This window comes from Lathamus discolor, chromosome 16 (assembly GCF_037157495.1).
Source record: "Lathamus discolor isolate bLatDis1 chromosome 16, bLatDis1.hap1, whole genome shotgun sequence".
NCBI lineage: Eukaryota > Metazoa > Chordata > Aves > Psittaciformes > Psittacidae > Lathamus > Lathamus discolor.
In genome coordinates this window covers 4,839,517-4,908,960 of record NC_088899.1, presented here as the reverse complement: position 1 = coordinate 4,908,960, position 69,444 = coordinate 4,839,517, and the positions used below count along the sequence as shown (strand labels likewise).

At 47.6% G+C, this 69,444-nt stretch overlaps 4 protein-coding genes and 1 long non-coding RNA gene across 7 annotated transcripts; 1 reads left to right on the top strand and 4 right to left on the bottom strand.

Annotated features, from left to right (window-relative positions):
• Positions 1–2,958: 2,958 nt before the first annotated feature.
• ENO1 (enolase 1) lies at positions 2,959–17,317 on the bottom strand. 2 transcript variants are annotated; one of them, XM_065696215.1, is made up of 12 exons: positions 17,213–17,317; positions 13,015–13,108; positions 11,603–11,698; positions 8,980–9,038; positions 8,036–8,105; positions 7,721–7,854; positions 7,343–7,565; positions 5,633–5,830; positions 5,196–5,397; positions 4,716–4,824; positions 3,948–4,006; positions 2,959–3,427 (listed from the first exon to the last, which is right to left on the bottom strand). In XM_065696215.1, the coding sequence occupies exons 2-12, from the start codon at positions 13,097–13,099 to the stop codon at positions 3,358–3,360; spliced, it is 1,305 nt and encodes a 434-aa protein (XP_065552287.1). In that variant the 5' UTR covers positions 13,100–13,108; positions 17,213–17,317; the 3' UTR covers positions 2,959–3,357. The 2 variants fall into 2 exon arrangements, with proteins under 2 accessions (XP_065552287.1, XP_065552288.1); XM_065696216.1 differs by lacking the exon at positions 17,213–17,317 and adding an exon at positions 14,368–14,464.
• Positions 17,318–33,466: 16,149 nt separating this feature from the next.
• On the bottom strand, positions 33,467–38,231 carry LOC136022912 (uncharacterized). Its single transcript, XR_010616393.1, has 3 exons — positions 38,126–38,231; positions 37,194–37,405; positions 33,467–33,562 (listed from the first exon to the last, which is right to left on the bottom strand). It is a non-coding gene; the product is annotated as an uncharacterized LOC136022912 (long non-coding RNA).
• On the top strand, positions 34,810–40,190 carry CA6 (carbonic anhydrase 6). Its single transcript, XM_065696831.1, has 7 exons — positions 34,810–34,935; positions 35,345–35,440; positions 35,945–36,011; positions 36,571–36,728; positions 37,893–38,016; positions 38,499–38,597; positions 39,097–40,190. Exons 1-7 carry the CDS (start codon positions 34,810–34,812, stop codon positions 39,708–39,710), a joined length of 1,284 nt encoding a protein of 427 aa, XP_065552903.1. The 3' UTR covers positions 39,711–40,190.
• Positions 40,191–40,507: 317 nt separating this feature from the next.
• Positions 40,508–51,756, bottom strand: LOC136022909 (solute carrier family 2, facilitated glucose transporter member 5-like). The gene is made up of 12 exons (XM_065696828.1): positions 51,383–51,756; positions 49,775–49,873; positions 49,183–49,343; positions 48,573–48,697; positions 46,163–46,315; positions 45,953–46,078; positions 45,491–45,678; positions 45,064–45,174; positions 44,676–44,777; positions 44,220–44,295; positions 43,083–43,210; positions 40,508–42,437 (listed from the first exon to the last, which is right to left on the bottom strand). Exons 1-12 carry the CDS (start codon positions 51,434–51,436, stop codon positions 42,204–42,206), a joined length of 1,557 nt encoding a protein of 518 aa, XP_065552900.1. The 5' UTR covers positions 51,437–51,756; the 3' UTR covers positions 40,508–42,203.
• A 3,573-nt stretch (positions 51,757–55,329) lies between these two features.
• GPR157 (G protein-coupled receptor 157) lies at positions 55,330–67,971 on the bottom strand. Of its 2 annotated transcripts, none has more exons than XR_010616392.1 (5): positions 67,435–67,971; positions 61,427–61,640; positions 58,532–58,726; positions 57,811–58,086; positions 55,330–56,139 (listed from the first exon to the last, which is right to left on the bottom strand). XR_010616392.1 is itself a non-coding variant. In XM_065696830.1 (5 exons), exons 1-4 carry the CDS (start codon positions 67,809–67,811, stop codon positions 57,865–57,867), a joined length of 1,008 nt encoding a protein of 335 aa, XP_065552902.1. In that variant the 5' UTR covers positions 67,812–67,971; the 3' UTR covers positions 55,330–56,139; positions 57,824–57,864. The 2 variants fall into 2 exon arrangements, 1 of the variants encoding a protein (XP_065552902.1); XM_065696830.1 differs by having other exon boundaries at positions 57,824–58,086.
• Positions 67,972–69,444: the final 1,473 nt, after the last annotated feature.

Below are 69,444 nucleotides of genomic sequence, written 5' to 3'. Positions count from 1 at the left end.
AGTTCAACAGCATTTGGCTTTAGCTTTTGACTTCACAGCCCAAGCATCATTCTTCTAACCCTGCCATTTTGCATCCTAATTATTTCAAGACACACCACATGTGGTAATTGTACCTGGTCACTTCTTCACCCTGCACTGACAACGAGGTTTGAATGAGAATGAATTAATAGCTGGGCTTCATTTGCAGTGGTGTTAAGCAGCAGAAGGCTCTTTTGCCAGAGCTGAGACTAAGCCATCCATCAGAGCGGAGGATCCCAGCTCAGTGCAGTGCCTTACTTCTCCCCTGGGTTTACGGAGCTGCACAGCCACGACTCATATCAGTCACTTCATCACAGCTGCACCACCATTCAGGGGCTCGTCAGTTGATGGCAGCCACCCATCTGAGGTCCCAGCCCTTTTTCCTTTCTGATGCTCATGAAAGGAAAATCACCAGGTGAAAACACAGGTAAGGTGGCTTGTGAATGTGTACTTTGCTTTCTGGAGCACCAGGTGAGAAAATGTTATCGCTTCTTAACACAGTTCTGCTAAACAACCTTCTAAACCATTCTGTATATGGTACATGCTTACCTCTGACAGAAGAGGAAAGATCCCTTGATGGGATTTCTGTGTAATTAGCCAGTTAACTCATTTAACAGGTCTCATTCAGAGATCAGCTGTGTGTGAAAAGTGCACCAGGTTTCAAACCTGCATGGAGTGCAAACAGCTGAGATTGATGCCTTAGGAAAGGACCGGTATGTGTAAGAGGGAGCATTCACCATGCTGAGCTTGGGCTGGTAAACTCAGTATTTATAGCAAAGCTCTTCTGAGGAGCTTGACAGAGGAGATAAATCTCCTGAGGAGAAGCAGTTGCCAACTGCCCACAAAGGGATGCTTTCATTGCAGTGCGTATTGTCCTCACAGGGAGGTTCGCTCCATCCCCAGCTGTGCCTGCATTTGCTTTCAGGCTCCATCTGCTGAGTGGGACAGGCTACAGCCGAGGTCTGATCCCTGTGCTCCCACTGGGTCAGTCCCTGCTCATTTTGACACTGCGAAACAACCCTGGATCCAACCACCCACAGCTGCTGTGACAGGAGGGCAGTGCTCTTCCTGCCTTCATTGTGAGCAGGTCAATAGGACTGTGGGCCATGCTACAAGCCACAGCTTTTTGCTGGGGGCTACTTGCATCAGGAAACAGGGCAGTCCAGGGCTTCAGTTACAGTCACAACTCCTCCTCTCCCCTGTTGTTTAGCATTCTCAGTGCTGCAGCTCCTCCAGTCTTCATGTAAAATGAGGTACTTTGGAAACACAGATTACAGATGAGTCTTTCTAGTTGGAGAATATTGATCAATACACACTACAGAAGCCAGGTTGTCCCCATCAGCAGTCCTCTGTACTAAACCCTTTCACAGCTATTACTTATGCTAGTACAAGGCAGTGCTAACATCCCCCAGCAGCTCACAAGCATCTTCACTCCTCACAGAGCAGTCTCACAGCCTTGTCTTTCAATGGCACAGCACTGTTACACCAGTTGGTTGTAACACACCATCCTTAGCCCTTGGCATTTCATAGCTCTGTACTTCCTAACAGCAGCTTTTGAAATCAAATCTATGGGGGTTTTATTCCCAACCTCGAACTGAAGATATTGGTCAAGACCCAGGTTTTGAGGTAAATGATAACACACACGGTGCAGCATCAGTAGCTTTAAGCGTGCTGTTTCCATCTTGGCGATTTAAAACCATGAGAGACAAAAGCGACTTCCAGCGCCACGCTGCAGCACACACAAGGCCCACAGCGAGGCACTGTTGTGCTCCTCACGGATCAGTCATTTCCAAACACAGGTAATCCCTTTTCCTGGAATTGAGACTGGTAGAATAGTTACTGAAGCCAATCAGAAATTAATCTTTTCCTTGCCAATCTGCCCTTATGAAACACACACCCACAAACCAAACCCTATAAACAAGAACAGGCTTAAACAACCCCTCCCTCAAGGATGCAATGATTGGCTTTTTCCTGCTTGGTAAGGGACCAACATCACAACTGCTCCAACAGCAACTACACAGAGCAACAGAGCCACAATAGTGCCAGCATCACCAAACTATCTTGCCAAGCCCCAGGAGAAGGAATTCTTGCTCCTCATCTCAAAGAGCAAACATGTGCTTTGCCATCTCTCCCACCACGGTCCTGCCCCTGCCTGGCTGATCCAGCACAGCTCCAACTGAGCAACAGCGGGTTTGGGAAACACAAGTATTTGCTCCCAGGCCCTGTGTTGGTGGCCATCTGCTCTCACACAGCTGGGAATCCCCTCAAGTCTTTTCTTCCCCCATGTGAAATATAGTACCTGTACGCTAAATGGGTAGAAATTAAAGTGCAGGCATCAGATCAACTTCCAGTTACACCTTCTAGTAGAGTGCATTGAACAAAGCAGGAGGGTTCAGGAGCAGCACTGTGCCACAGCTCACAGCCTGGTGGGCTGCATCTTCTCACAGCAAGAGATCAAGATGGGAGGTTGCAAACCCACTTTCCCCACAGCTAACGTTGTGCCAACCTCTCCCTAAAAGCCAAGGCCATCACTGCATTTTTCAGCTATGCTGTGACAAGACCAACAAGCACGTATCTGCAGCAGGCCATGATAAAGGTTAATCACAACGCTTGTTGTCAGGGCACCCCCCGTCTTTGATAAATGAAGGCAGACCACTGAGCTTTCTCCCTTTCCCTGCAGGATCCCAATTGAACTCTGAGTAGAAACCTATTCTCAGTCTCCCTTCCAAAGGGCTAAACATACCCCTGAGGGCCCCCTCCTGAGAGCAGGGACACAGATTTGGCTAATTCCCTATTTGTCCCAAAGCAACTCAAGTCCAGCCCACAGCCACAGTGACAGAATTCCTGTTCCCTGCAGAACAGGCTTCGGACCAGGATACAACCACACAGAGACAGGTAGCCCTGTACCTCAGCCTCCTCCAAAGGAACTCAAAGCCACACTTTGTTGGGTTGTTTGATGCTTTTATTTATCACATGTAAAAACACTACTGTTTGTGTTTGCAGGTACCTCTTGCTGCACTGCAAGTCACACAGCTCCAAACACTGAAGATCAGACAGGCAGAGAAAGGAATTCAAGTGTTCATGCCCAGTCACAGGGTCATGATCCTAGCAGGTATTTGATACACAGAACCCCCAGGGACTGCTCTACAAAAGCCTTACAATTAACAGATCAGAGTTGGTGGAAACACTAGGTGAAGGAAATGTCTATGGGGTAAGAGGACCTGCAAACTGGTCTTTCTCCTTCCAGCTGCCCTTCCTTATCTTTCTCTAGCACAGGTAATTGTGATCTAAGTACATAACTAGTGCTCTAAACCGGAACGGGGGTCCACTGATCCACACTTAGTTGACACGAGGGTTCCTGAAGTTCCTTCCAGCAAAGCGGGCCTTGCTGCCAAGCTCCTCTTCAATTCTAATGAAAGGGAAGAGAGTGCTGGGTGTCAGCAGACAGTGCAGAACTCCCACATTAGCACAGCTGCTGGCCTTACACCAAATCACCTTGACTGCCTAACACAGGAGATATTCCCAGAGCCACAAGCCAGCTCTCACTAAGCCAGTTAAGTTACACAAACATTTAATTGCAGGGCTCAGGATCACCCAACTTACATAGCGTCACCCAAACATTTTACATGCTCACTCAAGGGATCTGCATCATGCAGAAAGGATGTCTCCTATCTATTACCACAGGATGCTTTGTACGATGTTATCTGTAGCATGTCTGTTATGGACGTTACCCACCCAACATAATATAGTCTACACTCAGTTCTGCAAGCATAGCACCTGCCCAAAAAAAGCACCTCCACCAGCTTATGTCCTTAAGCTGCAGTGTTTCCAAGATGCAGAAGACTAAGCTGTGCCCTGAATGCATTAGTGGAGCATCAATTCTCTGTCAGGCTTCACTCCCAACTCTTTCCTCCCTCCCCAAGTCTCACCTCAGCAGCTGGTTGTACTTGGCTAGACGTTCAGATCGGCAAGGGGCACCAGTTTTGATCTGAAAGGGAAATCAGGGAGTTAGAATAAGGCCACAACTACTGTTGAGAGCATAATCATAGGCTTGATTTCAAGCATCAAGCTTTAAATATCCATATACTCAGACAGGATAGGGCTTGGGAGCAATAAAGATTGTTCATTTGCTAACAGCTTGTTTCAGGAAATCCCAGTAAGTCCACGGGAGTTGACTAAGATTTTTCAGATGGGTGGTTAAAGGTGAGTTTACACAAGATAACATGTTCCCTTGTCACACTGCCACCAGACAAAAATCAACTTCATGTATACAGGAACAGCAAATCTACAACACGAGCAAGCAGAGACCTCAAAGAGCCCTCAGTACTGGGGGAGAAAAGCAGGCTAGAGCTACAAGTCTACAGAATACACAAACTTCAGGAGTCACTTTGTATTCTCAGTTTATTGGAACAGACTCAGTGCCCTGCTCCATTTGCAGCAGGCAAGCCATCATGAAGGCATTCTGCTTTTCTTGCTTTACTAGACCATCCCCAGTTCTCTGCATGTTAGCAGAGCATTAGCATACGGTTCTTTGCTTTCTAGAACACATCCACTTCTTAATCTTAAATTTTGCCTGCCTTTGATTTCTCCCCACTGCCAATTTCAGCTTTGAATGGAAGCATGCTCTGAGAGCATGGCTCCATCACCATATTATCTTATCAAGCAGAAAGGAAAAATACACAGGCACAAATACCAACCTGACCAGTGCACAGACCAACTACCAGGTCAGCAATGAAGGTATCTTCTGTTTCTCCAGAACGGTGACTCACCATCACACCCCAGCCATTGGTTTGGGCAAGCTTACAGCTAGAAGAGATAAAACACAAAGCCTCACACCATGCGTATTTGCTTGCAGCCTTTGTGGTAGCTGTATTCCCTGCTTGGCCGTGATAGAACTGCCCTTTGGTACTTGTCAGGGTTAGGATCATGCGACACCACAGTGACAAAGACCTGCTATTACACACGCTTAGACCCAGTAAAGTTTTTTATGTGCCTACATGAGTTCAGGACTGTGAAGGTACAAGTTTACGTGCCAGTATCTTCTAATAGTTAATAACTGTTCTCCCTTTACAAATGCCCACTCAGCACATTTCTAGCCCGCTAGATCTGGTCTAGATGTTCATCTCTCTCAATTAGAGAGCACCCCTCCCTGGCATGGCACAGATGGGTGAACTTACGCTTGCAGCGACTCTGTCACAGAGCCGATCTGGTTGACCTTAAGGAGGAGGCAGTTGCAGGCTTTCTCATCCACAGCCTTGGCAATACGCTTTGGATTGGTCACAGTCAGATCATCACCAACCACCTGGATGCCAACGCTGCCAGTGAATTTCTTCCAGGCTCCCCAGTCATCCTGGTCAAACGGGTCTTCGATGGACACCACTGTAAAGAGATACAAGGAGCTTTAAGACAACACTCCCCTGAGAGGTGTTGTTTGAAAGCAGTGCTTCCAGAGTGCTGCAGCCAAGTACTACCCTCCTCAATGATTAGTCCTCAGACCCCTAAAACATTCTGCTCTTGAACCCTCTTACAAGAGAGGCTGGATCCTAACTCTTACCTTCAGCAATCAATCCCTATTTGCCACTACTTCCATGCTTCTTATTGACGAACAACTTACCAGGGTAGTTCTTGACAAAGCCCTTGTACAGGTCAGCCAGCTGGTCAGGAGTAATGTATCTGCTGGGGTCATCAGGGGATTTGAAGTCCAGGTCATACTTTCCATCACGGTAGAACTCTGAAGCAGCCACATCCATGCCAATGACAACCTTATCAGTGTAGCCAGCCTTGCCAATAGCAGTCTTCAGCAGCTCCAGAGCTGAAACACAACAAATAAAACATCTTGCCTCAAAAGCTATGCATTGATCAGCAAATGTACTTCCACTTGGCAAAGAATAGCCATTACCCCTACAGAAAGCCCAAAGGCCACGCAGAAAAGGCTCTTAAAAACTCTCCCACTTCTGAACTGACTGGAACAAGATATCACTTTAATACTGGTTTTAGCTTGTAATACCCTTGAGAGACCATTACAGGATTCAGAATCTCTTCAGGCAGGACTGTACTTTAGCCCAGAAAGCTTAATACTAGATGATACTACATCCTCCAAGTTTTGTGCATGTGGGCAGTAAGCAGTGATTGCACTTTATTACCTTTTTAGCTCCAGAACAGGTGTAGACCATGAAAGTGGTAAGCACTCAAGCCCTGCCTAATACTGGGATACATAGCCTGCCTCCACACAGGGCACCCTCTCTTCTCCTCTATTGTGACTCACTTGTACAATTATATGTACAAGAGGGTCTCTGGATACAACCCTGGATGCTACCCTGTTTGGCAGAGTCAAATCAAGGAAATTCAGCCTGGTCACAACAAGGAAGACTCTCCCAGTCACCCCTGACTCTATGCCAAGCAGCTGGATCAGGATCATACAATAGAAAGCTCAGATCAAGTGTGCTTGATTTTCCTGTGTTGTGGGGTGTTTTTTAAAAAAGATGTTAATGTACAAACTGCAAAAGCAGCTGCTGTCAGCAACACAATGTCTTTGGAGTGTAATGGCCATTTCAAGGTCATCTTCATTGATGTCTGCCAGGGTACAGATCTAGCAAGAGCTGCATGTGACTGGGATTCAGAAATGCCCTGATTTTTGGTGCTGGCTCACTATCTGCCATGTTAGAAAAGGCAATGCAGCTCAGAGGCTACATTCCATAATACAACTAGCAGCTTTAAAATAACAGAGTTCTAGTATTCTACTAGCTTATTAGCAGCTCCATTTCTGCAAAAGAGGCAGAAAAACAGCTCTTCTGGTATATTTTTTTGCAGGAACAGGTATCTCCCTTTCCACAAGACAAACTGCCTCCCTCCATCCCCAGGTTTCTGAACAGAACTGTTAGGCTGTGGAAGCAGCAAATGCCTCTGCTTCCCAGGCAAGTCTTCATACACTCCCACCTGTTACCAGGCACAGTTCATACTTTTTTCCTCATTTGTCAGGAGGAAGAAATTTCACTAAACATAAACACTGCCTTCTGAGAAGTCTGCAGTGCATCAGATATTCCCACACCACTTTTCAACTGGAAAGAGGCAAGATTCCCTTAAGCTGCTACAGGAATGAAACAGTAATGAGACATTCAAGTCAAAGCCATCCCATCAAGCTGCATTAACTTAAGTCCAAGGGAATAGCTTTGTGGAACTACACTGGATCACACCAGTACAAAACCAAGTTAACAGCAGTAAGTCCTACAACCTACTGATCCTGCTCTCCATTCACAGTGGATAGGCATGGTCCTCATTCTCTGGCTATCAGTTACACCTCCTCCCACACTTAGCTCATTTTTACCTTCTTTATTTTCCAGGATGTTGGGGGCAAAACCACCCTCATCACCCACGTTGGTTGCATCCTTGCCATACTTCTCCTTGATTACATTCTTCAGGTTGTGATAGACCTCTGCACCGATGCGCATTGCCTCCTTGAAAGTGTCAGCACCCACAGGAAGGATCATGAACTCCTGCATAGCCAGCTTGTTACCAGCATGGGAGCCACCATTGATCACATTGAAAGCCTTGGAGTAATCAAAAAGAAAAGGCAAGTTAGAATATTTCAGGGTAAATTGACAACAGCATTTAAGATAACAGCATTCCCTAGAGAACCTGATCTAAGACCCCACACAGCACCTGCTCAGATCAAGCCTCTAGGTAGCCCTAGCAAGAGACTTACAGGAACTGGAAGAATGACTTCTGCATTTCCAGCCAGGTCAGCAATGTGACGGTACAAGGGGACACCCTTCTCAGCAGCACCAGCTTTGCATACAGCCAGAGATACACCCAAGATGGCATTGGCACCAAATTTGGCTGAAACAGGAAGAAATTGTTTACAAAAACATTGTCTTCATAAAGAGACTCAAATACAAGCACCACAGTCCTGGTTATGCAAGTGCACAGGATATGCCCTACCACTTGCTTCTAACAAGCCAGAAATCTATATATCAGTCTTATTTTTTCCACACCTCACTGCAGCACAAAGCCTACTTACATTTGTTCTCTGATCCATCCATTTCCAGCATCAGTTTGTCAATCTTTTCTTGCTCCACAACATTGACATTCTGCAGAGAAAAGCAAACAAAGCACTGCTTGACACCAAACATAGCTCCACAAACTCTCACCTACCCACTGCTTTTTGATTTCCCTGGCAGGCACCAAAACTTGCTTAAGGGCAACTACCAACAGTTGAAAAGACTAATTTTCATCATTAACCAGCAGCATCTTCTGGTCACTTCCAGCAGACTAAGGCTGACACATGAGAAGCTTGTTTCGTTCTCCACATTCAGAGCTATAAGGCTATCATGTCCCTTTGACTTCCTGACATTTACACTGCTATCTGCCTGGCACAGGATAGGAGAAAGCTCCAGTTTATGCCTCCTGCCCCTTTCATGCAAGCTCAAAGATGATCGGCTTGCTCAAAACATACACCCATTTGTAGCTTACTACTTAATGTTCGGAACTGTCACTAAGAACATACAATCACTTCATGCATTATCACTTCATTTTGCACTCCCTTTTCTAGTTAGGGCTCAGTGCCCATGAAGTGCACAGCAATGTCACTAAAGCAGGCTTTATTAAGATCCCCTCAAATTCCCTTCCACATTAGCCAGCTTGGATAAAATTCAGTCCCTCCCCACCATTCAGCCACCCTTTTAAGCATAAAGTATCTTAACTGCACACCAGTGAAGTTCACAGATGCTTACGTATTTCTGCACACTACAACACTAGGCTGCTAGAGACTGTTCTCATTGTTAGATATGAGGTCATCAAGTAAAGCAACTGCTGCCAAAAGGTCACTTTGTTCACATGCACTCCAATACACAGCTAACAACTCCCCTAAGCAAGACAGCTCCTGCAACTGTCTCAAGAGACAACCCGTCAGTTAGGACACACTGGACTGGCATTAGCAGATGTTAGACAACACATTGCTCCTACCTTGCTAACCAGTGCAGGTGCAATTGTTTTATTGACGTGCTCAACAGCTTTTGAGACACCTGTAAGGAACAAGTAAATTGGGACACTGGTCAACCACACTGGTTATGTAGGCATTAGTAAGGGATCTCAGTTACAAAAAACATCAAGGATATCATCTCATGCTCTTCAAACCCCAATCCAACCTCAGCTTACAGCCAAATGTGAACACTTCCAGAGGTCATCTTGATTGAATCAGAAGTTGCATGAAGTAAGCATCACCTAGGAATGCCTGCTGCAAAGTTAGTTTGCAAGACCATGCCCTGGAGAAATTCATCCAAGTGACAAGGTTGCACTGAGAGCACATCCATTACCTGTGTACATAATGCTGTCCCCAGGAACTCGTTAACATATTTAACAGCTCTGGATACACCTGACAGAAGCGAAATGGACAAAGACAATCAAGGAAGAGATGAAGACCCACAGCCAAGAACAAAGGCAGTCATGGAAGAAAGAAAAGGACACAAACAGGTAACAGACCTTTAAGTCATCAAGTGTCTGATATTGAGCAAAAGACTAGAAACAAGAGGATTCAAAGGGTAGAGGAAACTGTGCGTCAGTCAGCAAGGCTGTATTTGGTCTTTCCACCTAGGTTTCCATCATACTGCAGACTCAAACCTCAAGTGGCTAAATGACAGCATTTGTAAAAGGTTTTAGGACAGGCTGCTCCTATCCATTCATGGAATGGACGAGTAAGGGGAAAGAAAAAATTTTCCTCAGAACTTAAGCATGCAGCAGCTCAGGCATTTCACTATCTGCTATTCTGTAACACCACTGAAGCATCAGCTTAGCCCATTTTACACTTGATACGATGCTGAAGGACACTGTTACTGTACCTGTATGCAGGCATAAAAAACATCTGCCCTAGCTTCTGGCAGAGAATAAAGCATGAACACAGCACCATCCTTTTAATCATGTGGACCCACCATTGTGCAAACCAGCAGTTCCAGCATGAACTTGCTTCTTCCCCATAAGCAGAGGCCATCATTAGCCAGCTACCAGTATCAGCCTAAGGAGTACTAGCACCCCTGGACACTGTTTGAAGACCCCTAAAGACCTCGGCTTCAGAACCTGCGAATGCTCATTAAGTGCACCCTGAACCACATTAACTGCCTTTTAAGTGGTCTACGGCTGGAGATTTCTGTTACAAAAGCCCTACCAGCTATGTGCAACTCATCTCATTTGGTGATTTTCCTTTTTTGTAACTCATGTTATTCCCCAGCTGACAAAAACTCCCAGCTGTGATAGCCTGCTGTGGAAGCTCAGGCTGCTGTCTAGTTAAGTGCCATCAAGAACTGTTTGTAGGATCAGATTTAACAGGTCTAAGTGCTCACACATTTAACACACTGAGGTAAGTACACATTTACTCTTCTCAAAGAAAAGTGCCTGAGGTAAACAGCATAAGCTCTTCGGCTCTTTGGGATATTCAGTCATCTAGTTTATTCTGTGTTTAAGTAATAACTCTGAATCTTCTCAGACAATGCTCTCCAAGTTCAATTCAGTAGTTACCTACTCTAACCAGGCTTTCTGAATGGGCACAAAACATTGCAGCTTCCTTTCACCTGACTGGCAGAAAAGTTTGAAGACAACTGAATTTCTTTCCCAGCTAAGAGTTAATCTATATACTTAGAAGGTATCACCAATGCTTTTGCAGCAGCAAGCTAAAAAGGAGTCCTGACTGTCCAAGCTCTCAGAGTAATCATAAGAATTACTATTAGGGTGTTTATTAGGTAATGCCATCCTTTATGCGGGTATTCTTTTTTCCCATACTTGCTCCCAAGCCAGTCAGGTGACTGCTGTGCTTAGTTTCCTTTCAGGACACACAGTAAGTCCCTAGACAACTAAAATAATATGCCATTAACACAAACTTAAGTATCATGGCTACCTGTAATAACAGATAAAAAGATAAGGTGGCTTTAGCTATTGTGCAATCTGAAACAATGGTATCTTCCATGATTATCAGCGTGAAGCTGCACATTAGCTGTGGTCAGCAGCTGGCATAAGCCTCAGGCTCAGGATTTAACCTGCTTCTAAGGAATCTGTGGTGCCAGAGCAGATACATTTAAGAGTTCTTTGAAAATTCAGTCCGTGAAGAGTTCTTGTGACTAGCTGCAGCATCACCAGGCCTTTTGGAGCAGTTCATTCAGACGCTCTTACAACACACTACTAACACACTCTATACTCTGACATGCACCAACAGGCAGGGCAACAGAAGTGGCATAACAAAGTCCATTTGGGCATACCATAATAGAGACATTATCACCTAGCTCGCATGCCATGTACCCATCTGCAGAAGTACACTTATCTCCATCATTATATATGCTGGAGGCAGTCACTCTCTACAGGGTACCTTGGGAAACGCAGCAGCCTGTGCTTTACCTAGGCCCCAGCCACACAACCTACATGTGGTATGCATTGCTAGCATCTTACTGTTAATCTCCATAGCATTTGCTTAATTGCCATGCCTTGTACAGAACATGGACAGCAGTGAGGGAGCCCATGTGACCTCTGCTCCAATCTGGCATAAACATATGCAGTAACACAGCCATTGTAACAGGCCAAGCTGGGTACCAAAATTCAGGTTTACCTTTCCCCAGGTAGCGTGTCTTGTCATTGTCACGAAGCTCCAGAGCTTCATAGATTCCAGTTGAGGCACCACTGGGAACAGCAGCTCTGAACAGACCTGTTTCCAACAGGAAAAAGAACTGTCTTAGCATGCTCAAACCCACGAAATATTCTCCACCCTAACACCATCCCAACCTAACACACACTGCCACCACTGGAGATGGAGGAGGTCATCTCTGAACAGCATCTCTGCCCACTTAACATCCATCCTGAGAACCTTTGGTTCTTTACAGCACCAACTCAATAGTGCCTCACTCACTGATCAACAGCAAGTTGACTCATTCTCCACTGTTTATTTCAAATGTGTAAGTTTGGAAAGACACCTATTTCCCTTCCAAAAACATGGTTTTATTACTGAATCCTCCTTTGAGCCCAGTCTGGCAGGCAAGCTCTTGAATTCTTCTAAGGTATGGCATAAAAGGGACAATTACGAGGCCTATATTGTTAATATGACCTCTGAGCTCTTCCAACAACAGTACAGCCACCCAGACACCCCATCTCTCCAGCCAAGGATGCTGAACTTTGAGCAAATCAGTCCGCTGTTCTGCCTGTGGTTCAAGATGCCAGCTTCAGCCTCCAGTCTCTCCCTTATCCCACTACAGCAAAGAGCTTAGTAGGGTCAATCTCATTAAATGACTGCATTAATCTTTTGAGGCAGAAAGATCAGCTATTTAGTTCATGTATTACAGCTATTGTGTTTGCTCATTCCACCAAACCACACTGGTATGTGTTTGCACAATGCCTTTGTCAGATCCTATCGGATGTGGGATGCACAACTAGCAAACCAAGGGAAAGTCCTGCAATAATTAAAAATATAAGATGTTAGATGTGAAAACCCAATTAGACAAGATGTTTAGTCATGCCTGAGCACTCACACAGAGAAGAAACCATTACCCAAGATTAAATTCTGCAGCAGAAGAGTGTTTCAGTACACAAAGTGACTGCTAGACAAATCAAGAATTAAATGTCAAGTGCAGTCAGAGTTTAGGGAGCATTGAAAACTAAGACCTGGCCATTAGCAGCTGCTTACAGACACAAAGGCCTTTTAACTCCACGTTTGGAAGTGCTATCCCAGTTTTTGCTCAGGACAAGGGGAGAAAGGCAGTTTTGGATTAACACTTGCACTGTAAGAAGTGGCACAGCAAGAAACACTTTGTTGTCCAGGCCAGTATCTGGAGTTCAGCAAATTCATGCCAGTAAAGCAAGGTACAGGCTTTTTCTGCAAGTTCCACTGCAAGCTCAGCAACAGGTTATACGTATGGAAGAAATAGCAAGCACAATTCCACTGTTTTAACAGGACTGCTTGTAATGCTTTTAATTGCCTCTTCAGTTCTGCCAGATAAACAGAAGAAACAAACATCTGCAATGACTCACCTTTGTTGGTATAGAGGTCTACCTCAACAGTGGGATTCCCACGGGAGTCAAAGATTTCACGGGCATGGATCTTGAGAACAGACATCTTTAACACCTGAAAACAAAAGTTAGCATTAAACACAAATAGTTTGGGTGGGAAGGAACCTTCAAAAATCATCTAGTTCATACACCCTGCCACAGGGGTGTTGAACATCTTTCACTTGAAGATGCTCAAAGTACCATCCAACCTGACACAACACTTCCAATGATGGGGTATTCACCACTTCTCTGGGCAAATCTCTTCCAGTGTCTCATCACCCTCATCATAAAAAAAAAAACCATCTTCCTTATATCCAAACTAAATCCAGATACCATCAACCCAAGGCCTGGGCAACTATTCCAGTTCCTGGGAGGACTGTTTGGATGGAGACATCATCATAGGTAAGCTGTATGGCTTCCCTTTGGGTTTCAACCACAGCCTTGCAGTTGCAGTGGGTAGACACCATGTTCTTTCAGCAGGCAACTGTCTCCATACAGTTCTTAAAAAGAACCCACTAATAAAATGGTAATTCTTTTGAAAGACGTTATCTTCAAATTCCCTGCAGACCTCAAGCTTCTGGGGAGGCTGGCACAGCCACCAGCTGAGTTGGGGCAACAGGCTGCAGCCTAAGCCTCAGCAGAGCAAGCAGCAGCCAAATCACCCATCAGAACTGCCATGGAACCTGCTGATGTTGCTCCCAACAGACTCCACTCCCTGCTCCCGCACCCTGGCTGCTGGTGCTCCTGAGAGGCTGGTTCTGTGTGGCCTCTGGCAGCTTGAACCAGCTACAGGTACAGCCAGGCCCACCCAGCTCTCCCTCACAAGACCTGCTGCCTGGTCCCTCTCCCATACAGCCAAAGGGTGCCAGCAACACAGAACCCCCACCCACAGGAGATCTCAAGCCTTGCACTGCCCTCAGCATGGCTGCTAGCATTGGCTTAACATCGTTTATACCCTGTATTAGCACCTGCAGTCACAAGACCAGTTCAAAAACATCACTTTAGACTACTTCAACTGGGAAAACCTGTAATACTTAGCAAGAGTTGAGTCATTTGTTGAGAAGGCAGAAATTTTAACTTAGGTAGGAAGAACAATCTAAAACCAGAAGCCTTGTTTCTAGAGATACCTAAAGGAATGTCACCTTAACGTGTAAGAGCAGCTAAGCAATCCCAATACAGGAAATCTCTGCTACCAGATAGAATTCTTTTTGATAAAAGGCTAAAGTGCAACAGTGCTTAGTATGCACAGCAGCTGTTCAGAGCCAAATGTAACCTATCCCAATATAGAAACAGCCAGCCACGGCTCTAATTAAGAACTTGCATTAATAGTTATACCTTATCTGGGGTATTTACAGGAATAGCTCTTCCTCTGTGGCGATTTCTCTTCCTTTGAATACTTTTCACCCCCTTCTCATTTATCTATACACTTTTCCTTAAAGAAAAAAAGGCAATAAGGAACTCCTTATGTAAGCCCAACAACATTTTAAAAACCAAGTCATACACAAGCCTGCAAGCCACCGATTGGCACCAAACCCAGCTCATCTGCAGAGAAGAAAGCTCAGACTCAGAAGCAGAACTATCTGGAAGCTGGCTCTTTGGCAAGCCACTGTGGGTGGTAACCCTGTTTACAGAAATGGTCATGCATCTCTCTGCAGTTAGAGCAAAGTTAAAAAAACTGGACCTTGGAAACAGTACTGCTTGTCCTGAGCGTGCATGTGTGGGGGTTACCTTAATACACTTATACTTCCTCCACTGAAAAACCCACACCCCATGTTAAAAACATGGGTCACCATTTGGTTTGTCACCATGGCTTTGAAGTGCCATTTCCAGCTGCCTTGCCTCTAAGCAGCACGTTGTATAAGACAGTTTTTGAGAGACTCACTGCCTGCTCCACAGCAAAGCCCACGCACTGACAGACGATATGACTAATGTAAGTAAGCAGCAACACAACTCAGTTCAAGCTTGCCTTCGTGCTGCCAGTATGAAACTTGAATCAGTAAATATCAAGCTCAAAATAAATCCCTGCAACTCTCCAGTTATCAGGCCTGTCCATACTAACACTCATCTCTCTGCACATGCACTGAACAGTGGCTAATAGGAAGAATCCCCATTTATCTGAAAAGCGTTTTTGGAGCTGATTAGGCTGGCACCTGCTATGCCTTACTTTCATTTTCAGAACCACGGCTTTGCAACAAACCATTAGGTGTCTGATTCTTTGAACAGCCAGCCAGCTCACAGTAAGTAAGCAATTCAAGAACTGTCTATTGACCTTCACAAAGGTGGCACTTCAGGAATTACTCCCTGTAAGAGCTTTCACTGGTAATGTCTGCCAGGTCCGACATTACTCAAGCACCCTTGACAAGTGACCTCTCCAGCAGTCCCTCCCTTTTCCTTAGGAGGAGGCATTTCACAGCACTGCAGTGTTTCACAAATTCCTCACACCTTTTTTTTCCCCCCTCTTCCTTTGGCTTATCTTCCCAACCCCCTCACATGTTCAAGAAACAGCTTTCCCCCCAAGCTATTCCTGGGTAAAAATCTCATGCTGTTTAGCTCATCAGAAGCCGAATGTTACATATTCTGCCTCAATCAATTCAGTCAAATCTAGAAAGTAAGGGTTAACACAGATCTAGCTGTGGAAATGCTAAAAAAACACAAGAAACCTCATCAGTAGCACTCCAGACCTTTGTACTAAGTGAAGGGGCTAGCCAAACATGCAAATACCAGAGTGATACTTAATGCACACATTGCCTTAAACCTTGTTTTGCACTGTGATCTGCTGGCAAGGTCAGTGTCTCCCTTCACAGAGGAACCACACACACACACTAGCTTTCCTGGCCTCCACAGGAGCACACACTGTTACCTACTTCAAGGCCCAGCTACAGACCACTGCCAGTTCTGAGTACAAGCCTCACTATTAAGTCCAAAAATTGGCAAGGGGGCTGGAACAGATGATTTTCCAGAGGTCCCTTCCAACCCTAATGATTCTGTAATAAATTCTGTGATATAACCACTTACTCTATAGCTGAACTTGTGTTCTCTACAGGAATACAGTATTCTAACAAAAATGCAGACTACTCCAACTTATAAGTACTTGGACAAGCATGGACCAACCAGGCCACCTTCCAACCCTACTCCTTTTCATTGCACATGGTAGTGATTCACCTCCATGATCTGCAACATGATGCAGTGTATTTTAAGTAATGCCTGGCAGGAAGTAAGGCACAGACACGTTGAACTACTTTGTTATTTAAGATGGAGGCCTGAACCCGCATTGCCTCAGTCTGTGGATTTGGATGACAAACTTCACTACTTCCGGGCAGACTGAGAAAGTCACAGCCCTGCCCTGTGACTCAGCAGGCATCTAACGGACCTAGAGACCCAAGAGCCTCTCTGGTAGCCGCGCACGAGGCAAACCGGTGAAGAGGTATTTTCCACACCGTAATATCCAGAGACCCACACTAAGTAGCCATGTGCAACTCCCTACAAGTGCTGCCCTGAGATAACCAGCACTTAATCAAAGCCATTGGGAGGCCTAAGGCACACAGATTTCACAGAACGCTTTGGGCTGGAGGGGACCTTTCAAACATCATCCAGTTCCAACCACTCTACCATGGGCAGGGACACTTTTCCACTAGACCAGGTGGCTTCAAACCCCATCCAACCTGCTTTGAACATTTCCAGGGATAGAGAATCCATCTGAATGCTGACATCAAACGTTAAAATATTTGAGATGTGAAGCTGAAGGACATCCACTGCAACTAAAGAGGGGAAAGTCCAAATCACGACACGCAATCCGAAAGCACTTGTTAGTGATTAAGAGATAAGAGTTAAGCACTGCTTTTGAGAAGCTCTGACCCACCATATACCCCAGGAGGCTTTAACCCCTCTGTCCTTGCTGAGAGGGTTTAGGCCGGCCTAGGCCTCCCCCACGTGATGCTGCTACAGTGCCGTGTTGCTGGCAGCACACGCAGCGGCCCTCGCTCCCTCACAGCCCGACCGGGTTCACAGGCAGAGCCCGCGCGGCCCCATCTCAATGCGGCGGTCGCGGCTCCGGAGCCCGAGGACGGGAAACCGCGGCCGCGCAGGACCCCTCGCCCCGCGGTTAACTGCGGAGGGACCGGGCCGCTGATGCCCGCACAGCCACGAGGCCGCAAGAGCCTGCCCCCGCCGGCACACTCACCTCCGGCCCAGCAGCCCCACCACCACAGCACCGACCGCTCCCCTCCGCGCCTCACCTCACACTGGGGTCGAGGGGCTGCGCGGCCGCCAGGCTATACCCACCCCGCGCACATCTCCCGCCCCTCCTCCAGCCCTCCATTGGTCGGCTCAACCCCTCGCCGCTCTTCCATTGGCCAGCGCTGCCTTTCTCCGCTCTTCTATTGGCTACCTGCTCCTCGCGCCAGAGGCGGGCTCGGGTGCGTGCGCTACGTGCCGCGGCGGCCCGCTCGGTTCCGCCGTTCTCCTCGTGGAAAATCCCAGCACGGAGGGGGCGGGGCCATCTTCTACCCCCCCCCCTCTCACGGCGCACGCGCGCTGGGGGAGAAGATGGCGGGTGGGGGGGTTCCGGCGTGCGGGGTTCGGCCTCGTCTATGGCATGGCCGTGAGCAAGCCCGGTCACCGGCGGTGTCCACCGGGTGCCGCACGTAGGGTGAGCCGTGTCCTCTGTGCGGGGGGACATTGGGCACATGGGGACGTTGACTGGGCACGGCACCGGGGGAACAGACCCCACACACACACACATACGCGTGTGAGGGGAGGGGGGCCCGCAGTGTGTTTATTGCCATTAAAAGTGGAAGCTGTGTTGCTGGAATGCCAGGTCCAGCAAGGCGTCTGTGTGAGGCGGGTGTAGGAGCAGTGGCCAAAAAGAGCAAGAAGGGGGCATGCTGACAGGAGGAAGGCTTGTGAGTACTAGGAAAGGTTAATTAATAACACAGTAAAGGTTTACTCTGATTTGTAAGTGAAAAACTGGTGACTGTGGCTGCGCCATCCCCGGCAGTGTTCAAGGCCAGGTTGGATGCAGGAGCTTGGAGCAAGCGTGCCCCAAGACGTGCTCAAAGACCGTATTGTGACCAAAACCCAATGGAGCAGAACAGAGCTCAACACCAGGCCACAGAATGAAAGACTTTGCCAAAATGGAGTGACTCATGGCCCAGGGTTGAAAACCCCATCAGGCTGTTCATTGATAATTATTTAGTCTGCTGTATGATGGTGAAGTATGAACCATGCACCGCTGCATGAACCCGCTGCAGTGGGCAAAGCCTCCATCCCTGGAAAGTAATCCTTGACTCTCTATGGACGCAGTGGTAACCACGTGTGATGGTGTTCGATAAGAACATGAGTGGTTCCCTGCCGTGGCCATGCAGAGGGATCCTCTTACTGCCTATTTATCCAATGCCCACAGTAGCTGCTCCCTGTGACCAGCTTGGTGAGCCCTGCATCACGTCCCGTAAGCATGATTTCTTCCAGGACTTTTTAACCAAGGGATGCTCGGACATTGCATTGTGGAAGGGAGGCTGCAGTGAGAGGAATCCCATTGACAGGTCCCAAGATTAGAACAAGGCCATAGGCTGACTTGGGACAGGCATGGTCTTGTTCCTTCTCACCTTCCCATGTCCTCAGCCTTCGCTCTTGGATGTGATTGCTGCTGTTGAAGGCAGAGCACCATTCCCAGCAGTGAGACTGTTAGCAGGAATGAAAACCATCGGTGTTACCAGCACTGTTCCCAGACTAAAGTCGAAAACACAGCACTGCAGCAGCTACTAAGAAGGAGAAAAATGACTGGTAGTGCTGGACCCAGGACAGAAGCCATGACCAGGGACCAGTGCTTTGCATTGCTGGGACACTGCAGCACCCAGACCCATGCATGTAATCCCATGGGGACTCCCCATTCCCCTGGGTTTGCTTCCTTCCATTTCACTGACACTGATGAGGCCTGGCTCTGTAGTATTTAAAGTACGTAACACCAAACCAGTGGAGTTCCCCAAGCCTGGAGTTGGGGTCTAGGGGCTCCAGGGGTCTGACAGTGCCCCCTTTTCCACTGCACTGTGCAAAACCATGTTGTTGCTTGCAAAGTCAGTAATACTTGTGCTTGCTCACAAATGGCCTCACCCTTCCAACCTATGACTGATTGTTTCTTCTGGGCACATTTTTCTTCCCTCTCTGAGAACATTCCCCCAGGGCAAGCTTTAAGCCTTAATAAAAAGCAAAGGAAATCAGTTGAACTGATTCCTTCCCTTAAGCACGCCATGCACAGCACCCGCCAGGCCCCCCTGCATGGCTCCTAGCAAGGAGACACCATCTGAAACCCAAGCTGCTTTGTGACAGTGAGGTATGGCCCACATGCCTACGGCATTTTTTGGTGCTCTTTCTGCCTTGCTGAGTGTGCAGATTCATGTGGGCTGCAGGGCCATGAATCAGGTCGAAATGCTGCTGGGCTGCACACAGCTGAGAGAAAAAATACTGGTCACAAAAAGCCCTTGTAATTAAACTGCCACCTTATAGGTAGATGATTCCTTGCAGTGCCAACCTCCCCAAAACTGCATGTTATACCCTCTATAGCTGTGTCTTTGGCAGTAGTTCTGACTTATCCTGGAGCCTTACCCTTACTGGTGCAAATGAATGAGAAGGGAGCATTCCCTGCCAAAACGTGCTCCTGAGCAATCAGATGGTAGAAATCATACAACTGGATTTTTATGCGGGACAGCTGCTGAATTAGAGATGCTCCATCGGTTTTGCCTTCATAAAATTGATATGCATGAAAAAAACACATTGAGATGTTGAGTCTTATAATGAGCTAGAGAAGGTGGAGCACAAGAAAGTCTAAAGCTGAGGGAAGCTCAACATTGTAGTAGCTGAGCAAAAAGCTGATGGCGAAGTATGGTAGGGTGCTCTTTGGGAATAGAAGACGTTCTGAAAGGTCAAAACTTGCTGGCAGGCAGAAGTGGAGTGTAAAGCAAACCCTCTGGCCTGGGCAGCTGAGCACTGCGTTTCTTGCAGCTCTATGTTTCTGTTCAACCAAACCAAAGCTGTGAGAAAGGACTGGCTGTAGAAGACCAGCCTAAGCTCTTCCACTGGTCCCTTGCTGAGGCTCTTCTTTCCTTGTGACCACAAAACCAGCACAAATCAAGCATCTTCTGCTGGAGTGCAAGCAAAAAGCTGTGTGCTGAGAACCTGCATCCCCCCCCCCCCCCCCCCAGCCTCATGGTCCCATTCCTGGCAGGCAGGACTCACGTGGGGTTCTGGCCACAGATGGTGTGCCAAGAGCTGTGTCCGCTCCACTGAGTCGTGTGTCTGCAAGAGAAGGCACAGCTGAAGACACTGGCACTGCAGTAGCTAAAGGCAGCATTGATCAGGCATCCATGAGGAGAAGCCTGGCACTGTTCAGGTGTTGGCATAATATTTCCTGGATCAGCAGATTTAAAATTGCGCTGTAAAATACATGTTAATATGAAATGAAAATGCCACTGCTCAGTCATGTATCCTGCCTGGTTTTTCTTTTTCTTCAAAATTGAGCATCCCTAAGGCTATGAGATACAGAGCCAGCACGAGTTTCTGTGGGAATTCAGGCTTGTTACCAGCTAATCAAGTACTCAGTGCACTCTGTTAAAATATTTCTTTCATGGTTTGGGAGGGGGATGTACGCCTAATGGGATGGACACTGGGAACAGAGAGTTTTAGGAAACATAAAGCCACTGTAACTAGTAATCCAGTTTGACAGCCCACACAAGTACATTAACACGTTGGTATAACATGCTGATGGAGCAGATGGAGAAGAAATACCAACACAGCTCAGGCTTACAGGCATCCAACAACCCAGCAAGGGAAAACAATTCTCATGATCCACATCCCCCTGCATTGCAAGGCCTAGTCATTCCTTGAGCTTTACAGACCGTAGGAAAACTTTAAGTGTAATATATGCAAGGTTTTTAATAGCTTGCAACACGCTCATGAGCACAGAAGCTGACGAGGCCAGCCTTTTCCTTCCCTGTTTAAAGTGGTTGGGTAGGAGAGTTCGAAGCTTTGCAGAGTGTGAAATCACTGATTCAAATGCCTGAGGATGCCAAGGCAGGGAGCAGAACTACCACAGATCAGGACTTGTTTGCTGGTGCATTAGAATGCTAAAGAACCATTATGCAGTGTAGGGTGCATCGCAGGGTGTGAGCTTTCTTAGCAGCTTGAAAGCACTTCCTGAATACTCAGGGACTTCTTTTCCCCCCCTCAGTGCCTCCCAAAACACCTGAGGAACATGTGTCTGGGTCTCTGTTGTATGCACCACCCTCATCTCCTGTATCCCACAGCTCTGCAAGTGCCAACCTGTTCATGTTTTGATAAGTGTCTTTTTGCAAAGCAGTCCTGCATCAAAGTGAGTGAGGCTTCCTGACTGTGCCAGTGCACTCGAGGTGAGATCTCCGGAGGAAAGCAGGAGTCACAGCTCTGTCGCTCACAGCTCTGTCGCTCAGGTTTCTTCTCTTCATTCACTCTGCAGATCCTGGTATTTTTAAGGAGCATTCATTGGAAAGGTAATGGCAGAGCCTGACTAATGCTGTTTCTGGCATCTATTAAAATTATTGAATGACTGTTTGAGATGTTATCTTCCAGGCAGTCAAAACCTCCTCTGCCTTTACAGCCTTCTCTCTTGCTTCTCATCCCCCTGTTCTGTCATGCTTTTGTCTTACAGCTTAACTCTGTGATGAAACAGCACAGGGTTTAGGCACATGAGTAACTAAATTACTTGAGAAGACAGACCTGACGTCTTAATGCTTGTAACTTCCACCACTTCTCTTAATTCTCCTGTCTTTTCCCAGGGTTTTAGAGATGGACTGGTTAACATCCTGAAAATTAATTAAAAGCCACCAGTTCCTGCATTTAATAGCCAGTCTGAAAGTAACTTCAGTGCAGTGACTGGGGTAAGGAAGAACCTAGAGTGAATTAGATCTGTTCAGGTCCTCAAACAGAAACCTCACAGTTACAGCACAAAACTTAAATGAAGAGTTCTCAGTGAGGACCTGCTGCTGGAGTGACCAACCCTGCATGGCTGCAGGGACCCCATCTTGATACCTCACCTGACAGTCTGATTTCTGACTTTCTCCAACTCCAGCTAGCTTCAGTTGAGTTGGGATTTGAATTTCCTATGGAAAATACTACCCCCAGTTTCCAAGCCAGCAGGGACAGGGCAGGGAGCTTATGGACCTTGGCCAGAGGATTTTATGTCTGAGTTTCTACGAAATGGGTTCTCAGGGTTTATTCAGTCCTAAAGGGGGTTTAGTGGATGCTGAAGATGCAAGTGACATTAAACTAATTGGCCATTTTTGACAGTGATACTATGGACACAGGTTTTTGTGCAGCTATGGATATATAGCATCAATTAATCAGTCTACATGGGTATACAAGAGCTGTGTTAGACAGCTATGTACTAAGCAGAGTACTTTGATTTTATTTAAGATGGAACAATTATGGCAGCAACAGAAGATACAGATAAGATGGCTGGAATAGGAAAAATATACTATTTTGTAACTTCTGTAAATGCTAACCTACTTATAAAACTACTACATGCATTTCTAGGTGATGGTGAAGGGTATTTGGAAATGAACCAATGCACAAATCAGGGTGCTAATACCATGGGGTACATTTCCCAGCAGCTAATGATTTGTTATGGTGATTTGAGGTGAGACCAAAAGCTTTTAAACCAGCTGGATATTAATTGTCAGGACTGTGCATCCAAATGCCATAGCTGCTCATTGAAACCATGGTGAAACCATTAAGTACTCCCCTTTATAGAAGCCAGTGGGCAATCTCACATTGCCTCTTACAGGGGGTTTGAGACTCCTTGCTGAGCAGGTCCTTCCCTCTCACTTTGAAATATGTTCTGCAACAAAGGGGAAAGCAAGCTAGGAATCGATTAGCCATTAAGGAATTATATTTGATATTTAGGGGTTTTTAGAGTGGAAACCTTGAAAAAAAACCCAAACCCAGTATGAATAAACCAGTAACAACTCATTTGTTTTCTTAATGAGCGTGTAGCACTTAATGTAAAGCACAAGACTTATCAAGCAGGATTCTCTTGCCACAGAACAGGTACAGCACAGACAGTAGGATTTAAATTCCCTTCATGTTGTCTTCCTGCCTTAAAAATTGACCTCTTTTCTCATGGGAATCGCTTTTAGCTCCTATCGTTTTCCCTCTCCTTGCACAGGCAGAGAGTGGTGATAAGCGAGAGAGGAGGGACTGTGGGAGCTTCTGCTTATGCTGGATGTCCTTGCGTGGACACTGCCTGCAGCAAAAATCCACTGCAGGTCTGAGCAAGCAACCACTGAGGCACAGATAACTTGGGGAAAGCAGGGAGTGATTTCTGAAACTGAATACATCTGTCCATAGTTTGGATCTCTGAGTCATGCAGGTCTGCTTTTATAATCAAAAGGAAACAGGGATAAAAGAAACAGTCATGTCTGGGTTGACCTCAAAGATATCCATATAAAACACAGCATCTGTATCAAGGGTGTTTCTTTGCACGGGCTAGAAAAGAACCTCAAGGTAGCAAACTTATACTTAAGATACAGAACTTTTACTTGTCTTCCTGGATCTTGCACTCCGCGGGATATGGAGTAATTGCACCATTAAAACTCACTGAAAGCTAACCCTCATAGGCTGCGAGCAGCTCAGCAAACCCACTCAGCTCCCTCACCACATACCTCAAGCACAGACAAAGGGTTAAGAAAAGCCTGGAATGCCTAAGTCTAAAAGCAACCATTAAACCTCTGTCAGAGTCTTTAGATCCAGTAATCCTCCCCATTAACACAGGCCTGTGAAAACTCATCTCTAGGTCCATTACTTTCTTTCTTTCTTTCTTTGTGGAATAGATGTTTTTAGCGTCGAACTGGGATGCTCTGCTGCATGGGCAAGACCCAGCTCCTCTTTCCCCCTGATTTGTCTTCTTATTTTCTGTATCTTCCAATTTACCTGCCACAACAGGAATCACAGTTAACACTGAGATATTATTACAGCCACACTTCTTTGATTCCACTACTGTATTTCTTAATCCAAATCTGTGTTTGCACTCCTATCCCTCCCTTCTACATCTATCAGAAAAGTCCTCTGATGTCTCCAGAAAATCACTGCAGAAGCCTTTTCCTTTGAACAGGACCCTGACAAAGCACCTCTTGAAAACAGCTCTGGTCCTGCCATGTCCTCTAATACAGCTTTGCCCAGTCCCTTAGCATTAACTCTCTTGCTCCAGGGAAAACAAGCACAACCCTTTCCTCAGGTATGGCATCTTCATCAGATGCTGAATGAATTGCACCTCTCTTATCCCTTGTCTCTCAGCAGCTGCTCCCTACAGTGGTGGTGATGGTCTTGCATTCTGGCCCTAGGGCAGGTTCTTTGCCTGCCTAAAGAGCTGCCTGCCATGCTTGGAAAGTGGTAACCTCTTCTCACATTAGGGTCACTACATTCATCTGCCCCACTGAGCTATGTACGGGTTAATGAAATACTGCTTATACAACTCTTTGAAGATGAAAAGTGCAATGGAAGGGCTCTGTTATTGTTACCATGTATGAAGAGTTCTCTACCAGACCCAAATGTATTGTGTTTGGCCACTGGATGTCACAGCTGCTCAACGCACAATGCAGCTGAAATAAGAAAGGAAAAGTGCTCACCCAGCAATGGGCAACAGCCACATTTCCAGAACCCTTATTTTTCCTGTGAGGAGTGTTTGTTTGTTGAGGGGCTTAGGGATTTCTCCTGTGTTGAAGCACTGCTAATATTGAGTGTCAGAGAGACTGAGCAGCAACTGTGCTTCTTCTGCATGTTATCGCACTAGGAGATCAGGATCAGAATGAGTATTTTTATGGAAGGATGTGCAGATATGTATAAAATACTATTAACACGGTGTCTGAGAAGGTGGACGAGTATTTGCACAGGCTGACAAGCTGTCTTGTCACTGAGTTATTCCTTCTTTTTCCACCAGCATCTATTCCACAGCACAGAGCCTTGGTATGATGGAAAGACTTCTCCCAGGCCAGTTCTCAGCAGCACTCAGGCCATGTTCCTGTGTACCTCACACTAAATACAGGGGGAAGATGGACCCTTCCTAATTCTTCCTGCACAGTTTGGGTTTATTTTCCAAAGTCTCAAGCAGGCATCCAGAACATAACTTCAAATAAGTCACATAAGTGACGTAAGTCACTTTCAGCAAAGTCTGTAGAGCAGACCTATAAAGACATTACAAGAACTGTAATTACATTTCCTGGAAATGAAAATGAAGAGGGATTATTCGACCGTGTTCTCTTCTTTTTATAGCATCACATTGTCCTTTTTGCCACCTTGGGGAAATGGTGAGCGAAAGGCTGCTCATGGTGCACTGAGGTGATAACCACCCCAGAAGTGATATGAGCATTAAAGAGGGAAAAGTGCTTTAAGATGATCCAAGAGCTATACCTATGACTAAGAGTAATTGGCTGAAACTGAGCAAAAGAACATTTAGGTTGACAATGAACTGCAGGTAGCTAATGCTGAGATCTGTTAGACCGTGAAATGGAATTTCCAGAGGGAACCTCTCTGCTTTAAAATGGACAAATCCTGCTTTTAGGAACACTGGTGTAGACCTCCAGTGTCTATCCCTGACTCCCTCAAAGCCCATTTCTATCACAAAGCCTCTGTAGAATCAACAAATGTGTCTGAATTTATGGTGGGAGAGGGTGAATTTAGCCAAGCACATCCAAATACTACAGAAGAGGAAGGAGGCCTAAAGGGATTGTGTGAACTGGAGAAAGGAATTCTAGTGCTTTGACTTCTGTGATCTCTGTATGTAGTTGGAAGCCAGGGGGCAAAAATGAGGTTGGGGGGGGGGGGGGGGGGGAATAAAGCATAGACAAAATTCAGAGAAGCAAGGGCCTGTTTTGGATGGGAGATGTAAAAACATTACAGGAATTGTTGAATAAAAGGATTTCATGTTTCAATCTGCACAGCTATTGCCAGCTTTACTCATGGGTTTGGGGATAGCAGCACTAGCTGCTTTTTGTCGTTATAAAACTTGTGTAGTCTCATTCCTCCAGCCTGAGTTCAGCAGAGAGAGCTCTATTTGAAGAGGTTTTGGACTCACTTATGAATACTTAGATAACCTGATGGAAGGCAATCTATCCATCTTACATCAAACAGCCTGCTCCTGGTCAAATGTTTGTTGGCTTGGGAGTGATGCAGCTATTGCTGCAACCCCTGATGAAATTCCTGCTGATTCAGAAGGAAAGGAGTTAACCCTTTCAAATTCTGGGTCAAAGGAGCCCTGAGGTATTGAGCAAGCTACTTCAGTGCAATGGTAAAGTTTTAATGTGGCTACCAATACTCAGAATGGGTCTGAAAGTCAGACTTGAGCTGAGGTTTAGGCCAGTGAGGACAGATGGAAGAGCCTGGGAGAAGCAGGGTTTAAAAGACGGCGAAGAGTCAGGGGAAACCGTAGAGATAAAAGTGAAGTGCATGGAAGCCAATGATGTGGGATAAAAGGCTCATTTCCTAATGTAGTCAAGGCAGGGCTGGGGAGGCTGAAGTCTGTGTAACTGCATCTGTGTGAAAGCAGCCTGACTTTGTGAGGAAATCTTGCCAAGGATATTCACAGCTGAGATAACCTGACATGAGATTTTCTCACTAGCTAAAGTTGGGTGTAGAGAGGAGCCCTGTTAGACCTACAGTCTTCTTCACCTGTAAACCACCAGTTTACTTCAAGCATGGTCCTGCTGTGATATCTGGAGTTCCTGGGCACTGCATCCATACTTCTCTCTAGCAGTTACATTGAGACAGCAAAAGAGATGACTAACAAAGACAAGCCTCGAGCCAGGTGTAATACCATAGACACTAAAAAAGCTATAGCTCCAAAACCAATAATGATAGATGCATGCAATACTTCATACAGGAGAAGGTCTCCTCCCTTATTGTTCAACTTGTAGTTAGAAGCTTAATATTCAAATACATTCAATGAGTTTAATTAAAATTATTCTGTCCTAACTCCAAAGCAAATTCATACTTAGTGCCCTTAGTAAATCCTGTCCCCAGATTGCTGTGCCTTCCAGAGTAACCACTAATCTGGAAGAAGCTAACTTGAGCTAACAGAGATGTTGGTTTTGGCTGTGCTGAGCACCCAGGGCTCCTGCTGATGGCAATTAAAATGTCACAATTCTAGCATGTTGCAAAAGCTCCATTAAAAATTAATTCACTGTCATCTCCAGTTTCCTGGCGCCGGTACATTCCCAAATGGGCTTTATTTCAAACCCTTTGTGCAGACTGGGCTGGCTGATCGATAAAGCACAGCTTGTCCCTAAGTGACATCCATTTAAATGCTCTTGGCACACACAGGCAGGAAGGGTGACAGGAGGGATGCTGTGATGCAAGAGTGACCTCCTCTTCTTGACTCTTGTTCACACCCTCCTGTGCTGCTGTGTGGAATCCTGGAGTATGAACAACATAAACCCCCAAAACTTCTCCCTCAGCTAATTTCAAAGCCTATTTACCCAACAGGATACACAAGGATTATGAAGAGCATTGCAGGGCATGTTTGATTAGTTTAGTCCTTACACAGTTCAGTGCAACTGTCAGGATAAATGACTTCTTTAGAGGAGAGAGGGAAAAAATACACATTTGGTTAATCACCAATATTACAGCAGACATAATTCCAAAGATTAAATATGCACAGCACAAACCAGGAAACCAGGAAAGCCTTTTCATATTAACAGTTCCCTTGCAAAGAGTCAGATTTTGAATAGAAAACCTGCTTCTGTTCTTCAGCACAGCCTAATCCTACTAACCCGAGTTCACATCTGAAACTCACCTGCAGCTCTTATTGTTCAATTGCTGTTATTACATACCCTACTGCTGAAAACAATAACTGCAAATATCATTGCAAGTGGCAGGGATACTGTGCTGCGATTTCACTGATGTCAGCTTTCTTGCCCAGTGTTTCATATTGCAACCAACAGCAAAGTTGTACCGTGTGTGCTCTTCTCAGCACCAGGTGGAAATTCCATTTCTGGGGAGATTTCTGCTCCCCTTTTGTTCTTAAAGTGGGTTTATGGGTTGGGAAGCACTGCTGGACAGAAAGGGCTGTTGCTCACTGTGTGTCATTCTTAGAGGGAGGAGAAGGCTATTCAAAGGGAATGACATTTGCCTAGTAACAGGATACAAAAGGCAGGCAGAAGATCCATGGCCTGTTCCCTGATCTGCTGGGTTATTCTTTCACTGGATCTTGGGCAGGTATTTGCTCAGGACACATTTTTAGGGAAATGGAGTGCCTGAGGATGTGCAGAGCAGCTCCTGAAGTCCAGAAGAACATTTGGACATCTGATACCTCCTAGTTCTTATTTGAGTTCCTGTATGGTTTTAAAAAGCCATCAGGGTTTCAGTATCTTGTGTCATGCCTGTGTCTTCCAGCAGCCTAAATGCTTTTTCACAACTCTGAACTTTCCAAGGTTGCAGATCTCTCCCATTCAAAACTAGATTTTCAGTGACCAGAGATGGTGTTGAAAGCAAAATGCTTTGACATACTAAGCTGTGAGAGCATTTGTAAACCTGGCCTCAGAAGTGTAATTTCAAAGGAGCTAAGCACCTACAATTTTGACTTCTGGTAAGAATGTGAAAACCAGTCCCTTAAATGCCTTCTGCCTCGGCTCCTTCCTTTGCGTAACAAGGAAACAGTTTGCCATCTCAGGACAGTGTTTGGAGCTCTGTATTAGGCGTCTTTGCTTACAAAGCACTGTTTTACAGATACTTGCAATGAAGCATTTCAACCTGCTCTTCAGGAATAAATGGGCAGGAGTGTGTACAGACAGCACTGAGACCACCAGCTTTGGCTTTTGGTGGGGAAGCTTGTTCCATTTGCACAGACAGCTTGGTTCAAAGGGCTGATAAAGTGACCTCAGTATTTAAAGCTGACTGTCTAAATAAAATCTCTCTGGGGCATTGTTTGCTGGTGCTGTTTTGGATGGGTAGAAGGGCAAGATGGGTGCTGGAAGGGCCAGACCCAGACTGAGTTGGTATTTGTGCTTCCTGAGGATTTGTAAAGAACTCGCTCTCCCCTTGGTTCTTACAGCAGATACAGTGAGAGAGATGTGGATCACAGCTGCCTTGTTCTACCTGCTCCTGGTGCATCCAAGCTGCTCTCACCTAGTGCACTGGACATACAAAGGTAATGCAAAATGAGGCTGGTTTGGGATCTCTACCGCTTGCTTAAGACACTCCCATGCTTTTTGTGCTGCAGAAGCAACGCCCAGCTCTACACTCTTTCCATTAGTGAAAGATCTTCACAGAGCACCTAATTTAATCCACTTTATTGATGTCTGTGTGTCTTGAAAGTGATTCTCTTCAATGTTACCCCTTTTTACTCCTTTGTGTGGCTAGGACACATTGTCAGAGTTGGCAGACCAAGGAGGTTCAAACAATGAGGGAAACCTTCACATGTGCTTAAATAAAAGCTGCCCTTTGGATGATCCTGGAAGGAAAAGCTTTAAATATTGCCTACTTATTGTTTCATTGTCATATCCCATACAGTGCAGATCACTAAGAAGTGCTTATTTATGTATTCTTTATGAAATTTTATCTGATTTTCTTCCATTTCAGGAGGTTGTTTGCAGAACTCATTGAAGTAAATGATAGTCCTTTTATGATCTGCAGTGGGCTGGGAATCGAGATAAAGCAAAGGATATTGTTGAATAGATGAGATAGTGCAATTAGGACACTAAGCTGTTTGCAGAAGTTCTCTCTGGGTTTTCTTTAGGCCGAGCTCTCTACATGTCCTAACTCCCCCATATTTAATCAATGCCAGGAAACAAAGACCTGCAAACTGACATTGCTTCGATGAAATAAAAAGGATTAACAAATAGTAACCACTCCTCAGGTGTGGCTGTCATTGTAACTGAAAATCAGGAAGGTGAGGAAGTAGCTTTGAATTATTTCCCTTTTTACAGCAATCACCTTGCCTTCCAACCCATCTCTGCAGGTTTTGAAGTCTGTGAGTTCCACAATCACATGAGGATTATTCCTCAGCTGTAGCTCTGTTTGTCTCAGACAGACACGACTCTGACATTAATCAATATATCTCAGTTCTGGGCTGAAGAAGTAAAGGTTTCCTTACTGGTTGTTGGTTACAGCCATGACAGAGATGGCATCAACATTTCTCCTTAAAGTCCTAAATATAGCACTATGGAAAGGGCAAATAGCCTTGAAGGGTTCAAGTGTTTGCTCAGTTTCAACAGCACCCAGTCCTCCGCAGGAAAGATTCACATTAGGGCTAAAAAGCTTAGAGCCATCAGAAAAAGGATAGCATCCAGCATGCCAAATCTCCTACACATTTACTTCCTCTATAAGGTGACCAGAGGAGGTTTTTAATATTAAATACTTGCAGAGATGATGAGCATGTGCAGGTGAAGCTGTGGCCTTTAATTCTTAGTCCCATGTCAAAAGTCTGTGTCGGAGCTATGACACTGAGCAGCAAAAGGAGTTGGTATTAACACTTGGCATGACCTTTAGGGGCTCTTAGGCCTCAGGGCTGAAGTGGCACCAAGAGCTCAGAGTAATAAACTGAATCTTGACACTGGGACACCCAGGTCATATTCCACACCAGGATCTGCCTATCCTGGTGTGGAATGTACTAGATTCACTATCTAAGTGAATCACTTATTATTTGTTGTGTGTGCAAAGGGGGGCATAGGAAGAGGTACAGCTCTGCGCTCAGGAGAGGGGTGGTTTTGTTAATGAAAACTCTCCCAAGACATCAAAGACACCCCAGACCACTCCTATCCCCAAAAACATACAAAAGATTAAGTGTATTTAAACCTGAAATGGTTTGAACTCTGCCTTTATATTATTCTTCTATTAGCTCTCTTTAGTTAAAACCAGCAAATTTGCTGTTCGTTCCTGACCCTAAGTAGAGACTTTCCATCTATAGCCCTGGTCCTATTCACTGTTGCATTCGTTAAGAACCTGATTCCACATCTGTGGCAGTTGAGACCCATTTAAATCTCCATTTCTGTATAAATACTGCTTCTCTTTTGGTGGAGGTTCAGTCCCCAGTGATCAGCAAGCTATTACTGCAATGCAGGCTTCTTATTTTGCACTACAGCTGTCCTGCAGACAGAATAATGTATATTTTCACTCTAGGGAAGGCATAGCAACCTTTTATTGCTGCAGCTCCTGGTGTTATAATAATTAGATTGACATGCCCTGCTGGCAAATGAGGAGAGTCTTCTGACTCCTGAGCTAACAACAGTTCTCACCATGTCCTAATAACCTGGTTTGCTTCTCCTCCACACAGAAGGAGAGCTGGATGAAGAGCACTGGGGAAAGCACTTTGCAGACTGTGCTGGCAAGCGCCAATCTCCAGTTGACATCCAGAGGAAAAAAGTGAGGTACAACCCCCAGCTGCTGCAGCTGGAGCTGAGTGGCTACGATGGGCCTTTGCAGGGGGATTTCACCATGACCAACAATGGTCACTCTGGTAAGACCAGGGGGATTCTTCTCATTACCTGCCTAAAAAACAGGAGCTGGCCAAAAGGTCATTGCTGGCAAAGGAAGAGCCTGAAACAGAAATCAGCACAGAGCGCAAGGAGTTTAGTTGGTCCTGCAGCAGCTTGAGCTGTCAGTCACCTTTCTGTCAGAAAGAGAAGCAAAGCACCAAAGAAGCAAGTGTTGCCTGCCCCCATCAGTCCCATTTTGCCCCCTGAGCAAAATGGGGCTAACGCATTGTACATGGGGTGGACCACTGCACACGCAGCATCCGGGGGCATCCCATGCACTGTTTCCATGACAGTGGGTGATGCTGGCAGCCAGCAGCACAGGGAACAGGTCAGCAGCAGCCAAGCAAAGGCCTTACATTTTTAAAATGTAGATGTCTTTAATGGTAGGTCTGAAAACTCACCGCTTTTATCCAAACCTCTTTGCTAGCATCCTGATGAGTTCAGGTTTGCATCATACTGATTTGAGTCCTGCAGTGCATTTGATGGGAGAAAGCACATACCTTCCTGCTGGGACAGCTAATGTAAGTGATGCCTGAACCTGACAACTTTCAACTTTGAAGCTATAAAGTAGGCTGAGGTGTATCCTCTGGAGGTTTCACCTGGCAGTCATAGCACACACAGGATATGGGAAGAGTTCCTGTGTGCTCACCTCAGCACTTTACCCTAACTAGAACACAGTCACAAACCTTTTCTGGCCAGCCAGTGTCACTAGGCTGAAATGGGGTGGAAGGAGCCAGCTTTGCCATAGCAATAGGCAGTATTTTCTTCTCTAGCTCAGATATCCTGGGAGGATGTCAGGCTTGTTATAGTGCAGGAACAGATTATTCATTTTAGCTGATTGAAATGCTATTCACACACAATGCCCTTTTTCTTTGAACTCACCTTACTTTGCTTTGCATCTCACTTCATTCTGCTCCCGTAGTTCTGCTGTTTTCCCCAATCACACAGGAAAGCTCTCCAGAAACACGTGTATAAACCAGAGAAATAAAAAGCCAGTTATGTTTCTGCAAGATATTTTCTCTGTTAGACATCAAAAAAGTGATAAAAGTCAGATAGAGCATTATAGATTGACCCTTTCATTCAGTGTAGTACAAGACTGCAGGACTACAGCAGTGAGTGGTATTTGGGGCATACCGACTCCTCTCTGCATTTAGAAAATGCGCCTTTTGCAATAATAAGAAATGATAGGAATGGAGAACCATAGTTCAGTAGCAGGTTTGTGTCTGAGGTTTGGTTAGATGCAGGTCACACAAAGTACAACACAGAGGAGAAACCCTTCCTTCTAGTCAGAGGATTGGCATTTCAGGTCTCGGGAAGAAAAGCCGAAGCACAGCATGGGTTAAAAGCCTTGCCTTTGGCCACACAGCCTTGGGGCAAGGTTTATAAATTAAGAGGTCCTGGATTCCCCTGCTGCAGTCTGTAATTCATTGCCTAAATAATTCATCAGCTGGTACTGTTGGGATAATGCTTTTGGACTACAGATGAGCAACGAGAGAATTTTCTAATAGCTGCAGTGGGGAGGGAGTGAGTGTTTCTGGGAAGGTGTTTGGAACACAAAGCTGGTAGCTCCTTAATCCTGCACGACAGTCCTTTCTTCCTCTCTCTAACAGAGACAGAGAGAAATATGGTGTGAGGGCAGGGAGATGAAGTGATGAGACACATAATGCCTTCAGAGAAAGACCGTGGTGATTGTGTTTCTTAAAACTGTAACTCCTGTTTGTCGCCCTCACAAGCTCAACATTCAGTTAAAGCTCTCATGTCAGCATTGATACCCTGTCTGCCTACAAATGAATCCCTGCAGGTGTAGCTTTCAGATCTGATTGAGCATGTGTATTTTCCTATTCTTTTGTTAACATCAAAACAATGGTTTTCCCATGCAGGGCATTTTAGTAAGGCACAAAGGCAAATGATTGTCCTTATTCACAGCTCCTGTGAAGTCAGGCAGGGTTTTCTTACTGGCATCAGTGGCATGGGACATGGTAGCAATACCTCTCAGGGAAAATATTCCACTGGGCCACAGCAGAAACCATTCAGCAGATCTGAAAGGGCAGGAGATGGATTTATCAGCAAGATTCTCCTCACAGGCTCTGAGAAGCTGAAGGTCAACCGTTTCACCTAAGAAACCAGCTACACTTTTTCTCTAGTTGTAAAACTACCAGGCTAAATCCCACCTGATAAAGCCTGGTTGAGTGGGCTGTTACCTGCCTTCATGCTGTCAGCAAATATTTGCTTTAAATATCTTACAGAAGACTTGAGCTTGTCATAAACTCAGAGCACAATTCCCTGGCTGTGTTTTGTAGAAAGCAGAAACCGTAGTGAGGTACTTGAGGCAAATAAGCCTAACTCTGGAAGGCAGTCAGCAGGGATCTTGTGTGAAAAGGTAGATTTCCCCCTCACACACTCGAGGCTCTCCAGGATATTACAAGGAAAGATGTTTTCATCTTGTCTGTCTGGAAACAGTTTACAAACAAAAGCAGCTTCTCACGAACAGAATCTGTGACTAATGAATCATATAATGTGCCACATTTTGCAAGGGTAGTTGCTATTTCTCATGGCATGCTGTGGGCTTTTATTAGGATGAAGCAATTCCCATTTTCCCTCCTAGGTTTGGCATATTTATTAACATAACATATGATTTGTAGCAGTATATTAGCAGGAAGACAAATGGGTCATAGTCTCTTTGTGAATGCTCCTTGGCAAGGAGAAGCAAAGAGATTTTTCTCTACAAATCCTTCAAGCATTAACACAGCCTTTTCAAACTTAGAGGGCTCTGGCCCAGTATGCCTGTTCCTAGAAGATGCAGATTCCAGAACACTGGAAATGATGATGACAGGTTAGAGGAGGCCAGTCACTTTGTTGATTTCCATTCCCCTTTTCTTCCTTGGAAAGAAAGCAGTTAAATCTGTGCAGAACCCTGCAATATGTGATGTACTATGCGAGAGATGAGCATTAAAGCACTTTTAGTGCCTAATTAAAAACCCAGAGCTGCTTAGATAGGAAAGACTGCAGACACACCTAGTGCCCAGTCATTTTTGTGCCTGGCTTAGTCTTTGTGGTGCACAAGCTTGAGGTCAGGAAAGATTTTATGCACACTTAGCTTCATGCTTCAGTGGTTTTCCTTGTATACTGGAGTTAGTTCCCTGAACATGCCTATTCCTGCTTATTTCAAGAGTTATTGGCAGAAAGCGCTGAGCACTGTAAGCATAACTACAAGAATGGGCATGGCTGCACCCATTGCTGTCTCCAATCCTGTTTTTTTCCAGTTCAGATTGATTTGCCACCCACCATGCACATCTCCAGAGGGCTCCCTGGCCTCTACACAGCTGTACAGATGCATCTGCACTGGGGTGGCCTGGACCTGGAGACCAGCGGCTCTGAACACACCATAGATGGGATGAGATACTTTGCAGAGGTACATACGAATGGAGTGAGCTGGAGGAAGGGTGCATTGCGGGTCTGCCAGTTGGGAAATTGGAAACTGCAGCCCACAAAGCCTGCACAAGCAATACAGAGGCAAGTGGGAGAAACAGGGCTCCCACCAGTGCAGGTGTTAGTGCAATGCAAGAGCTCAGCCTGATGGTCCTGCCTTAAAAGACTAAAAAAAACCCATAGCACTAATATCCTTCAAGTCTGGAGTTGTTCCTCCACATTTCACCACAAACCTATTAAAAAAACCCTATAGAAAGGTCTGCTTGGCTGTGCTGTAAGGCACAAGCAGCAGGAATTGGTATGGTGACTCCCCCTTCAGTCTGCACTAGGTCCTTTGAAGCACAGAGGAAGCCATTTATCACTTCTTGCTGACCCTGCCTCTCTTCTGACAGCTGCACATTGTCCATTACAACTCAGCTGACTACTCGAGCTTTGAAGAAGCCAAAGACAAACCAAATGGACTGGCTGTGCTTGCCTTCCTGTATGCGGTAGGTTTGATGCCCAGGCTGCTGAGTAAGGCCAGTCTGTGACCACTGTTCATACTGTAATCACAGCCTAGTCACAAACAGCCTGTCTATCCTAAGAGATGATATCTGCCACCACCTTGAGTAAGTTGTGCTTTAGGAGGACTGTTCTTCCCTTATGTCACAATACCAGCCAATACAACTTGGGAGCCCCAAATAAATTTGTCCCGTAAGAAGTACACATGGAATATCAGGTGTGACAGCAGGGGTTTCCCTGCTGCACTTCAAGGCCTTGCTGTGATTTGCAAATGGGAGCACTTCATTTTGTTTAGAAGTGGTGAAAAGGGCTCCTTACAGTTCACCATGCTCCCCGAGATCTACATGTACAAACCTCGTATCATACCAAGATATCTGAGATAGTGTCTGTTCTCTTTGTCTTCCAATTCCTCAATTAGTCCCCCAGACTGATTAATAGTATGGAAGCACAGGCAGGTCACTAACCTGTTCAAGTTGCTATGCTGTGTTTAGGATGGACACTTTGAGAATACCTACTACAGTGAATTCATTTCCAAACTGGCAAAAATCAGGTTTGCAGGTAAGACCCGGGAATGCTTTTCTCCATCCTTGATATTCTCAAAGGCTGTACATGTGTACTGGCTCTGGGAAAATTTTACTGCTGCTTTACTTGCTGTTACATAGCCAAGCACAACTTCACACTGTCCCTGCCCATGCAGTTCAAACATCAGCCTGCACAGCAGGGTGGTGTGGAAGATGCTTAAGGCAGCAATAAATATCCTCCTGGTAGGTCTACGCATCACACTGCGGCACCATCAAATAACAGCTTCCTATGATCCTTCAATCCATAAGCCCAGATAGCAGATGCTCTGCTGCACTAATACACGCTGTTTTCTGGGAGGACTAACAGCTACATTGAGGTGTAGTTGCCCACCACATCCAGAACCCCGCGTAGTTCTGAATGACAAATAGATCTATTGAAAGGACCATTTATTTCCCTCCTTCATCCACTTCTGCCAACACTCTAATATACTGGTGCTCTGGGCAGAGTGATTTACCAGCCCCAGTTCTAACACTGCTTTCACCTTTCTCTTTATTCCCCATTAGTTGTTAATATTCCCTCTCCGTTTCCTTTTGAGGTCAATCGACAAAGCTCCTTTCTCTGGATGTCCAGGCCATGCTGCCAGAAAACCTCTCGCACTTCTACAGGTACCACGGCTCACTGACAACCCCACCTTGCTCTGAGAGTGTGATCTGGACCATCTTTCATTCTCCAGTTCTCCTGTCACACATACAGGTAAGTGACAGCTTCACCAGACAGAGCAGCTTCTCTTTCCTCCACACTTCACCTTTTCTTACAAGCTTGCTTTTCTGCTCTCCAGTGATTTGGGGAACAGCCTGGCAGAGAGGCTAATGGGGCACTTCTACAGGGCTTTTGAGGATAGACTCCTAAGTAACTGGAATTGCAGGTGGCTGGAATGACACTGTGATGCAACATCAGAGCAAGAGCCAGTTTCTGTATAGCAACAGTTTACCTGAGGTCTGGTGAGCAGTAACAAAGGTCTCTGCTCAGTTAAGTTCAACCATACTGAAGCACTACCAAAAGGAAAAAAAAGTCAGGATCAACAAGGCAAAAACTACTACAAGGAAGTCCAGCCCTCCCCAAAAAACCATAAAAGAGCCATTCATAACATTAAAATAATTACTGAATAACTGGCACATTTTTAAAGAGCATTTCAGGTTATTTCTTGTCTACACTTACATTGTGCAGCTAGATTGGGTCATTTCAGGAGCAGCCTGTTGTGAGTTTTGGATCTGTGATAGGAGAGAGTTCATCCAGGCTCCAGTGGAGGCATTACAGAGGAACTTGTTGAGTGCACAGGAGCACTGGGCAGTAACCCCACTTCTCCCAGCAGTTGAATACCATCACGTGACAGGGTACCCTTCTCTCTGTCTGCCTTGTCAGGACAAAGGCTTTAGCAGGGAAAAAGTAACACAAGTCAAATTATCTTCCCAGTGACTTGCAGAGTGGTTCATCCTCCTTAATGAAAGAGAAGCATTAGAAACATTTTCTTCTAGGAGAAGAACAAGATAAAATGGAGATTACAGTAGTGGAGGATCACAGTGTGTTCTCATTTGAAAAAGAAACATTCTTTTTGGCAGGAGAAAGGGTAATAGGCACTTGTGAGAACACAGTATGCTGCGGAATAGCAGCAAAATCTCCATCCATGCATAGCATCAGGTGCTAAAAACTTCCTTCGGGCAAATACCTGTATCATGAATTAACTGATAAGAGCCCTCATGTTCTGTTCCTTTCCCTTGCTAATACACAGCAAGAGACCCTGTGGGTTCCTCTGTAACTATTCACTAGGTTTACTCCTGAGCTGCAGGATCCGCACTGCCCTTCTTGGTAAAACCATTGTCCCCATTGCCCTCCATAATAAGCCTGTGTTGCTCACAGATCAGCCTCCTGGAGAACACCTTGCTGGACTGGCAGAATAGGACGCTGCGCAACGACTACCGGCACGCTCAGCCCCTCCATGGACGCGTGGTGGAGGCCTCCTTCAGATCCAAACCCACCCAAGGTAAAGGGAGTCAAGGGGCAGGACTCAGGCATTACCCAGGGAGGAGCAAGAAGCCAGTGTGGAGGGAGTTAAGTTGCAAATCACTCACGCTAAGCACTCTGGAGCTCACCTTTCCCAGAAGTCACAGCATCTCTGCACAGCAGGTGGAGACGGTCTCGTGCCTCTTTGCCCCCTGCTAACACATCTTGTTTCTAATGCTGCAGTGGTAGCTGCAAGTTGTGTGCCAGCCCTTTGTTTTGACCACAAAGGTGTCACACATCTCCCGGGATAAGTGGTGCTAAATGGCATACTAGGTTCAGGTGTGTCTGCACCCAGGTGGGTGCAGAAACAGCCCTGGCATGGCTGGTTAACCAGGCACCACATAGAGGTGGGACATTGCATTTTAAAGGGTTTCCCCAAACCTTCTGCAAACTAGAAAGCAGGAAAATTCTACCACGTGCAGGTACTGGCCTCCTGTAAATTCAGCTGTCTGATTGCTCTAGAACAATGCCATCCAGAAGAATTCAACCTCAGGCTGGAACAAATCCAGATGCAGCTCCAAGACATGAAGAGAGAGTTGCTGAATGGAGGGAGCCACATAGGTAAGAAACACACATCTGTTCTTGAGCCCAGCTTACCTTGCAAGAATGAAGAATCCACACTGTCTTGTCCCTGATGGCCTAAATCATTAACAGGTTTGGTTCTGTTATGTGCAGGTAGGATTTTGCCCCATTTTTAGGCCCTAATCTAGCTACTGTCACAGTAACTGCAGCTTTCTCCTGCAACATGTAAGCACATTTTTACAAACACTAAGGATTTTAAGCTGACAGTTCCCTTGGGGTAAATAATCATCACCTCTGTTTTACACAAAGATGAGAAAAAGGGAAGAGGGGAAAAAAAAGAAGTTACTTTCCCAAATAGTTGGGTGAAGTAGTTAAGCTTATCATCATTTTGAGCCCATTGCATGTTGGTACAACACACACCAGTAACTGTGACTCAAGACAGCTAAGAGTGCCAGTTCCTATGGGTGTACTCTTTAGGATCCAGGCTTATTTAAAGGCACAGCTGGAGATGTAACAGCTGGCTTTTTGGTTGTTTCAGGTATTAAATCCAGCACTTTTCCATCTTTCTACTTCCCTGTGGAAAACATTGAGAGTTTTGTGAACATTCATCCCCTCCATGATATGTCTCTCCAAGCCTTCACCTTATGCTTCTGGATCAAAGCCCAGCATGCTGGCAGCCAGACTGTTCTTTCCTACTCCACACAAGAGAAGGATAATGAGCTAGTGCTGACCGTGGGCACAGATGTGGGACTGTGGATAGGAGGCCATTTCATCAGCTTCCCCCTGTACCACAAGGCACAAGATTGGCTGCACTACTGCATGACATGGGCTTCCTGGTCTGGAACAGCAAATTTATGGCTCAATGGAGCAGCTGGTAAAGCAAAGAGTATCCAGAAGGGGTATGTGAGCCAGGCTGGAGGGACCCTTGTCCTTGGGAAAGACAGAGACACTCTTCTTGGGACGTTCTCCAACGGCTTTGCAGGGTGGATGACTCACGTGAACCTGTGGAGCCAAGTTCTCAGTCCTGCAGATATTCGGGCACTTGCACTGTGCAAACCAGGGCACCTGAAGGGAGACATCATAGCATGGGGAGAAACCCCCATGACCCTCTTGGGGGGGGTGGTTCTGGAGCCTGACACCAGCTGTCAGTGACCCCAAATTTGGGTTTTTTTCTCTTTTTTATTAAGGCAGCAGAAAAATCCAAACTTCTGGCTGAGGAAACATTAAAACCTGGATGATTTGCTTGTTTCTCCTTCTGCTTTGCATAGGCTCACTATGCCCTGCTGGTGTTCGAGGTTGGTCTTCCAAGAGAGCAAAGCCTCCAGCAGTGGGATAGAGGCAAAGAACAGACAGAACATGGCACAGTCCAACACCTTGCATTGTCACATCCCTACCAGGAGTTTGATTTAGGCTCCCCATACACAGATCTTCCTACCTGCCAAAGAGCTGCTCTCTTGGGTCAAAGGAGCCACTGTATCAAATAAAGTTTCTCTCATCTTTCACCTAGTCTCAGTTTGTCACCATCTTCCCCGCATGGATCCTTCCTTCCCATTTCTCACCATCAAATCACCACCCCTTCCCCTACAGACATCCCACAGGAAAGAGCAAGTAAAGCCCTGACAGGACGGAACTTGGCTCCTGCGGTCACTGAGCTTTGGTCAGTGGCATGCCTTCTTTTCTGTAAATGGATGTAGAGACAGAGCATGGAAACAGCTGCTTAAACATGAATACATCACAAGCTGGAGGGCAGGTATAAAACTCATCTTCTAAGTCAATCATGTGTAGGACTCTTCATCAACACCACAAAATCCATGCCAGGCTGTTCAACAATTCTGCTTTTTTCAAAACAGAGGGCAGCCATCCCACATAACAATTCGTTTCCCATGGTAAATTATGCCCCAGTAAACCCCAAACCCCCTTTACACTGAAACACTTCAAGAAGCACGCAGTTTTCATCAGTGTGTACTTTACTTTCTTCTCAGTCAGCACTAATCCTTAGACTCAAAGCTTTTCCAAGTGGAATGGTGCCTTAGGGAACATCACCAGAAACCAGTAGAAGGACCAAGCTCTAAACCACCTGAAGACTTTTCCAAGTGGTTTCAAGTACCTGCGAGCTGAGTTATTTCAAAAACTAGATTTAAGCAACTCAATGTGAGAAGCTAAAGACAAGCTTGGACTTGTTTGCAAACACAGGCTGCAACCTGTAGCCGACTGCACAGGAATCAACCTGAACTGACTCCTGCAGCAGGGAAGTTCAATGTCATCTATTTGTGGGGCTGACTGAGCTTCAGCTGACTCATACATACAGAGTAGTGATATGGGGGTTATTAAAGGATCACTCTTTGGCAACTGAAGTGTAAACACTAGGGAGTGCAATGAGCTAAATAGCCCAAAGACTTGAGTGCCACTGGAACAAATGGGTATAAACTGGTCATGAATAAGCACCAGCCAGGTGGGTGGTTCCTAACCTCAAGAATAAGGCGTTGGAAGGACTCATCAGCAACAGCTGAGGACAAGGTTTGATTTGAAGGAGGGAGTTGGGTGAGCAGGATGGGTATGAGGCTATAGTGATATGCATTTCCCATGTAGTGGTCCTTTGAAGCACACAAAGGACAAGTGTTGACAGGATAAATGCCATTAGCAGCCCACCTAACAAAGTACCTGAGAACAACTGACACTTCCTCTACACCAGAGGAAAGGCCTGGCAGTTCCTCAGAGGAATATAGTACAATCCTTGCACACAGCTGACCAAACCCCGAGAGCTGGTCCAAGAGCTGGCTTGCACCACTTGGGATGTATCAGAACATCAGGAACATACATCACCATATGGCACAGGTTATTGATGTATCAGAACATCAGGAACATACATCACCATATGGCACAGGTTATTTGATCACAGAAACAGAGCTGGCTGAGTGTATTGCCCTTTCCATGTTACAAATACTCTCAATGGGTAATTTGCTTTGGCAGTGGCTATAACATGAAGTAGGATGGTCTTACTAATAGACCTGTTGGAGTGAGTCCAGAGGAGGCCACAAAGATGCTCCGAGGGCTGGAGCAGCTCTGCTCTGGAGCCAGGCTGAGAGAGTTGGGCTGGTTCAGTCTGGGGAAGAGAAGGCTCCTGAAGGGGAGACCTTAGAGCAGCTCCAGTGCCTAAAGGGGCTGCAGGAAACCTGGAGAGGGGCTTGGGACAAGGGCCTGTAGGGACAGGCCAAGGGGAATGGCTTGAACCTGCCAGAGGGGAGACTGAGATGAGCTCTTAGGCAGAAGCTCTTCCCTGTGAGGGTGCTGAGGCGCTGGCACAGGGTGCCAAGAGGAGCTGTGGCTGCCCCATCCCTGGCAGTGCTCAAGGCCAGGTTGGACACAGGGGCTTGGAGCAAGCTGCTCCAGTGGAAGGGGTCCCTGCCCATGGCAGGGGTTGGAGCTGGATGAGCCTTAAGGTCCCTTCCAACCCAACCATTCCATGGTTTGGGCTGGATTACTCATAATGAGAACATTCTCAAGACACAATGGCTTATGTGGAAACTCCTGCTGTGGAAAGCTTGCAGAAGGTCTGAATGAAGATCAGTATCAAAAAAATAATCCATGTATTTGTTCTCCCATTGAATGGATCTTGGAAAATGTCTGGGCCAGCACTGGGCTGGGTCACAGCTCATGGCTGGAGATTTCCTTCTTCTCTGCCTGCCCACCTGGGACAGCCTGGAAATCCTTAAGCTCTTCTTTGTCTTCCTGAATCTCCACCTTGTTCCTCTTGGCCATGATCCTGTTGATTTCCATGAAGGTTTTGTTCTTAGTCTCAGGAACAATGAAGAAGATGTAAACTATAGTGGCGAGGCAGATGCCACAGAAGATGAGGAAGCTGTAGGGCCCCAGTCCAGCCTAGGGCAAGGAAAGAAGGGAGCATGGATGAGGAAAACATTCCAGTTGTGTACTTCACACGATTTAGACATGCTGAGCTCTGCAATAGCTAGAAAAAAGGCAGCCACAGTGACGTGCACATATTTTATGTTGAATGACTTAAATAATTGAATTAGCTTGAAGCTAGTAGTGGTTCTAGATTATCTTCTCATATCACCACCATTGAAAACCACTACTGGTTTACAGGAAAAGGCAGGTGAGGGTCTGTTACAGAAGTCAAGCTAAACTCGCCCTTTGCACAAGCTAAAATCACCAACTACAGCAGTGTATGGATCATTACTGCTGGGGATCAGATTGAACTGGTGACCTTGAGAGCAAAAGCTAAGATTGGGAACTTGCAGTCTTGTGCATGCTCCTGAATTCCGGATCGACATTCACGTGGAAAAGTAACTGCTTTCTTTCAAACCACGTGCAGCAGACAGATGTGATAAGAAAATGATGACTAACGTCACTTTCTTTTCCTTAATATATAATCCTGCATACAGGTACTGGGAACCAACTACGGCATTTATGGCTCTCAGGATTAAAGGGCTCTCTGTAAGAACACAGGAGTGAAGATACTGATCTTAAGCTGAAGTCTTGCCCTGTTGTGTGATTGCATCTTACCTCCATGTAGAGAAACACAAGCCCCACTGTGAAGTTGGACAGCCAGTGCACAGACCCACCCACCATGAATGCTGCAGGGCGGGATGACTGCAGGAACATCTCGGTGATCATCACAAAGGGAATTGGACCTGGAAAGGAGATGCATATTTGGAAATCCCAAAGGGAACTCCCCTGCTTTGAATCCCAGATGACACCGTTCATTTCAGTAGGAGGCAATAGCTTTTAAAGTCCTAGTGTTTAGAAACACCCAATACATCAAATAAGGCATAAGATTAAGAAAATACAGGGCATTTAAATGAGCTCACACACAGCAACCAACCTCTTCTCTCCCATGGCTGCACCTCGCCCATGAGCCCATCTCCAGCGTAAGTTATAAAATAAGGCTGATGAACACAAACTGTTTCCAGAGAGCACCCCATGAGCAGTAACTAAGCAAGACTTGCTCTTTGAGCAAGGAACAGACTGTGTTCTCATTAACAGGTCCAGATGACCTGGTGCTCTCCCTCCAGCAATATACCTGCCCTCCATGCTTCAATCTGCTTGGCGGCATAAATGGAGAAGGAAAGGTTGTGTGCAATTCCATCTGCTATAAAACCTCTACAGGAATTTGAATGCTGCATTGCAGCATCCAGCAAGAGCAGGGCTTTCCAAGCTAACCAGACAACTCCACCATGCTGAGGATCTGAGTCAGGACAAAGCCTTCCCAATACCCCCATCTATCTGCACATCTCCTTTCTGCAAAGCCATCTGCAGGGCCACGGGTATAATTTGCGTTCCTTCTAACTCGATGTGTTGCACACAGATGCAAGCATGTCACATCCCAGCCCAGCTGTGGGGCTCACTATCTGGGCATAGTTTTGCTCCAGGTTTTATTTGGGGAATATCAGACACAAGCACTGTTGTGCCTTTGCTCTTCCTCTTGACAGCCAGATGCTCCCCTGCCTCACAGACACAGGCAGCTCCTCACTGGAACATGAATAAGCCTAGCTGACAATCCACACAGTGCATGGCCACACGGAAGAAATTCTATCTCCACCTCCTTGGATTAGCTCCACAGAGCTTTTGGTTTGAAACTGAATGTAACACTTGGCTTTCCCCAGCTTGTGGAGGAGACAGGACCAGACTGTGCATACTTACTGGCTCCAATAGCATGTCCCATGATGTAAACGATGACACACACTATGCTGAGGTAAGACATCCATGGGACAGTGGTCTGTGAAGAAATTAATCACAGATTACATGTGGTCCCTATCTGAGCATCACCAACACATTCAAGGCACTATTCGTAGTAAGATCTGAACACATTTTAAAGCCAGCATCACCCTCCATTGCCAGATATACACACTTGTAACCACAAAAAACATAGCCTGGGTATGATCCTTGATTCCAATAAATCAGTGCAACAGGTATTATGAACATGATGTGCTGGAAACAGTACTCAGACAAGGAGGATCACAACTTTTCCTGGCTTTACTTTAGTTCATATTATTCCCTCCTTCCCAGGGGGTAGAAACAACTTCAACACATACCAGTGGTTCCCTGAACAGTCCACAAATGCATGGGCAACATCACCTGAGCCACCCAGCTACACACCTGGAGATTGAGAGCCATAGTTAACACTGCACAGGAGACACAGCAAAATCCGAAGCCAGCAAGGAGGAGGATTCTCCTTCCCAGGGATTCCACAATGAAAACCTGAAAGAGATAGAAGAGGGTGAGAGACCAGGCATGGGGCACAGCACTTATTGCAGCAGAACTTGTAGAGATAGTCTTTGTCTCTTAAGAAATTCAGTGCCATTGCCACCATCTGCTGATGGTCAATACTTTGGGTAACATAGCTGCCTTCAACCAAGGGCCACTCCAGGGCATCTATTGTGCCAAGCAGCTCACAGTATGTGTAAATAAGATAACCCAATTTAACCCGTGACAGGCAGGGGAGACTGGGCAAGCCAGAACTTGAAAAGCCCTAATAGAAACTTACAGCAAGCAAGGTCATGACGACGTTGATGGCACCTATGGACACAGTGACATACTGAACACTGCTGTCATCCACTCCTGCCGACAGGAAGATTCTGTCTGCGTAGTAGAAGACCTGCAGCAAAACCACAGCTGTGTTTACATGGGACCAAAGGCAGAACATGGGAATCCCAGTTTGGCTGCTTTTGCATCCTCGAATTGGTGCACAGGAGCCTGAGAACTGATTCTTTCATTTCTGGACACCGCTGTTTGGATCCAGCCATAAGCACCTTACTCTAAAATGTCCGAACTATCCTTAACAGGACAGCTGGACTGTATCTAGTACATGTGTGTACTGGGTTTGGGTCAGCACTGCCCCACATCACCCCCTGTAAAGCCCCATTCTTCTACTACTCACCCCACTGGCTTTTCCCATGTGCCTTCCCACTCACCCCGTTGACCCCCGAGAGCTGCTGGCCCATCATCATGACAATGATGGAGATGAGCTGCCACCTCAAGCCTCTGAAGGTGCACAGGCTGAATACAGTGAACTGTCCTTCTTCCTTTTCTGACCGGTCTTCTTGGCGCATCTCTTGGATCTCATCATCCACGTCATCCCGGGCTCTCAGCTTCTGCAGAGCTGGTTGGGAAAGGAAAGTGAGTTATGGGCCCCAGAGAGCAGGTCTACAGTGAGCTCTCCTGCTTCAAATCAAGACAGAACACTGTTCCCACCATGGGCAGTAGTGCTTCCATGGTGGCAGGTCAGGGATTCACATATGCAGAGAAAGGAGCAATGTTGCAGGAATTCCATCCACCAGCAGCATCAATGGAGTTTTTCACACTCTCTTCACTGCTGGTTGCTGTCAATCATGTCCCACAGATCTTCCCCCTTCCATTAAAGGATGATACTGTACCTCGTCGTGCTTGCTCTTCATTGCCCTTTTGTATCAGCAAATATCTGGGACTCTCGGGGAAAAAGGGCAATATAAGGAGCTGAATTAGTGATGGGATCCCAGTAAGCGCCAGCAGCACAGGCCAGCCTGCAACAGTGAGACAAGGTGACAGCTATGAGACATCTTCCCCCTGTGGGGGCCGCAAAAACAAGTCCCAAGCCAGGAATTTACCTTTGGCATTCCCAAGGATGATGTTGAGACCAAGGATCTGAGCTATAAGGATCCCAATGCTGATGAAGAGCTGGGGTACGATCCCAATTGCACCTCTCAGATTTCTGGGGGACATTTCTCCAAGGAACATGGGAACCACGTTGGAAGCCAGACCTAGTAGAGAACAACGTTAGACATGCAGTGCCTGGCACGAGCACACACATCGTCTTTACTAAGGTACCTTTTTCCTACATGAGACCGAAGCAATCCCTGCTGGACCAGAGCAGGAAACCTCACACTCAAGCCCTTCTGCTCCACCTGACTTTAGTGTCATCTTCTGGCCAGTGCATAAGCTGCGTGTGTTCTCCTCACTCTTCAGTGGAAGATGGGACAAAACACACATGGCATTGGCTCACTCAGTACATGGAGAGATACCAAACCCATCGCTGAATCCGGTACCCTCAGAAGCTCTGGCTTCAGGAGTGCAGCCTGGCCACCTTCAAAGCAAAGCATTACTTGGTGCTGTGAGGCTCTAGCTTAAACGCTCAGCAGCAAAGCATTTGAGGAGCCTGAGAAGGCAGCAGTAGGCTGTGATCTGGGCAGTCTCAGTGCTCATAAAAATAGCTTCCAGCAGGGTCTGCCAAGCCCTTCAACACGATACGTGGAAAGAATCCTGTGTGCTGCTTCAGATGTGCTCACACCCCCAGCGTGCATGGGAGGGATTTATACTTCCTCTAAAATAAGCAAAGAAATCAATATCCAAACTGATGTAAGGGTGGAAGGATGTGACCCCTTGCTGGCCTCTATCAATTCACTACTCCTTCAATTGCTTGGTAACACTTTGCAGAGAGCTTTGTTGGTCTGAGATCTCTTACCAGCACCATGCTGGAAGAGGTATTTGAACTCGAATAGCGCATAGGTTATTTTGAGGAGAACTGCATTGTAACCCACTGTAACCCCAGCAAGCTGCCAGCTCCATGGTTACGCTGTAAATCCTGGCATGTAAACCCCAAAGCTCTGCAGTCAAATGACCACGTGAGACCACTCTCAGCTTTCATTTCTCAGCTTCCTAGCTTTCAGGAACATGGGGTTAGAAAGCCGTCGTCTGGAAGCAAAAGGCTTGGGAACAAGTATTTAAGGAATTACAAAACACTATAGAAGTGAATTCATGAGATGCAGTGGTTTAAGTTTGTGTTATAAGCAGCCTTTTAGTTGCCCAGATTAAAACACGCCAGCAGCATGGACTACTGCAGTCAAGCAACAGCAGCTTTCTTACTGCTCAGACCAATGCTGATCAAGCCCTGCCAAGAGGGGCCCTGCGTACAGCAGTGCTGCCAGCACCAAGCTACCCTTTACCAGGCAGGGCTGCACTTGGATCCTACCAGAGCTCCAAACCCCTGTGTCCAGCCTGGCCTTGAGCACTGCCAGGGATGGGGCAGCCACAGCTCCTCTGGGCACCCTGTGCCAGCGCCTCAGCACCCTCACAGGGAAGAGCTTCTGCCTAAGAGCTCATCTCCGTCTCCCCTCGGACAGGTTAAAGTCAGTTAGAAATGACTGGGAAAAGGGGTCACACTCGACAGGTCCTTTAGTATTTATGCAGAGATCCCATGCCAAGAGCAGCTGCCGGGCTTAGGAGAGTCAAAAGCCAAACCAAAACCACTGGAGAAGATGAATTTCCTGCTGTAGCTCACCAATTTCAGTTGCTGTGTGTTACAGGTCAAGTTGTTTTCTTATCCCAATTCCTTGTTTTCTTCTTTTGTCTTTACAGGATATCCCAACTCAGTTTCAATCGATGGGGAACGTCAGTCTAACCAGCCCAAAGCCAATGAACTGAGTCTAAATGCTGTTATAAGACCCTTACCAACCTGGTTTTGCTCTGCTTGATACAGTGCTGCCCACCCCTTCTGGTTTTGTTTGCTCCCTATTACTGTAGCTGTAACACAGCCACTTACACCAGTAACACCACCCCCCCCCCTTTAATGCTTCTTTCCTCTTGCAGGAAGAACAGTCTGTTCCAGCACTAGATCATTGGGTCTGGCATCATCTCCAATGACTCTGACTTGGAAAGATTATTCTGTTTCTAATTATATTAAACAGAAAAAAAGACAAGGGGTGTGTGTGCACAGAAAAGGCAAGCAAGGCCTTAAAATGGCTTGTAAGATTATCAGGAGCAGCAGGTTTCCTGGCTGTTGGAGCTCCAGTGCCTAGCAGATGCTCATTGCAGAGGATAGCTGCATCTCAGACACGTATCTCCTCTGTACATCTCACATTCCAGTCTCTCTGCTCTTGCCTGCTATAGATCTTTACTACTCCTGCAACATGCAGATGACGACTGATTCAACAGCACAGATATGCAGATTTATGGCTAAAACCTGTGAAATCACCCTTTGCCAAGAACGTATTTGTTGCTCTCCCTTCACCATCCACTTACCAGCAAATATTCCCATGATAACGCGTGAAAAGATGATCACTTCGTAGGTTTTTGCTAGCTCTGAGGTTCCCATTAGGATTGCAGCAGAAATGGATAAGAGGTTACTTATCAGCAAAGTGCCCTTTCTGCGAGGTAATAGAAAAGGAGACAGATTCAGTTGATTTTCTGTCTAAGGCCTCAGTAGCAGAGAGATCCCCTCTGTGCCACAGTGTCCAAACCTCAAATGAATCACCATCCCAGGGACTACTCACAGGGAAAATGGCTGTTGTCCCATTTTCCCTGCAGGGAATGAAGGCTTCGACATATCTTAAGGGTCTTTCCCAACCCAGATGATTCTGCGATTCTCAGGAAACCCAAGCAGCAGAAGCTGGGCCTGATCTCAGACTTTCCCCTTTGCTCTTTACCTGGCTCAGTGCCCAACATACGGCCTTGACCACATTAAAACCATGTTAAGATCTTCTACACATGGGAGACAACACATGCTGCTGAGCCCAGCCCATCTGCCTTACAACCAACGTGCTTGACACTGTCATGCTCCTGATGGGCTTGGCAAGCCTTATCTGAGCCCAGAAACTGCTGTCCAAGGACCTTAAACACCACAGTCACGTACCGGCCGCAGTTGTTGACCAGAGGCCACACCATGAGGGACCCAAAAAAGCCACCCAGAGGGTACATGGACACAGTAAGAGACCAGAGCAGCGTCTGGAAGCCACTCTCCATCGGCACTCCGGTCCTGTTGTAGTAGGTTTGGTTGTAGAAGTCTTGCATGTACTGGAATGAAAGATGCACGTTAAGAACAGTGAGTAAAGCTTGCACAATCTGAAGGCTAGTAACGTCATAAAGCTTTAAACAAACAGCTTGAGAAAACCAGAATGGCTGAGCTGGGAAATGAATGCAAGAGGGGCATGGAGAAGCCTGGACTAAGTAACTGCTGTTACAAGTTATCCTGCCTTATGGGATCTGCCTGCTATCCCAAAGGGAAGGCATTTCTCACTCCCTGTCTCTCCTAGGCACGAAGTCCAAACTGTGGCATCATACACCTTAACACCCTATTGCTTTCCAGGGGAAACACTTCCCAGCTCCAAAGCATGGAGAAGTACAAGCACCGGCCCACAAACACCCATAACCCACTGTTACCCTCCTGCCTTGTTTTGATCGTAAACCTCCTCCCGGGTCATCGTCCACTCCACAGTCCAACCTACCGGGGCTGGAGAATTGATCACAGACACGTTGTACCCATACTGGAAAGAAGATCCAAACGCAGATATCAGCGTTACCATTGCAAGCACAAGTGTCATTTTCTGCAGGGGGGAGAGAAAACACAAACCCCATCTGAGCAGCAGGTTTGGGTTGGGGCATAAATGGCAGTCAGTAAAAAGAAATACCCTAAGACTTGCTTTTCACTTCATGTTATTCTATAGACAAAGCCCAATGGGTTGTTCTCATTAAAACTCGTTCTGTTCTGCTTGATTTGCACATAATCATTACAGTAATTGATTCAGCTCTTTCCTGGTATTGACGGAACACTTGAATGATGAATAATTGTCAAGTTACCGTGCTTAGAATACCCTCCCCGCAGGGAAAAAGATTGTGTGCAATTATCCTTTCCCCAACGTGCAATTGGATAGTGAAGTAACACAGGATGTTGGCACAGGGAAGCTTTAAGAAGAAGAGGTTTTGGATGAAGTGACAAAATCCCTTTCCTGCTCATTTGTTCTGCCTCCCACATTTCAGGATCAAGCTCTTTACAGATCTAATCCGATTGCCACTGAAGCCAATTAGAACTTATCCAAGTAGCTCAGCAAGGGCTTGGCTGTGGGGTATAAGAGCAGCTCTTTGCAGTTAAGCAGAAGGGTGAAATTGCCACCTGGAGTAGGACCAAGCACTGGCCATGTCTGTGGGTGCAGACCTCAGGGTTACAAGCAACTCGCTTTTCACAATGCTTCGGTTGCTGTTTAGTCCTCAGGCTGCCCACCCCGTGTTGGCTGAGCTGGCCTGGGGTTTTCCGCAGCTCACTAATAGCTCCCATTGCTGCTACAGCAATAAAGTCATTTTTCATTCAGACGTATTGTTTTCTGTCACCACCATTAGCCTTAATGCCTGCAAGGCTTTATTCATGTCGCAACACCCAAGTCAGGTCCCACACGTAGGAGCTGTCATTTCCCTAATGGAACATCTTGTCCAAAGAGCTGCTGGTAGCCCTGATATTCCCTGTGTTCCTCAGGAGCTCACCTCCAGAGACCTGCAGAGTTTAAGGCACTACAGATCAATCCCAGTTGATCTCAGAGTAAGGATCAGGAGGAAGCTGAGGCTTCCAGCTCCTTTTTCTCGTAGACTGCTGACATTGTGGCCCTGGTGATGAAAAGCAGGCTGCCTTCCCCTCATTCGACAAACCCCAGGAGCTCCGAAGAGCCGCTGCTGTTAATTGTTCCCATTCAGCACCCTTAGGAAATCCTCTTGGCACACACGAGCATTGCATTGAGCAAGAGCCCACAAAAATGCTGCTGCGAAAGGCAGCTCCCATCCAGAAGCATCCGCAGCCTAAACCTGATGGGGAAGGAGGACAGAAACCCCACGCGCAGAGGGCGGAAGTCACGCAGAAGGTACATGGACAGGCAGGGGCAGAGAACCTCGAGGCTTAGGGCGGATAAACCGGGTCCAAGAGCAAACACCCTGTGCCCTCCCAGTGAGCTCCACGTGCCCATGGCAGCCTGAAAGAGCCCGGTCATCTCCTGCCGGCAGAGCTCCCCCAGCTTGCCCTGTGTCGCTGCGGGAGGCTCAGGTCGAAGACCAGAGCCCTGCACACTTACCCCCTTCGAGCCTTCATTGCTGCCAGAGCTCTGCTTCTCCCCTTTCAACTTCATTTTGGTGTCTGAGCCACGGCCACCGAGCACAGGCTTTTATAGCCCAAACAGACCAGGAAGAGGAGAGGAACGCCCCGCGCAGACAATCCCGCTCCGACTTCGCAGATAACATCCAATCAAAGGCAGGCTCCAGCAGCTGAACCGAGCTGCTGCTCTTTTCTGATCATTCCCTTCCTCTGCGTGACTCCCTCGTGACTCCTCTTTCTTTCTCCCCGGTCGAGCCCGTCGCTGTTGGGTCAGATACTCTGCTGCCAGACCCCTGCTCAGAACAGATGTCCTGCCTGGCTGCAGCGAAACAGGCTCCTCTGCCCCACAAGAGGGGCAGACTTATTGCAAAAGCAGCTGAACGAGCTGCTTCCTGCAGCTATATATACACAGACAAGTCCAGAGCAGCAGAGCTGCTGCAGCTGTGGAGAGGCTGCCTGGCAATCCTTGCGACGTGGAAAATGGGGCATTCTACGGGGCCCCTGGCAACAGAGAGGATGTTTGCCATGGGCCACAGCATCAGCCTGTGTTAACCCTTCTGCAGCCTTCGACTGCACATCTGGGCCAGAATACTCCTTGTTGTCCTACCTTGCACAGACCAGCTTGCTCAGGGCACTTTTGCAGGGCACAGAGAACAGGTTCTTCCCCTCAGGTTTGTTTTTGGCAGCGCACAGAACACAGCCTTCCCACCAAAGCACCTTGGCTCCTTTCCCTCTAATGCCAGGTACGCCACGTGTTACTGGCTTAGTATTAACCCCCTGCACTATGAGAGTACTTTGAACAGCACAGGAGCTGGTTAATGATTGACCGAAGTTTCCAGAGTGTATCAGAGAAATGCAAAGTTCACAGATACCTCCAGCAGCTGGAGAGGCTGGAGCCAAACCTTGCTATTATTGGCCCATCTATCTTTAGCAGCCAGTTGTTCATGTGCCTTGCATGCATTCTTCGACTGCCTGCAGGTGAAAGCATCCTGTGCTAAAAACAGGAAGGGGAAGGGAGCCCTGGTGCTTTCAGCGCAGTGGAACTGAGTCCTTAGGTTTGCTGTCATCTGGGTTTTATTGTATTTGACTTCTATTGCACTTTGTTATCCCCAAGGACAACGTTTGCTGCGATATCTTGACAGCGGATCACACCTCAAGAACACTCCCGAGTCTTTCAGGAATGACTCCTGCTGCTCAGTTCCCACTACCACATGGTGCCTTGGCTAAACAGAACGGAACATTCGTTTCACCCATAGCTCATCTTCCTCCGCATTCCCACTGCGAGGATGGAGCTAGCTGGCACTAAGCAAGACGCTCCAAGCTCAGCTTTTCCCCTGCTGCCTTCAAACACTGCTCAAAGCACCCCAAAACAAACGGGACAGGCCATAGCTCACTCAGTAACGGGCTTAGCTCTCACTTTCACAGCTCCTTGGCCAGAAAAGGGAAAATGGAAAGCAAGGGGTGGGGAGATCATGAGCAGGACAAATTCCATACATGGAATTCCCGTACTCCAAAGACAGCATCATTCCTATGGGAGTTCTTGGCAGAACGACCACAGTAATTGCTGAGTATCAGCCACTCTAGTACTCTGTAATTACAAGGAAGGAGAACTCTCTATCATGTCTTTAAACCCTTTTCTTGACCTTGAAGGGATAATCTTGACACATAGAGAAATGGAACAGGACATGGGTGTTTGCCATCAGAAATCCTTCAGCAGAGTAAATATTTGCTTGTGGCGAGGGAATGGCTGAAATGTTTGCATGCCACAGGAAGAATCTGCTACCACCGCCCATAAGGTAACAATTGGCACTGGATGATCTTGAAAGAGCTGAATGAAGGGAGGCAGGATGGTGAATGAGCTCCTCCTTACACTGTCAAAGCAACTGCATGAATAGAAATCCTTCAAGAGCTGAGAACCTGCTGGACCTGGGCAAAGAACAGAGCCAGTAACAGAAGAGCCGATGCTACAGGTATTATCCAAGCGCATTTTCAACTTCAGCTCCAGCACATATTAAGCTCCTCACCTCAGAGTGCACTTACCTTAAGACATTAACCCCGGTCTGTATCTTCTCTGCTTTGTGCTTATTCACCACATGGTAAGGGCTCCCATGCACGTGTGCAGGGAACTGTTTAGACTCAGCCCAATTGTCTGTGCTCAAGGCTGGATCCTATGAAACCCTGGCTCTTTGGCAAGAACAGTTAAGAGGGGATTCCTGGTTTCCAGGATGCTGAATCTGCTGGAGAACATCAGCACTGAGCTGTAGAAAAGTGATGGTTAGATGGGAGCTGGACACGCTGCAGTATGCTGATCGCAGTGCTTCTGATAAGGAGACTTACTAGGGGACATGCCACAGTACACGGCCAAGAGTGTGCCATTAGCAGCCCTTTCACCTGCATTTTGGGAAGGAATTGCGTGTTCAGTCAAGGCTAATTCAAAACCCAAGTGCAGCGCTGAGCTACAACTGGGGCCTCAAGGTGAACTGAGAGTTTAAGTTACACGTTATTTGCCTACAAATAAGGCAGATACAGATACTGCTTTATCAGCTGCATAAAAGGCTTCCAAGCTAAACAAGCAAGAGGCGGATAAGGCAGCCTGCTCCCCCAGCAGTAGGAAAGGGGATTGCTGGATAAATAAGCACTCACTGCATGTAAACAGTAGCAGACATGAGGCTCTGGAACTAAGCAGTAAATGAGACGCTATTTTCACCGCACAAGGACAACGCTAGGTAGTGCCCTGCCAGCCTCCTTTTCCACTGCTGCCCTCTTTGACCACCTCAGCCACCCAGACACGTCCCCAGAATAAACCCCAAAGGATCAGGCAGATCCGTACACCCACCCTGCCCTGATCTGCCACGTTGGTTTGGGAACTGCGGGCCTTTCTCTTTAGGCAGGGTTGTGCGACCCGCAAGACGTTTGAGGAAGGGTCGGAATGCTTGGGTGTTAAATGTCCACGTGCACCTTCTTCAGCAGCAGCACCTGGCTGTCAAAGTACCCACCCTGCCCTCTCAGACCTCACTGGGTTCATTTTCCTGTGCAGGACAGGAATACCGGCTGTGCCAGCCAAGACCTGCCTTTAGGCAGCTCTTGCCACTCCGCACTGATTTCTGTGGTTCCCTGCTGTTATGCATACGAGACACTTGGAATTCAGTGGAGCACAACAGACACTGCCACTGCCTTGGAGGAGCAGGGGTCATTTGTATTATGCAACCCCAAATACAAACATTAGGTCTGGCAGCATTAGAGTACTCTGTGTTAGCTCTGTAACTGCTCTTCATGATGGGAAGAGATTATTACAGGGGCACAACCAGACAGCACCTTCCTAAGATGTTCTCCTCTTTAGCGACAAGAAGATTTCATCTTCCCTTACAAATACGTGGGTCGTTAAACACAGCTTCGAGGTTTTAAAGTAAACCCAACATTGCCCGAATCCTCCCGTACTGCAGAGCCTTGCTCACTCCTCCGGGAATCACCCGGCACAGGCTCAGTTCTTGGGAAGAACCATCTTGGTTCACTCGAGCACTCCAGGAACCACGTGGCACAATTCAGACTCAGTTCTTGGGCAGAAGGGAAGAAAAGGAGAGCAGGATTTTGCAATGGATCAGTATCAACAGTACTGATTAAGTAGTATAATACTACTGATAGCATGTATCAGTGAGGGCTGACCTCACCACCAGCTCGTGCCTGGGGAGTGAACAAGGGCATGCATGCACAGCTTTCCTTGCTTTCAGAAGGTAACTTGGACTAAGATGAAATACACACCTAAAAGACGGGAAGAGAAACAGATCTACAAATAGGTGGAAGATACTTGCCTTCCTTAGTCCTTAAGGTAGACATAAAAGAAACCTGAAGGAAGATCTTGCAACAGCTTCTCATCCAAGTTGCCCAAGGTGCTGAGACCCGCCACAACGTGCTTGAACAACAGCTTGGTAAAGAAACACCAACTTTATTTTGTAGAAGTCGGAGAAAAATCCCTAAAAACCAAGCCAGCGAGGAGCTGTAAATAAGGTCAAACGCTATCTCCAAACAGCAAACAGATCCCCATCCCTCCCCAGCTCCGATACATCCCTCCCAAAGCAAGAACAGACTGAAGCACAGGCTACACACCAGGTACCATCCAGCCACTGGTGACGGCCGCCCTTTCTGGAGGCTGGGGTGTACATCCCCATATCCCTGAGCACCAAGGGGAGCTGCAGAGCTCAGGTCTCCTCTGGAAGCAGTAACCAACCATGCTGCCACCATAAACCCTGAGGATGGCAACCCCTGTTCACCAAGGAGGAGGAATAAACCCTCGAGAGGAGCTACCCATCACCACCAGAGCACAAACGCATTTGCACGCCGTTGTCCACAGTCAGGTGAGGGACAGGAGCCAGGCTGGAGCTCCCTGGAAGACCTCATGGATTAGGACTGAAATCCATGCGCAGAACAGTCCTATTCAGCACCTACTCGGTTGTCCTGTCACCGTGCTATTGTTCACCCCACAGCTCGCGGCACATTCGCCTTGTCAGACAGAAAAGCAAAACCCCGAACAGACGTAAGATTTATGCTGGAGGAGGGAATAGAACCAGGAAGTTGGAGCCAAGCGGTATCTTCCAGGGGACCCTGAGCAAAGTTCAAGACCAAAGCAGCTGGTGTCCAAGGGTGAGGAGGAGCAGGACCTCTTCCCTTTGCTCAGCCGCTCCAGCTGTGCTCCTTCCCAGGCTTGAGCTCCCTCTGTGGGACTCTGGGATGATCCCGCACCTGCCCGGAAGGAAGCACAGTTAAAACCCATCATTTAGCTCAAGCAGGAGCTAAGAACAGGCAGGATGGGCCCGTTCCTAAATCACAGCCGGGTACTCCAACCTCAGCCCTGTTTTCCTTTCTTTTGGGGCATGTGTGTGGCTATTTGTGGTGCTTTGCTTTGCTTTCCCTTAGGTTGCTGATGATTTCACTTCCTCTCTTCAGGGCTGGCTCCGAAGCACTGAACACAGCACAAATCTGAGCCTCTTAGAAGTCAAGGTTTATGAGCCTGCAAGTTGCAAACACAGCTCCTCTTTCCAAGCCACAGGAGATGGACCTGAGGTCAAGCTCCCAAGGTCGCTGCTCAGCATTTAGAGGTTTAAAACAGCCTTTTGGAAGGAAGAACAAACCCTCCTGAAGCCATCTATGCCAGATATAAGGTGCTTGCATCTGTCCTTGCTAGAGTCTAGGGATGAAGAGGAGTGGAGCCCCTTTACAGCGCCATGAAATGGGCCAATGAGCTTTTGAGGACTCCACCTTCCCATGTTAGAATCATAGAATCATAGAATAGTTGGGGTTGGAAAGGACCTTAAGGTCATCCAGTTTCAACCCCCTGCCATGGGCAGGGACACCTCACGCTAAACCATCCCACCCAAGGCTTCATCCAACCTGGCCTTGAACACTGCCAGGGATGGAGCACTCACAACCTCCCTGGGCAACCCATTCCAGTGCCTCAGCACCCTCACAGGAAAGAATTTCCTCCTTAGATCCGATCTAAACTTCCCCTGTTTCAGTTTGAACCCGTTACCCCTTGTCCTGTCACTGCAGTCCCTGATGAAGAGTCCCTCCCCAGCATCCCTATAGGCCCCCTTCAGATATGTTCACACAGTGTGCAAGGGGCTTAATGTATTTAAGGTAATAATAGAGTTAATGCCAAGTCTTCAATGCAGGAAATAACAGGTCTTGCCTCTGCCTATAGTCCTATGGATGGCTGTATCATTCACCTGCCCTGATGCTGTTAGGAAGAGCTCATGAGGCTCTGTTCTTTTTGCAAGAACTCGCTATACAGATGGAAAAGAACTGTCAATTCAGTCAAAAATCCTTTTTTTTTTTTTTTTTTTGAGGGGGAAACTTCGTGTTCTGGGAGGACAAGAACCAGCTTTGTGCTTACACACCTGCACCAGTGCAGGGACATCAGTGTCCTACCTTGCACCTGAAATGATGGAGAGCTGCTGTCAGGTTTTTGCCCCTGTAGATCTTCTACATAAGCTTGGATGAATCCCTCACCCTCTGTTTTCTCTCCATGGTGATCAGGAGCAGGGATTGCATTACCTTATGGGGAACACAGGGCACTAAATCCTGTGCAGCACTGAAGAAATACGTGCATGCCGGGTATCTGCCATCAAAAGGAGACACTAATTCCTCTTGCATTGTCACTGGTGTCCTGTCCTTGTGGGCCAGACACCACTGCAGCCCATTTCCTCATTTACAGGCTTGAGTAACAGGCACTGCCGCTGCTCACATGGAAGGGGATGGCTCAGTTCTAGAAATGGTTTCACCCCAAAGGAACATGATGGGGAACTGGTGGGGAGCCAGACAGGGATCCCCAAGGCAGAAACCTGCCTCTGTCAAGTGCTGGTGGCTGTTCCCTACCCCTCCTATCACCAAGGCAGGGCAGGAGGAAAGACTCACACTGGGTTTTTACCGAGAAAGAAGAATCAGCACCGAGATGCAGGCAGCCCGGGCTCAGGTGCTGGAGAGCAGGGGTTTGGTCCTCTCGGGGCCTGGCGCATCCTTGTTCCTGGGGGGCTCTGGGCGCTGCCGGTTGCTGTTTGATCGCCCCAAAGGCCAATCCAGCTCTTCAGAGTGGCAGCAGCAAACGTAGGAGAAGAGCCGAGTCCGGACCACCCGTGTGCAGAGGACAAACATGATGCAGTTGGCACCTCCCTGGAACGTGTTCCCAATTCCCTGCAAGGGCAAGAGAGGAGCTCACCAGCGCTGTTCCTGGAGGTACCCCCCAGAGAAGAGCAAACACAGCGTCAGACCAGCTGCAGCGCTGCCCAACTGACAGCAGCTGCCACCTAAGTGAGAAGAACAGGTCCAGAAAGATCAGCCTCGCACCCAAAAGCAGACCAACTGGGGGGGGTTCCACAGCCCCTGCTGAAGGATGGATACCGGCATCTCTGGTCTGAGCCTGCTCGTCCTGCAAGCGTTTACAACTCCTACTGCAGTTATTGCCTGTAGCCACTAGATGCTGCTGAAATAGCTGTTGCTGAGCATCCCGGCCAGCGCTTGCCAGCAGCATCAGCCAGTACGCGCTGCATCCTGCCGCTACAAGAACGGTATTAAGAGCAACAAAGCCTCATCTCCCTCCCAGATCCTCCTTCCAATGCATTTCCTGGCAAATACTTACATGCAGGACAACCAGGACTGAATTTTGCACTGCAGGGGAGTTACAGAGGGTCAGAATGAAGCGCACAGTGCTCCAGATGCGGAGGATGATAAAGATGACAGGGATGAGAATCAACTTCTTATCTGCTATGGAAGTCTGGGGCTGAAATGCAGGTGCTCTTGAGAGAATGGGGCGATACTCTGAGAGGGCTGCGTGCTTCCATGGAGGGTGGGAGAGAGACAAAAACATGAACAAAAAGCTACATTGGACATTCCGCTCCGGGGACCCCTTCCAAAGCAAACGAAATCTCGGCATCTCATGGGAAGTTAACGGGGACACGCTCCTGAGCACCAGCGTTTAGCCACGTTCTGCCCTTGCTAATGCAAACATGCCTGCTGAAGCCAGAGAGTGGCAAACAAAGGATATCCGGCACTTATCAGAATCCCACTAAAGCTTTATGTTAACAAACATCACTACGGAGTTACCAAGAAACCAGGTTATAACTGGGTAAGAATAAAGTATGTGGTGCTCCAGAAAATAGTTTTTCTGGACCAGCAATATATAGATATAGGTACAGATATATAGAGACAGAGATATATAGAGATATAGATGATAGAGATAGATAGAGATATATAGAGATATAGACAGAGATAGAGATATAGATGATATAGGTATAGAGAGATAGATATATAGAGAGCTATAGATGATACAGAGACATAGAGATAGAGAGATAGAGAGATAGAGATATATAGAGATACAGACAGAGATAGAGCTATAGATGATATAGATATAGAGAGATGGATATATAGAGAGCTATAGTTGATATAGAGATAGAGACATAGAGGTAGAGATTCAGAGATATATAGAGATATAGAGATGTAGAGATAGAGATACAGAGATATATAGATTAGATATAGAGATATAGAGATACAGAGATAGAGATACAGAGATATAGAGATACAGAGATAGAGATATAGATACATTTGGGGAGCAGTCTGGCTCATCCTTCTCAAACTCTTGAGTCTCCACCACAGCCAGCAAGTTCCACAAGGAATTTTTGCCCATGTGAACCAATCCTTCAGTTTGTTGCCCGAATTTCTGACCAGATTCTGTTAGCGATTCCATAGATCTGGACAAGCCAGCACTACCTCTCTATACCAGTGCGTGCAGGGATCTGTGGCCTGGAGCACTGTGGCTGGAGGTGTAAGGCCCATGAGACTTTCCTATGGTAGAAACCATTGGGTGCTCTCAGACTCCTGGATGGGGAGAGAAGGTCAACACAGCACAGGGACACAGTGCTGAACATCAGGGTGTTAATGTGGGTGAAGGGACGAAATCTCAGCATAGCTGACCTGCAGGAAACCATTCCCCTCCCACCAGGGCTACAGAGCACACACAGCTTCCATGCACAGCCTTCTCCTTCACCCCAGTACTCCCAGTCCCGGCACCTTCCTTCCTCCCTCCAGAACAGAGCTGTGTAACAGCACTGCAGCGATTCAGGGACCTGAACCAAACCCTCCTGGGGGCTTTCAGTGCAGCTTCCCATCCACTCCCATCCAACCATTTCCATTTGGAAAGCCTCCTGCACGTGTCCCCCACAACAGCTGCTGCCAGAATTCCTCCTGCCTCTCTGACTGCACTGCCGCAAACCCCACTTCAGCTATTCATAGTGCTCACAGAGCCCAAACCCAGCCCCGGCTCTCCGTCGCTCTTCCTTGGACTCAGGAAGCAGGCTCCAAGGCTTGGCAGAATTCCTAGTGATGAGGATAGGCCAGGCTGATGATTCAGGGCCAGGTTGGACACAGGGGCTTGGAGCAAGCTGCTCTAGTGGAAGGGGTCCCTGCCAATGGAACTGGATGAGCTTTAAGGTCCCTGCAACCCACACCATCTACAAGGGAGATGCTCCGCTCCGTAAGCGCCGTGTGCTGCTGCTCCAGCCCTCAGGCCCCTGTTCGGGGACAACTGCCTGCGCTCAGCACCATGTGAGAGGGTCATGGCTGGAGCAGGGGAGGGCGAGCCGGGCGCGATGGAATCCCTGGCAGAGCCGGAGCTGGGCCTGGCCAGGCGCAGGTCAGCTTTCCCTGCGGTCACGCTGCTATCTTTGACAGCCCTGGAACACCGCGTCCCGGCCCGTGTGTGTCAGGCGGTGACAGGCACAAGCAAACCCTTCTCAACGCCCCTTTCCAGGACCCCTAGGACTCGTGCTTATCCCTGTGGCTGCAGCAAGCGGGTTTGCAGGGGCAGTGCTCTCCAGGACGTCCATCCATCCCCCTAATACAACTTAAAGGAAAAGGCATCTCTGGATGCATCTCCGGCCACCATCAACCCAGATTTCTCTAATGTTGTCCTGGGTGCCTGGATTCTTTGTGTTCACAAGGAACAGCAGCAAATAAGCCTCTGGAGTCTGGAACTCCCCGAGACAGGGCGTCTTCTGTATTGTGTGTGCATATAGCGCATAAAGCTATATAATGCCCAAAGCTACGTAGCGCCCAGATTCCCCACATGGTGCTTTACGCTGCTAGGACAAAACAGGTATTAAAACCCTCAAACTGCCATTAGAGATCCTAAACTGACTGAGGTTAGATACAGCCATATGCTAACAGCAGGGCTGGTACAAGTGGGTGACTGATTCCAGCTGACTTTTGTCCCTCATATCCTGTTCCACTCCTTACACTTCACTCCCGTACATTCCACAGCCCCTGCAAGTTTTCCAAAGGCTTTCGAGCTCCTGTGCTAAGTCTCTGCAGTGATGCTGGGGGCTGCTCGATCAGGTGTGCTGCTTGTCCCGCAGTGCTGGGTGCATTTCGGCGGTGCAGGAAGCAATTCCTGCCTGTGGAGCTGCCAAACATGAAGGGAAATCTTCGGAGCACGGGGGGACAGAATCACAGGGCAAGCTGAAAGCAGCAGGGTACTCACCGCCCTGTTAATGTGCTTCTTGATGAGGAGGTAGAGCACCGGCAGGGTCACATAGGCCAATAGCTCCCACACTTTCCCCGTTAGCAACATCCACAGGACCCGATCCTCTGCGTCCAAGTTGACCCAGCACCAGCCCACAGAAACGTTGGAGGCGTCATAGCCAATCTTCTTCAGAGCAACAGCCGCCACTGTAATGGCAAGGGGGATTCCCCAGCTGAGGAAAGAACATGAAGAGCAAGGTTATGCCAAGAGCAAACTCCCTTCAGTCCCTCCACGCCTCAGGGGAAGCGGGTGATGGACCAAGGGGTTCTTCATCAGACGTTCTCTCCTGGATACAGGTGAGGTTGAGGAGCTGACCACAGCAGAGCATCTTATGATGTGACCATCCTGTAGGACCCAGCCATTCACGAGCCATCGGGCTGATCCAGAGCTTTCAGACCAAAAGCAACCAAATCCCACCGTGGTTCCTAAGGGACACGTCACACAAAGAACCAGCACACAAAGAAATCCCCGACTCAACTCCATCACTGGGTTTTGGTTTTAAATAAGGGGTTATTCAATATTTTGGGAGCAAAAGGATAACTTCTGAAGGACCAAGGGCAGGTTCCTTCCCAAGGAAAAGCACTGGTACGAGCCAAGAAAGCAAAGCGGAGCCATGCTCACATTGTCTGGAGCCGTGTTTTGCCTTTGGCTTCTCTCTTGACAGCAGAAGCAAATATAGGGAAGCATTTACTGGTGACGTTCATGAATCAAACCACTCGGCAGCCTGGGCTGCCCACAAAACCCCATGAGGAGCAACTGAGAAATCCCACTCAGCCCTTTCCTGGGTGCTCTTCATAGCCAGGCTTTTACAGGCCTGCGATGTGCAATCACCCATTACCCCACACCTGAAACACTGCCCTGCATCCAGCGGGATGCATCACCTGCATCACCACGGGAATACATCCCGGGGTCATCCCCAGGGGAAGGTGCTGTGGAGCTTCAAGTGGGACGAGGGAGATTTCTTCAACAAGCACACAAGTGCTTCCCAAAGAGCTCACTGAGCCCCGCCAGCACAACCCTCGGGGTCTCTCCAGATGCAAAGGCAACAAAGCCATGACTGTGTTGCTCCCATTACCTTCCTGGTTCGCGCTTGCATTTCACTGGCAGCCTGGAGCAGCTGCATGGAAAGGGTCTTCCTCCTAAACCCAGCCTCAGCGCTGCAGACTATGCAGGCAGAGAGCAAGTTGCTCAGACCAGATCGTCTGAAACGCCACAGCCCAACAGCAAAAGCACAGCTAATCCCATGAGAGGTGTCAGAAATGCCCCGTTTCCTGCTCTGAAGCAATGTCTGAGTTCACTTGCTCACAAACCCACCCCAAATACAAATACAGGGCTGTAAAAACCCCCAGCAGAGTCAGCCTTTTAGCATGGTTGGAACACGCCGTGTCAGTGCTCAGGTCAGAAGAGGCAGTGCTAACCCAAACCAGCGCCGTTATTTAAGGATGGTTCTGCTGCAGGAAGCCCTCCCCTTGCTATTATCAGAGCAGGCTTTCTGCAGCCATTCCAAACGCCAGCACCATGGGAGTTCCTGTACAACCGAAGGCCCCTCTTGGTAGAAAATGGAGATTTGCTGGCAAACAAGCAGCACAAATGCACAGACATTCACGTTCCAGTGCGCTTGGAACAAGCGGCCACTAAAAGGATTCAAGAGAACTGGCACTTCCTTAAAGAAACCATATTAAGGCACACGAGCACAAGGGAGGCCAGCGCCAAGAAACAGGAAGTGCATTAAGAACCTGATTTGCCTACATAATGATCTCCACAGCAACCTGCAACTGAGAGAATTATACGAGAAGATAAAACCAGGTCAAATTGCTGTGCAGGGAGATAAAAGAGAACAAGAGCAAGTACGAACAAGCACAACGAGAGGGGCTGCAGTAGGAAAGTACAGACCACTAGGCAAGGGACTTCAAACCCTCCGTCATCCAGCCGGTAAAAGGAAGAACGTGGAAGCAAACTGCCAGGCATCAGGCTAATTTTCGCTGGAGTGGTGTATTGGGATCCGATGGCACAACCCACACCGGGAGCAAGGGATTACGAGCTCAGAGTGAAGTTAGAAGCTAGAAACCAGTCAGGCATTGCAGTGGGGTTCTTCAGCTCTGTTTTGGATAACTGGAAAAGAGAACTGAGAGTGGTGGCTTGGTTATTCTTCAGAACCCCTAAATGACAGATTCCCAAAGGCTGGGAAATACCAGTGCTTTACACCCATCAGCAGAAGAATCAGCGTGTTTTAGAGCCAAGGCATACGTAAAGACTGGGATAAAAAGGATGCAGGATAACAAAAAGGGAGAGAAATTTTACTCAGAGCCCCAAAGGCAGTGCAATTACATAGGCTGGGCATCCCAAAAGCACTGGATCAGTGCAGGAAAGAAGGGCAGACTGCTTGTATCGCTGTGAAGAGGCTGGCAATCCCATCTCGAAGGCAGATACAACAGTACTTATTTCCCTAATACAGCCGCCAGCAATCTATTAATGAAAACACATGCAACTCAGCCTATCTCTCCATGTCATCACCGGTTGGGCTTGATGATCTTAAAGGTCTTTTCCAACCTCAATGATTCTATTAACACCAATGATGCATTTATGCAAGGCAAGACAAGGACCCTTCAACTACAGCAGCGGGCAGCTCAAGCTGTGTTGGCTTTCTTGCCCCCAGTGTGCCTGGGTCAGATGGCTCAATAGCACACTTTGATTTATGCTGCACAGCTGCGCCGTTTCCTTCCCCCCCGAGGCTCTTACACAGGGGGGAGGTTTGCTGTCACCTGCCTGCGCAGGTTGGACAAGACTCCGTGCATCCGAGCAGGCAGCCTGCAGGCAGCTCCTTCTGGGATGGGGATTATTACCCTGTAAAGAGACAACAATCAGTCTTCTGCATGCAGCAGCCAGCTTCAGGGCAGAGCTTTGGGAGCAGAGCTCCAGCCCAACGCTGCTCCAGGGTAATTTTTGACCCCTAATCCTGAAACAGCTTCCTGGTACCAGCAGAGAATCCTCCCGGAGAAGCAGGCAAGCACTTAAAAGCCAAGGCACGGGGAGGAGCTCACCCTTTGGTTTGCCTGACCAAAAAGCTTCTGTAAACTGAATGCTAAAGCCGCAGCAAGTTTCTTACGTAGGGACACACGTCCAGCTCGGAAAGTCAGCACTGGCACAGCCATGCACGAGGCAGTGCACCGAGGACTCAGGCGTACGGTAAGTACAGTAGAACATGAAAGGATTCCCAAGTAGCCCATTGATAGGCGTGTAAGCATATGCATGGTTATACGTGTATATATAAGCATATTTAAGTGAAATACTTAAGCAAGCACATATATACCTATAACCACCTGCACAGCCTGACCATTAAAGGCAAATAGTCCAGAGGCTGAAAGCAATAGCAAATGCTATCAAAACCAAAGCAAGACGCAATCCCTGCTTGGGTTCTGGTGCATCCTCACCCCGACTTTGGACCGGCTGCTCTCACAGCAAAGATGACCATTACCCAGCCAAATGCTACTCGGTATTTAGAAATCCAGAGGCAATGAGGAAGCCTGGGAGGCTCTGGATACCAACACTTCCTCCTTCCCACCACATCAGGATTTACAAAGCCATCTGTAGGCCTGTTTTCAAAGCTCATCTGAGCTCAACAAGTTTAAAGCCAAAGCAGAGCCTGTAGTTTTCCACGGCTGCACCAGACTAAGTGGCTCTGTTACCACAGGAGCAAACCTGTTTGGCAGGTGATGCAGTGTGACATCCTAATTTCCCTACAAAGAAAACCTCAGGTACTGACTTCCAACATATATTTAGTTGCTCTACTTGGCTAAAGAACAGCCTCTGGTTTTACTCAACACTAAAGAAGTATTCATCATTACCAACACTTGCCCCTCATGAGTAACTACTTGTGAAGAATAGGAAACGTGCGTTTCAGCTCCATCCTGCCTTGAATCCCTTCCAGAAGTGTCTTGGAATGACTCAATGGTCACTGCATGATGACATTAGCAACCTATGAAGCGAGGGGGAGGAAATCCCAGGTTCTTGTCTAGACAAAAATACTGGAAACACCTTCAAATCCTTAAATCCTCCGCCCTTCTCCACCTTTCCTGTTGCCTTAGCCAGGTGTCACCTACCTACTGCAATGAATGCTTGTGCTAGAATCTTTTCCTATCAGTTGCAGCAGTTCTTATGCACATGGTACTAGAAGAACACCTCAGGTAGCCAGTAGCACTTTGAAGCACTGAGAAGTGTGAGGAGCCATCTCCAAGCATCATGCCCAGAATCAGGTTTTATGACTGAGTTCTCAGGTAATGATTAAAGTACAGAGAAGGAAAGAAGGAGCGTGTGTCACAAGGGGATGGGCAGAGAACAGGTCTTCACTTGTTTGGCTCTTCATACAGGTCACAAAGCAAGAAGAAGCTTTAAACACCGGCTTTGCACAGAATGGGAGTCAGCTATAAAGAGCCACCCAGCAACAGGGCTTCGGCGAGCGCTAACGCCCCTTAAACAGGGCAAGTGGAGCTGATCGATACCAAGAGCAGAAGATGGCGCTTTATTTCTAGTGCAAAGACCTGAAAATAAGCCTAGCAAATTGCCCCAGAGGACGTCCAGTTGAACGTTTCCTTCCTCTCTATCACAGGGTTAGAGCAATCTCCCAGTTTTAAGAGTGCAGAGATTGCAGCCAACATTATTTCAGTGATTGCGCCCATTTGTTTCCTCTCATTGCAGATGATGAGGCTGAGAAGCCTTAAACCAGATGGAGAAGTTAAAGCACAGACAAAGGCCACACAACAAGAGATTTGCAGATAGGAAAATCACAAACAGGCCAGATTTGAATCGACTCTTTGATGGAGCCTGTAGACAGCATCCCCACAAAGAGCTCAGACTCCTTTTTTCTGTTCCTTAAGCAAAATGTGGCTCTTTACAGGCACTCCATCCTCTCTATAGCTCCTATGGTGCAACTCTATTCACTTGACAGAGCACAACATATGCCACTGTCTCACTGCATCTTATTCCACTTCATCGGTAGCTCGGTGTTCCCAAATGTGCAGTCACCTCACACACAGACGCTGCTGTCAAGCAGCAAGAACAGGTAGGGCAGGAATCAGGCTCCTCCCTGATTCACACTTAGGCTTTTTCTGGTCCACCTTTACGCGGACTCGGCTCCAATTCAATCGTCTCCCAAATGATGCTGCTTGAAAACAAAAGCTGACAAATATTTGCCCAAGAACCCAGAGAAAACTCAGCGCTTGCCCCGATTGTTTTCTCCTTGGATCACTCCCCTCACCAGTTCTCGCAGCTCCGAGGACTAAAGGATCACTGTTTTGCTCACTGTGGAGGTAAGCACATGATTCCCCAAGCTCCAATTGCATAATGAAAGCTTTTACTAAACATGATGTGGAAAAAACAGCTTGCTGAAGAGCAGAAACCTTGGGCCATAAAAGCTGCATTGTGGTCTGGTTTGCCTTGCCTTCAAACCTGCCAGAACAACCTTCAGCCTGCTTTACTAGCAGCCTCCTGCCTCGCAGACTGCATTCTCCTACTAGGTGTATTGAATTACAGCAACCTGCCCGGGGAAAGGGGGAGGATCGACGGACCAGGCAGGCACTGGGAAGTCGGGATCCCAGGAAACAGAGCTCAGACCCAGGAATTCTGGCAGCAGCAGGCAGGTACAGCAAACACAAGGTTCATGGTACTATTTCTAGGATGTAAGAGCAGATTGTCGAGGGAAAGCAGAAGCCAGGGTGCTCAGAGTGGTTCTGTCTTGCCGGAGATTATTCTATAGGACCTTAAGCAAAACACTTTTACCTCTTCTACAGCTCATTTCTTTGGGGAGGGGGAAATTAAGCAGGGCTGGTTAAAAGACAGCAAACCCCCTGTTTACAGGGAACTGGAGAGTGGCAGACTGTCCTTACAGGAAGAGCGGGTGATCCAAGCACCTCATCACAGAGGGTTCTTGTGGGGTCCACATCTCATACCCTCACAGGAGCAGCACCCACCTCATGACATGAAAGCAGCAGAGCAAGCTTGTGCCGGTGGGCGAGCCCCTCACAATGGTGATGTAGAGGTAGACAGCAACGGCCATGGTCCAGAAGAAGGAGCTGGTGTTGGAGAAGGTGGACAGGGCACCCTGGAGCACGCAGTCCCACGAGGTGCTGTCGAAGTCCCGCAGCACCCCGTAGAAGTACGAGAGAGCCGAGAGGAGATCCGCCAGCGACAGGTAGAGCAGGAGCTGCCGGGGCCGCGTCCGCAGCTCGGGCCACAGCGCATGGGTGCAGACGAGGAGGCCGGAGCCCAGGAAGGACAGGACGCAGGACAGCAGCACGACCACCCGCTCCGAGGCGTACAGCTCGGTGGGCGGCAGCGGAGCGGGCATGGCGGGGACAGGGCGCAGGAGGAGGAGGAGGAGGAGGAGGAGGAAGGAGCGGCGGCAGCACCGGGACAGCCCGGCCGGGAGCGGCGGCGGGGAGGGATGAGGAGCGGGGAAGCCGGGCACCGGGGCGGGAGCGGGGCTTGTCCGTCCCCCGTTCCCCCCCCCCCCCCCCCCCCCCCCGTCATGTGAGCGCCGGGCCCGGCCCCCCCCGCTGCGGGGATCGGGGATCCGCTGGGACCGGGCTGGGACAGCCGGAGCCCGGGGACACCGCGGTTTCCTTTCAGGAACGAGCACTCGCGGCCCCGCCGCAGCCCGGGCGGGAGCGGGGCACAAATGGAAGCGCTTTTCCTCTGCTGGCTCCTAAAAGCCGTTCCTGAGGGTGCTGAGGCACAGGGTGCCCAGAGGAGCTGGGGCTGCCCCAGCCCTGGCAGTGCTCAAGGCCAGGTTGGACGCAGGGGCTTGGAGCAAGCTGCTCCAGTGGAAGGGGTCCCTGTTCATGGCACTGGGTTGGAGCTGGAGGAGCTTTAAGGTCCCTCCAACCCAAACCACTCCGTGACTCTACTCCCTGCTTCCCGAAGGAGAGCGCACAACAATCCCCTTTCTAAAGCAGAACTCAGCTTCACAGACCCCAGTTTGAGCCGTTCATGTGCACACACGCAGACACCCAGATCAGAGTATCCGACACCCCACCCTCCCGAGGTGGCCCCAGTGGCATCTTTACCTTCCCCATCCCTTTGAAGCACCCAGCGCCGACTCCTGCCGCATCCTGCAACCTGTGAGGCAGAGACCGATAAGCAGACACAACAAAGCGCTCGCCACCGCGTTAAACGCATCTTACATTTCTGCTGATAAGGAAGTGCCTTTTTTCTCCCCTCTTCAAACAACTTCCAAGCTGAAAGCGTCTCCTTGTTTGCTTGTTTGACTTGCCTGATATTTTGCTGGCTTCCGCACAGACAACTCGTACCTTACACCTTTGATGTGCAGTGATGGGCTCACTTTACTAAGGGGATAGTTATTGTTTCAGGTAGTCTTGGGCTCTTCAACAGCTCAATCATTTCCTAGCTGCCACACAGGAGCCCTGCTGAACCCCGGTTTTAACAAGGTTTATACTGAGCTGTAAACCCAGGCACCTTATCCCCCACCCAAGCTCCTCTCAGCACCCTGAAGCCATCAAACACAGCCTAGAAAACACATCTGACGGAAAGATCTTTGAAGAAACCCCATCAGTCACTGGGGGTTTGCATATTACTCTCAGCTGTGCTGCCCCTTCCGTTTCACATTCCCATCTACCAAGTTGAGAAGGGGCTCTTCTAAATCACTTCCTCCGAGTCCCGTGTTTAGAGCGCACCATTGCACAGGTTTTGCGGCATGACTGCTACCTAATTAAACTTCACTGGAGAAAAACAAATGCGAAAACAAACCCACGTTCCTATTGGATGTATAAGAAGGCCACATCCTGCTCGATGGTTTTAAGAGCGGTTTTCCCTATTTTTCCATGCAGCAATATCTTCTTCCTCTCCTCTGCTGCATGGCTGTACTCAAATCCTGCAGCCAGTTCCGCCGCCTCCTTAAGCTTTCCATTTTCTTCATCTGGTTTTCACTTCTAAGTTCAAATCCCATTCCCTAAGGAGCCCTG

Excerpts from the sequence above, each read along its gene's own strand:
- ENO1 (XM_065696215.1), bottom strand. The coding sequence starts at position 13,099 with ATGTCTGTTCTCAAGATCCATGCCCGTGAAATCTTTGACTCCCGTGGG. Across the intron at positions 5,398-5,632 it reads CTTTGTCAAGAACTACCCTG|TGGTGTCCATCGAAGACCCG; the intron begins GTAAGTTGTTCG and ends ATCTCTTTACAG. Across the intron at positions 4,825-5,195 it reads GTGACAGAGTCGCTGCAAGC|CTGTAAGCTTGCCCAAACCA; the intron begins GTAAGTTCACCC and ends TATCTCTTCTAG.
- CA6 (XM_065696831.1), top strand. The coding sequence starts at position 34,810 with ATGCACATCTCCAGAGGGCTCCCTGGCCTCTACACAGCTGTACAGATG. Across the intron at positions 34,936-35,344 it reads GGATGAGATACTTTGCAGAG|CTGCACATTGTCCATTACAA; the intron begins GTACATACGAAT and ends CTCTTCTGACAG. Across the intron at positions 38,017-38,498 it reads CAGATCCAAACCCACCCAAG|AACAATGCCATCCAGAAGAA; the intron begins GTAAAGGGAGTC and ends TGATTGCTCTAG.
- LOC136022909 (XM_065696828.1), bottom strand. The coding sequence starts at position 51,436 with ATGAAGTTGAAAGGGGAGAAGCAGAGCTCTGGCAGCAATGAAGGCTCG. Across the intron at positions 45,679-45,952 it reads TGAAGAGCAAGCACGACGAG|CTCTGCAGAAGCTGAGAGCC; the intron begins GTACAGTATCAT and ends TTTCCCAACCAG. Across the intron at positions 42,438-43,082 it reads TTGTGTTTCTCTACATGGAG|GCTGGACTGGGGCCCTACAG; the intron begins GTAAGATGCAAT and ends TCCTTGCCCTAG.
- GPR157 (XM_065696830.1), bottom strand. The coding sequence starts at position 67,811 with ATGCCCGCTCCGCTGCCGCCCACCGAGCTGTACGCCTCGGAGCGGGTG. Across the intron at positions 61,641-67,434 it reads TGCTGCTTTCATGTCATGAG|CTGGGGAATCCCCCTTGCCA; the intron begins GTGGGTGCTGCT and ends TTCTTTCCTCAG. Across the intron at positions 58,087-58,531 it reads CAGTCCTGGTTGTCCTGCAT|GGAATTGGGAACACGTTCCA; the intron begins GTAAGTATTTGC and ends TTGCCCTTGCAG.